Source organism: Lathyrus oleraceus, chromosome 7 (assembly GCF_024323335.1).
Source record: "Lathyrus oleraceus cultivar Zhongwan6 chromosome 7, CAAS_Psat_ZW6_1.0, whole genome shotgun sequence".
NCBI classification, from domain to species: domain Eukaryota; kingdom Viridiplantae; phylum Streptophyta; class Magnoliopsida; order Fabales; family Fabaceae; genus Lathyrus; species Lathyrus oleraceus.
Window position 1 is genome coordinate 155,272,788 of NC_066585.1, and position 72,089 is coordinate 155,344,876.

A 72,089-nucleotide genomic window follows, 5' to 3' on the forward strand; every position below is an offset into this window, starting at 1 on the left:
ACTTATTTCTTGCATCCTTACTGAAGTTGTTCTTATGCTGCTTCGCTTGCACGCATTCTTCACACACTTCGTTTGGAATGTCGATTTCTGGTAATCCTGAAACCATATTTCTTCTCTTCAAATATCTGATTTCTTTAAAATTGAGATGGCCAAGTCTATAATGCCATATCCATTCATCTTTGTTGGCTGCTGTTGCAAGGCACATATGCTCCATCATATTAAGCTCAATCTTGAAGGTTCTATTCTAATACATTGGAGCCTTCAAGATCAACCTTCCATTTGAGTCGAGAACTCTCATCAGCTTGTCTTCGATCAACGCCTTGTAGTTCTTTTCGACCAACTTCCCTATGTTGAGCAAATTACTCTTCATGCCTGGTATGTACAAAACATTTGAAATTATTGACCTCTTGCCATCTTTCCTTATAATCAGAACATCACCAACACCTTCAGCTGCTAGAGTGTTGTCATTTGCAAATTTCACCATGTTCTTCATTGAGGGCTTTATGTTGATAAACCAATCTTTTCTTCCAAACATATGTGATGAGCATCCTGAGTCCAAGTACCACTGGTCCTTGAATCTCTCTTCTTCTCTTGTTGTGACCATCAACAATGTCTCTTCTTCTTCATGTTTCGCCAGCTTTGCATAAGTTTCTTGATTCTTCTGCTTTTATGGACAATCACTAGAATAGTGACCATAGCTTTGACAATTGTAACACTGAATGTGACTCTTGTCTGGCTTTTGACAACCACCTCTTCCTCTACCTGCAACACCACCTCTTTGGTTGCCTTGGTTCCAGGGTTTTCTCTTATTCGACCAGTTTCCTTCTTGCTGATTTCGAGCAGCCAGATTGTTGTAACCTCTTATGCCTTTGTTGCCATTCCAGCTTCCTTTGTCTTTTCTTTCTTTTGTTGATTGAGCATGTAAAGCCATATCACTCTTCGACTTTCCTACAGCTCTTTCAACCATTCTTTGTTCATGAGATTCAAGCATCCCTTAAAGCTCTTCCTTTGTCAGGTTTGACAAATCTTTTGACTCTTATGTGGCTACTACCACGTGATCGAACTTTGGAGCCAACGACCTCAAGATCTTTCCAACAACAGATCTTGATGTCAACACTTCTCCACATACCTTGATTTGATTCACCAGTTTCGTAACCTTGGTGAAAAAATCAGTTATGCTTTCATTAACTTCCATCTGAAGCAATTCATACGTTCTTTTGTGAGTTTATAACCTCACCTCTTTCACCTTCTCTGCATCTCCAAACGATTTCTCCAGAATTTCCCATGCTTCTTTGGCTGACTCTACATCACTAACATTTTTAAAGTTATCAGCATCAACACATTGATGGATTATAAAGAGAGTTTTATAATCTTTCTTGTTCAATTCTTTATGTGCAGCCTTTTCTTGATTCGTCGCGGCTTCTGCAATCGTTGCTACTCCTTCCTTCATAAGATCCCAAAGATCTTAACAAAACACAACCTTTATCTGCTTGCACCAATTCTCATAATTGTTGTTCTTGAAAATCAGAAGATTTGCTGGAAAATGTCCGTTTGGATGATTTGTTACCATGGTGATTTTCTTCCCACGAATCGATTAAGCCGGAGCACTTGATACCAGATGTTGGAAATCCCCAAAAATCTATGGAGAATTTCAATCAATCTTAATGAACAAGATTGTTATTACCCACACAATAGCAATGAAAAGAAAAGAACTATGGAGAAAGAAAGAGTGTAAAGAACGATAAAGGAGAAAAAAAATTAAAATTCTGCAGAGTTTCTCTCTACCCACAAACTGTGGAAAACTTCTTATTCACTTTGCAACTGTAAAATACTATGAATACAATGTTATGAATACTCTATTCACTTCATTACAAAAATAAGGGTTACTCCCTCTATTTATAGATTTATGTTAACTTAGACCTCAAGGCAAAACCAAAAACTATAAAAGCCCAAAATAGTTAACACTACTAAAATAGGCCGAAGTCGAAATTTTGTGTGAAGCAACATGTTTCGACACTTCGACACACTAACAGAAATTAATAAATTAGGTGGTTTGACATTTCCTTACTCTATCGAGCAACCTGCTTCGATACAAGGAATTACAATTCAACGAATCCTAACATTGACTTCATGAGATGGCCACGTAATCAACCAAACAATCTCCTCTCCGAGGAGAGCAGGTTCTCTTTGTTTTAAGCTTGCAATAATTTTTTTTGTTTACCCTTTTTTTCTACCGTATTTATAAAGGGGAAGAAGACAAGTCACGAGCACCATGACAAGCACTTACGTATAAAGGTAAAACTATTATATTGTTTGCTTCATGTTGAAAGGTTGGTATAATCATCCGTTCTTTTAATTCTCTGCAAAGTGAATCTATAACATGCACGATAACTATAATACCCCTTTACTACCATTAGGCCATTCTTAGAGTTGGTTTTAAATTCTTAGACCCGCATAACCAGATTGGTATCTTCCTTGTTCAAAAGGAGAAAGACATCACTATGTGGTATTAGCTACACCTTGTTCAAAAGGAGAAAGACATCACTATGTGGTATTAGGTACACGTCTTGCGTATTTCTCTCCGAAGTCGTTTCTTACGTTTTAATAGATGATAAAAATATCATAATTTGGCATAGCCAATTACGTTAGTTCTCACAACACTCCATAAATGTTCTTAAGAATTCGGTAGTCCTTATTTATATAATGTCGGCAGAAAACGATTTTTTTAGCATGGTAACCATAGCCACGTTGATAATACTTTACGATGACTCCTACAAAAAAAGGGCTACGGACTTGCATTACGACTTTATCTATTGCCGCCTTGAAAGGACTTTTATTGATATTGTTTTTGGGATATCCAATATGGTGTGTATTACCAATGTCATGATCTAATCATGTACACTACTCAAGAGCTTATTTATTTAGTTATTTGAATTTTAGAGTATATACGTAATAGTCACAAACTTGTTCGACTCAAGGACTTCATTATATAATATATAGGCATGTTAGTTGTATCTTGTCGTCGTAACTGTGATATTCTACTAATAAATATGTTAAGTTGATCACTATACAGGGTTATAAATAACTGGATAGTAAAGATTTCATATTTCTGGCATCTATGTTTTAATGTTTTACATGCATATTATGTGTTATTATGACAATTTGAATGACTTAATTAATATATGGATGTATTTATTTTTGACTTGGTGAGCTAATTCATAAGTGGACTCGGCAAGTTAATCTAGAGGACGAGGTTGATTATGGTTTGGAGCTAAGAAAATAATCAAGTTTTCACACAAAAGATTAAAAGATAACAAGTCTTGCACAAAAAGGCGAAATGTGTCACGCCACACCGGGAGTGTCAAATATAAGTTAACAGAAATCATGAATTTATCAAGCAAAATCGTCGATAAAACTAAGAGGTTGGACAAATACAAAGTGTATGTTTTAAATTAATCATCTTTATTGTCAGATAAGGCAAACTAATTTCTCTGTCGTTTGTAACTAATGACCAATTTAGAACTTACTTTAGGAAATAGGTGTCGCTCCTTTCCCATGCGAGGGCGGGAGACACCTCATCTTTTCTAACTCTTCAAATTATGTAGGGTGGTTTTCGGAAGATACTATATCCTATCGAAAAACTCGAATTTTCAATAAAAGGACATCAGATACAATGATCAAAAGAAACCAAGATGTCACACGAATTAAACAAATTGGTCAAGTAAATAAGAACCTTTGACCGGGTTATGTTAATTGAAACCTCTGAATGAATCAAAAGTCCAAGTAAATAAGAACCTCCGGTAAATCGGTCAAGTAAATAAGAAATTTGATCGGGTTATGTTAATTGAAATCTCTGACCGAATCAAAAGTCTAAGTAAATAAGAACCTCTGGCAAATTGGTCAAGTTAACACACCTCTGACCTTAAACGAAAGACCAAGTTAATATACCTCTGACATCTCAACTAAGTTAACATGCCTTTGGTCTGGTCAAGTTAGCATACCTTTGACCTTAAACAAAAGCTCAAGTAAATATACATATGGCATCCCGTTTAAATTTAACATACCTCTGACCTTAAGCGGTTTGGTTAACTTATCCTCGACCAACACCGAGATCCGATATGATCCAACCGGGGTTGGTCGGTATGTGTTTAAATGACGAGCGCCATTAGTCAGTAAGACCTGGCTCACTAGGGATTTAAATCTATACGGTACAAACCTCAGCTAAGGATAAGCTAAAGATCTGCTAGGAGCCGGCCATTCTATTTGATTTCTAGTCGAACAAATCAATTATTATCAAAGAAATAAAACGCATTAGGGCTACATAAAAATTCTAAAAGGACTAACATGGTCACAAATAAAATAATCTCATAAGGGCTCGAATATTATTGTTTAAGGATTATGAAAACGTCCAAAACATTAAAAAATGCATCTGTAAAGGATAACCAATGACAAAACAATTATGAACCAATGCTCAAATGAGAATGATCTCTAATTTTAATCGCACCAAAGATTCTCGGGAATTGGACCACAACTCACCTGAGTCATGTAAATAATGAAGCAAGACATACTCAGAATTTGACAACCTATGAACGTCTGAATCTTTTAGGATTTGGTTAATGCTAATATTCGAAAGCCCACATGAGTTATCACGATTCTAATAACAAGGCCAAACATTGGCATAGTTAAAATGGGACGTCAAATGGTCGAGATCCCGTTAGGGATTTCTGATTTCTTTTTGTCTAAAACCTATCAGGTTCTACGACGACAACGAGTAGAGATCCCATTAGGGCTCTCCAGTTTCTCTATGTCTAGAACCTACCGGGTTCTACGAGATAACAAGTCGAGATCCCAGGGGTTGTCCGACTTCTCTATTCAAGAACCTATCGTGTTCTACAATGATAAAGATTCGAAATCCCACTAGGGCTCTCTGAATTCTCTATATCTAGAACCTACTGGATTCTACGACGACAATGAGTTGAGATCCCACTAGGGCTCTCCGATTTCTCTATGTCTAGAATCTACCGGGGTCTACAACGACAACGATTCGAGATCCCACTAGGGCTCTCTAACTTCTTTATGTCTAGAACCTATTGGATTCTACGATGACAACGAGTTAAGATCCCACTAGGCTCTTCAACTTCTCCATGCTTAGAACCTACCAGGTTCTACAATGACAACGAGTCAAGTCCCATTGGGGCTCTCCGACTTCTCTTTGTCTAGAACCTATCGGGTTCTACAACGACAATTAGTCGGGATCCCACTAGGGTTCTCTGACTTCTCAATGGCTAGAGCCTACCGGATTCTACAAAAAAATTGATTGAGATTCCACTGGGTCTCTCTGATTTCTCTATGTCTAAAACCTACCGAGTTCTACGATGACAGCTGGTCGAGGTCCTACTGAGGCTCTCCGACTTCTCTATAACTTAAAACATTTTAGAAACCTTGTCGAACAGAGTCATGATGACGATTGACTTCTCCATAAAACCAAATCGGGTGGAAGTATAACCCATTCAAGAAGAAAGAATTCTGGTATTCTCTATCTGAACACTTCATTTTGTTGGGCCTCGTGATCGGGGGGCTTATGTACACCCCAAAATTCTCAAAGCCGATTTATTAGTCATTAGGGCCGAAAGGTGAAAGTCAGGCATGTCATATACTTGAAAAAGATAACGATTATCGAGTTGCTACTTATGAGATAAATAGGAGTCAGGGTCATAGAGTTCTTAGAGACACATTTCCGGACGGTGAGGACAAATCGATGTAACAACTATAGGGTATGTACATCCTAGATTATGATATGCTAGGGATGGATTTCTTATTCGGATAGACTCATATCGGATTCTAGAAGGGATAGCCAAAGGTCATTCAATGGTTATGAAATTATGATTTGTCCATTCCAGCATTCTTCCATAAATCATGGAATGTTATGACCTTCATCAATAACGGACGACTGTAACTGTTATTCTACTAATGACCATCAAACTGTTAATTATGCCCATTAAATGTGATAGTGTGAGTCTCTTGGAATTCGACAGAGGGGGAATAACATTATAAATATGGGCCACACACCAATGGAAAAGGGGGAGACATAAATACAGAAGAAAAACCAGGAAAGACAACAAAAATGGTGATCATCCCTCTCTTCAAAACAAACCTCTCAAACACCCAACTCCTATTGCATTTATGGTCTCACCTGACTCGCTTTAGGGAGATTAGCCAAAAAAATATATCATGAACAAGATGCAAGAAATAGTGAGAGAGCATACTTATTTATAGTGTGTATTCTGACGTTTTACTTGTGTATTTCTGGAAAGCAATCAGTGGAGATTATGGTGATTTAAAATCAAGGTGAAATCATTACAAATTTGGAGTGACAATGGATTGGCTAATGGCCTCAAATGATTAGTTAATCAAATCTTCTAAGATTTTGATTAATCATCACTAATTCTGAGATTTTATTGACTTTAAGTACACGTGTGGCTTGATTTGATCTGAAAATATGTGCGTAAAGCTTCTCCAATCGCTTTCTATAAGGAGAAAATCAATTGGGCTTTCGTTGTTCAGGCTCTTTGGTGTATTTTAGGCCTTGTTCTGGATTTTATTGCTTTTCTGCACCCTTATTGAGCCTTAGTGCACCTCATATATATAAACCACTTAGAAACTCATCTTTTTAAGTTATTGAAAATATTTTATTAAGATGAGCAAAATTAAATCCATCATTTTAAAGGACTAAATGGAGTTTCCCGATCATTTAAATTTTAAAATAGTGTACTACCTTTCATATCAAAAGGCTTTAATAAAAAAATTCCCTGAAGGGGAACACCAAGCATAGTATGGTGTTTCTTTCTCTACATATTATTGGATGCGAAAGTTGGTATAAACAACAGGATGAATAAGTCTATTACAAAAATATCCACTCAATTGATCACTGAGGATCATAAACATGGAAATATTCTCAAGACACTTGCTTTGATCATTGTGATTGATATTCACCATCATTGTACATTATTGGATCAGAGACTTCATACATACTCTATACTTAGAAGTATATTTTTTGCTTTGTACAAATCCAATAATAAACATTAAAGCTTCGAGCTGCAAAGTATACCTGCAAAACGCTAAAGTTTCACCTTTTTTACCTAAATATTTTTGGGTCTGGGTGCATTAGTTCCAAAAGATCTAATGTTGTAACCTTTAGATCTTTTCAATTTTATTAAACAAAAAGGCTTTAAATGGCCAACTCTTTTATAGTGTGTCTATTTATAAACTGGATAATTCTTTTTCTTGTGATATGCACATTTACTAGGTTTTCTTTCATTTGTGAATCCTAGTCCATTTCTATTTAAGGAGGATATTTGACTTGATAGGGCCAAGTCAAGATTTTCTTTTCCTTAGGTATACTTACCCAGGGTTTCAATCAAATCAACTACTTCCTTTTTTAGGGAGACACAAGTCTCACAAGTTTTTTTTTTGAGTTTCCAATTTTAGTTATTTCTATCTTTAACGATTTATTGATTTCTTCAAGAGATTTAACTGCTCCTTAAGAACTAAGTTGCATTATCTAAGTTTATCATTTTCACTAACCAACTCAGCACTCATTATAAAAAATTGTTTGTAAGATGGTTTAGTTTACTCAACAGTATCTTCCTCGTAGGACGCCTTTAAGCAAACTTCATCTTCTTCGTTAGAAGAAAGTTATTTTATGTTTATCCTTGATGTTGATGTCTTTCCTTTGTTTCTTCTTTTGAAGATTCCATTTGAAGATGCGTTTTCTTGACCATTTCTTAAACACGAGGTTCCTTCATTCGATGTTGAATTTTCTGAAGATCGTTCAACTTCTGAGTATGTTCTTTCGAAGAATTACACCGGAGTCGTTTGATAGGACTATGATGAAGTTGATGATTCTTCATTTTTTGTTTATTCATCTTTGAGTAATTAAACTGGTTCGTTCAATTTTTCTGTAATTTCCTTCTTTCTTGATTTTTCCAGAAATTCATGAAAGCTCTCATCTTTTGATTTAAGGATTTGATTAAAATTCTAACTCTTAACTCTTAGACATTGGTTAGAAAATGTTCTAATATAATTTTTAATATTTCTAAACTTTGAAAAACAATTAAAGATGGTATCTTCAAATTATTTGCCTTGTGTGTTCATTTCCTCTTGCTCGATACTCGGAGAAACTCTATATACCATTTCAAGAGTATAACACATTTCCTTGGCGGTTTTGCAATGATGAACATAGGAAAATTTACTATCATCTAGAGGCATTAATATAATACTCTTGGTTTTTAAATTTATTTCAAACTTTCTCTTTTCCTTTTTGGTCCAAAGGGAATCAGGTTTATCTACTACTTTTCCATTTACTTGGTAAGTATGGATAAACAGAACATTGATTATAGTTTCCCATGATTCATGATTTATACTTTAAATAAAAATTATAAACCTATATTTTCATGTATCAAATCTACTATTATTAAAAGGTTGAGGTGTGTATAGAAAGAACTTTTGTTAGAAGTCACCTTCCTCCTGAGACGACTAGTCCTTAAATAGGAGTCAGACTCGTATGCCACTTGTTGGACAAGTTACTTCACACATAAGAGGGGGTGACTGTGTGTTTTAGAAAAAAAATTAGGATTAAAATTATAACTTGAAAACATTTTGGATATGTTTTAGAGTTATGCAACGGAAAAATAAAATTCAGGAAGTAGAATGCAGAAAATAAAAGTTGAGGGAAGAGAGAAGACACCAGGAGTTATACAGGTTCAGACAAAAATGACTTAGTCCTGTCTCTAAGATTTGAAAGTATCCAATAAACTTAAGGGTTTTTAGTAGTTTGAACTCTTGAACCCTCTTATATAAGAAAAATGAAGTTTTTGCTAACTTTCAACCAAACAACAAATCATGAGAGAAGCGATGAGTCTTCCTTCCAAACGATGGATCAAAGTGGTTAGTCTCCTTTCCACAAGAAAATTTTATCACAGGATGATCTCAGACCTTGAGATCTTTTAACAATGGGCTGAGCTCGCAACCAAAACTGGGTTTTGTACTGAGCTAACTAAGAACCTGTGAGATTTTTTCACCGGGTTGATCTCGAACCAAAATAATATTTTTACATAGGGATGAGTTTTAACTGAAATTTTGTTTTATACCGAGATAATGAAAAAACTATGAGATTTTACCACCGGGATGATCTCGAACCATGAAAGCTTTTGAATGGGCTAAACTTTCTAACTAAAACAGTTTGATCACACAACCCCCAAACCAAATAATTTTGTGGGTTTTGATTTGAACCCAAACAAACAATCCCTAAATGGATAAAATTTTCAACCAAGGTAAAAACAAAACTTCCTTGGTGAACTTATAAATTTATCATTCAAGAATTACAACTTCATCACTTGCAAGTGACTTTCTCAAAAGCCTTACGGCTAAACTTTTAGTGAGAGAAAGTAAACAAAATATTTTTTTAGAGAGACAGTTAGAAGTAAGAAATGAAAATATGTTTCTGCATGTGAAAATATGTGGGAATGGACCTCCATTTATAGGCCAGAGGTTGTCACAAAAAAGGAAAATATTTTACGGTCAATAATGATGAGCCAATCAATTGGCATCATGCTCCAGTCGATTGGTAGGCATAAGTTAATCAACTAGTGAGTTCAAAAAGGAAAGAAATGATATTTAGTCATTACCATTCATTAATGCATTATCCTAATCGATTATGGCATATTTTTGAATTTCTCCAATCGATTTCCATAAGGTGACTATCGATTGGCACGAGCAAAAACCCGTCTATATCTTTTCTGACAGTTCCTAACTTGTCTGGAATGACTTCAAGGCATTTTTATAAATGATTTCTTGAGAAAAATAAGTTTGAAAATTTGTTTTGTGTGTGTGTGTGTGTGTGTTTAGCCATATTACTTTACGAGAATGACATTATACTTTTACAATATACTCACTCAGATATATCGTGGCAAACTTTCATATACTACAAGACTTATCAGATGCTTTATCCTTGTAGACACTTGCTTGAGATTTATATAAGGCTTGAGTTATATTCCATTTGGTTTGCATCATCAGAGAGTCAAGTCCATCAAACCCTATTGATCTGGTTTCATCTTTGATTTCTTTTTGGTTATTATTAAATTCTTATTGTAATTATCAAATGTTTTCATCATCAAAAGCATGTTCCATAACCTGTAAAACAAGGTTTCATAATATCCATAAGGCCCGTGATCCAATGACAAGACAAAACCCTAAAAGCAAGAGAGTATAAAAGGAACTCTTAGACTAAATAGGGAGAGGTTCAAAAGTTGGAAACTAGATAAATTAATCTGAAAAACCATCTTAATTAAGAAGAAGAAGAAGAAGAAGAAGAAGAAGAAGAAGAAGAAGAAGAAGAAGAAGAAGAAGAAGAAGAAGAAGAAGAAGAAGAAGACTAAATCAATAGTGAAGAGTTCCTTCCTCTATCCCTTAATTGAAGAAGTGTTGAGTATCCTAGTGTGATAGAACTCACCTCCTGCTGATTGAAAGATTTCATGGAGCATGTGTCATAATTAGGTTTACAATTTCTTTTCGTTTTTATTTAAAAATGTTAAATGTAAGAACTCACGTGGTTGTATTTCTTCTGCTCATCATGAGCTAAAACTCTTTATGTTGAGAAATGTGAAGTTTAATAGAAATTAGTATTTTTTTTTGTTGACATGGTGTGGTTTGAAGTTATGCATTTTACTATGTGAAATAATGTTATACATTTGTTTCTTTGATTGATCACCTCAGAAATAGGTAAAAGTTGGTTAAGGCTTGAGAGATTCATTAACTAACGAATTTCATAAGTAAATATGGTTGTAAATAGTAGGATAGACATATTCACTAGATTAATCACTTTAGAGATAAAGTACTACAACCATAGGGGAAATCAGAAGATGCCAAAAGATGTGCTTTAATGATATTGTGAGACCTTAATAGTTGTTCCCCTGACTTATTACATATGCCTTGATGTTGTAGACATACACCACTAGATCACCTTCTTCCTCATCTATCATGCCAGATCTCATTAACACACCATAAAATATGAACTTCATTAGATGGAACACTGCCCAACATGTCTCTTTCTATTAATTTAACTTATTTATCATCACTTATATTTTATTGTATTCAAACCTGAATCTATGAAAACTCAATATTATTGTTACCATTTTTCTCAATACTATTCACAAGATAGAATAAAATAATCAATTTAAGTTATCCCCATCTTTGTGGGATCGATACTCTTACTTTTACATCACTTTCTATAATTTGACAATGTATACTTGCACAAACCAATAGCTCATACATCAATCGCCTAGTAGGGTGATAAGGATTCCTTCATGAGAATCAAACATATAATCGCCTCGAGGGGTGACAAGGATTCCTTCATGAGGATCCATCATGTATTCGCCTCAAAGGTGATTTTGATAACATCCTAGCGTATCATGATAACCTGCATGTGCATCAACAATAATCCAAAAAGTTAGGGTCTCATTAAAAACTGTGTGCCACTTTAATGACACGGGAAAAGAGTACCTTCACAAGAAAAGTTAGGGTCTCATTATCCATACAACACAGTTGAGAATATAACTCGCTTAAAACACATATCAAACGATTTAAACTAAATTATGCTCATCTCCTTGGTAATCGTTTCTTGACTAAAGATCTTCTTCTCCAGCCTTCACATTGCCTCTTCTCTAATGGTTAAGCATTCTTCTGCGGAAGCTTCTCATGGAGGCTTTGTAATCGTGTCCATGATGTTCATGCATATTTCTCTCACTTTCTTTAGCTTGAAGCTCTCTACATAGCATTTTTTGGAGATCTCTTGGTCCCTCTCGATAGTATCTACTTTCCCGTCTGGGAACAAGTACTTCATACATAGATACAAAGTAGATAGGTGGCCCCTAGTTGGTTAAAGGCAAGTTTCCCTATGATCATTTATATGATGAGGTTAAAACATCGACTAAATATCTTACCTTGACCTGTTTATTATTTTCTTCTCCTGATGATAGTCTTCAGTGTTATGTAACTCTTAACCTGCATTTACTTGCCTGGTAACCATACCAACAATCCCTTTAACTAGCAAGAAGCTTACTAGTAACCATTGTTTAAGTTTGGTGGAGAATATTGGAGTTAGAATTTGGTATTGGAGTGCTCATCTTTTAAGCTACTTATGGAGAATTCAACTCATCAAAAGTGTGATCTTTGGTACAACAAATTATTCGTTGCAGTGTATTCATTTTCCTAAAGGGGTTACTCGTAGGTTGGAAGCCATGTGTAGGTCATTTTTATGGATAGAGAAAAGGTGACATAGCAAAGAAGGCACCTGTAGCCTGGAGTAAAGTATGTGCCCCAAAAAAGCAGGGAGATCTGCATGTGATAACTTTGGATGCGTGGAATAGAGCACATATGATCAGGCTACTATGGAATTTGTGTAAGAAGAAAGATAGCATATGGATTAAGTGGGTCCATACTTACTATGTGAAAAAGGATGATATCATGATTGTGCCCATCAAATCAACTTGATCTTGGATCCTTAAAAACATACTAAAGCAAAGACAGGTGGTGCAGGGGGCTTCAAGAGTGGCAGGACGTGGTGCACACTAAGAGGTTTAAAATGAGAAACTTCTACAATGTACTGTTAGATCAACACCAACAAGTTCACTAGCAGAAGGTTTTTTATGACAATGTCACGTGCCCAAGGGCATTGTTCTTGTTGTGGCTTGCTTGCCAAAATAGGCTTGCAACTAAGGAAAGATTACACCAGTTTGGTATGGTGGGAGTCAATACCTGTAGTTTTTATGACAAAGTTGAAACTCTTCAGCACCTAATGTTTGATTTTTGGGAGATGGCAAACGAATGGAAAAATGTGTTGTACTAGATGCAGATTGTGTATAGTCCGAAGGATCGGACTCAGGAGCTGAGGTGGGTGACTCAAGCTAGTAAGAGTAAGAATTGGAAAGCAAAAATTCTTAAAGTTGTGTTTGCGGAGACGATATACGAATGTTAGAAGTATAGAAATTATAAGATTTTTAGTAATATTGTAAATAATTAGTATAGGCAAAAGAGTTATAAATAATTTAGTTCAAAGGTTGTGGACAAAACCCAAACTTAGGGAGCATGTTGCTCAATTGATTATATAGTGGGTTTTTTTTTCTTTTTCTTGTTTATATAGGTTGTCTTTGTTGGTTTATAGTTGGACCCTTGGGCCGCTTTCTACATATCAATTTTAGATTAATAAATCATTATTTCCAAAAAAAAAAGGAGCAAATAATAAAAATAATGTGAATTTGTTTTTCATTGAACATTTTACATGTAATTAAATAAAATGATTATGGTAACGTTTAGATTGTAAATTTGAAGTTGATTTGATATAAATATTTAACATGTAATTTTTTTATATATTAGTGAAAATTATTTGAACAGTATTTTCTTACAAAAAATATTGATTAAAAAATATTGTCTTTTATTTTTTTTATGAATCAATGACAATTATTTTTCTCATTTTTTAAAATAAGTTTTTGTCTAATGTTTTTTATATTAATCAATGACAAACATTTAACTTGTATTGTTTCCGCATCACATGGATTTGATTATGTGTAAATCCCTAATTTTGATCATAAGATCCTTCATGCTATCTTATCATTTGCATTGGCCTTGGGATCACACATTGGTATCCTCCCCACTCCTCATTCATTGAGTTTGTGTACATCAATGATAAATATGTGTTGTGTGTTTTTCTTATAATTTTCAACGAAATATATTTGTCACATGTTAATTTATTTTTCGATCATAAATATTTATCTTATATGTTTTTATATATATCAAGGAAAAATATTTCTTATGTGTTTTATTTTATATATAAGTGATGAATATATATTTTATATTTTGTTTATTATCAGTGACAAATATTTAGTTTCTATTTTATTTTGATTAACAAAAATATAATTAAGTGAATGAAACTTTCTTTTGTGAAGAGAGATTATCATTTTTAAATATTTATTAATGAAAAACATTTATCGCTTTTTTTTTATTGATAGATGATAAACAATTGTTTTGTATTTTTTTATAATTATTCTCATTTTATGTCGACGATAATAATAAAATATTAACTTATTTAATTCTTTGGTGGTCAATATTTGTTATTTGTTTCATTTACTTAAACTAATATATCATAATTACTCTAAAATTTATTTAGAATATTTTTAAAAAAATACTAAATTTAATTGATTAATTAATGATAAACTTTTGTTTTGCTTGCAAATTGTACACTTTAACGGGTTTTTTACAGATGTATTTCTAAAATACAGCGTGAGAAAATTGAAATGTGATATTTATTTAGTAATTTTAACTACGATTTAAGTTCTCATATTTTCATTTGCTTATGAAATTATTATCCATTTTTAAATCATTTAATTTTGATCTTCTCACATATTCTTTAACTAAAACATGTGATGTGACAAATATAAAATAATATGACATGTAATATAATATAAAATAATATAATGATATATAGAGTTTGTTTGTTTTTATTTTAAAAATATAGATTTTTTCTTTGTATTTTTAAAAATGAATTTGATATAAAAATATTTTTCAAAATTTTACAAATTTTCTTAAATTCGTTTTTCTATAAATTGAAAGACTAATTTCGACATCCTATAACACAAATAAATATTATTGAAAATCAAATAATAGTTAAAATCACAATTTTTTCAAAAAGATGTATCTCAAAAATATTTTTTACAAAAATTTATTTGAAATAATTTCAAATTTAAGTGATTTTTAAAATTTTGATATCCAAAAAAAATTATAGCAAAATGATGAAATACCTAAAATAATATTTTAAGAATAACTATTTAAATTATTTTTTATTTTTTTATAAAAAAAAATTCAACAAAAATATATTATATTATAAAAATTATTTTAAAAAAACTGAAACAAACGACCTCATAATCATTCAGATGGATTAATAATTTACATACCATTACTTAAATTGCAAAAGCAATCATTTATAAAATTTAAAAATAAAGTTTTTGAATATTCTTTTTAACTTTTTGTGGTATTGATCTTTCCGCATCATATCATTTAAAATATGTTATATTTATTATTTTATCGTAAGAATTCCAAAGATGAATCAAACTTACATGATTTTTAAATTAAAAACCAATTTCATTAGCAGATAAAAATAAAGAACTAAAATTGTAATTAAAATAATGATGTTATATAATTGTTCTCATTTTAATGTTTGAATATTTTGGTACACTGAATTTTTATTTCTTTTATGGTAATTGTATGCTGAAGTTTGGTTGGAACTATTCAATGCTATGCTATTTTTTATATTACTTTACTAATAAATCAAACAAATTTAAATTTAAAACCAACTCTGTATTCGTATAATCAAATTCAAATTTATCAAATAATTTCATTTTTAAAAAATATATTATTTTAAAGAATTTTATAAAAATAAATGCATGTGTAGTTTCTGATTTTAAGGATGAACTTAAATTAATATATTATAATTATTTTAATTTTATTATATAATTATTAATTTTAACTAATTTATTAGTGAAAAATATTTTTCGAATTTTAATAAATTTTATAGTGATAAATATTTATCTTGTATATGATTTTTATAATAAACTCAAAGTAGTGTACTATTGATATTCAATTATTAAAAAAATATATCTTTTTTTACTAATTTTTATTGACACATTTGTTTTGGCATGACTTTAAAAGAGATGAAAAAATTAAAAATAATATGTTAAAGAAAAAAGTTGTGACACAAATAGTTTATATATTATTTACAGTTTTTCTTAATTAAAATAGTTTATACATAATATTATTCAACAGTTATATTAAAAGTAACTTTGATGTAAGAAAACATTATATTATCTTATTATTAAATTAATTTAATGTTAAAAAATTAATTGTATTATCACAAAAGTCCTAAAATGCTTTAACGAGGCAAAATCAAATGATATTAATGTACATTTGGTAGGAATTAGTTTTCTCAAGTCTATATTTGATGGTTTGTTAGATTCAAATTTGATACAATAAATTAAATTTATTACAAATTCAATAAAAAATTAACATGACAACTCTCTTGGAGTGGAACCAAGCAACCATAGGTAAACTTCTATGGAATCTCCTAGTAATAAGTGCAGCTTCTGTCAAGAGGAGGAAAATATAGATAATTTGTTTTTTTGATTGCAGGTACACAAATATGATATGGACAAAGATCTTAATTTGGATAGGCATAGAAGTCCCACAAGTTGGAGACAAGAAGAAAGAAAAGGCAAAGGGTGGAGAAAACAAATTCTAAAAAGTGACTAAGGTTGAAACTATTCACAGCATTTGGCAGGCTAGAAATAATATGATTTTCTCTCAAACATGTATGGCTCCTAAGGTTGATGTAGCTATTAGATGCATTTTACATTGGACACTAACTAGTCATAAGTCATATAGATAATGATACTTTATTTATTGATTAAGTAGAAGTTTTTAATTTGTGCTGATTGCACTAACACCTTATCTGGATCCAATGGGTTCAATAAAAAGTTGACATAAAAATTATTTAAACACAAAGACTTCGATATTTCAGCCAATTTTTTTTAAAGACAACAAATTGTGCCTGTTATTTCTTTTTAGATGGCAAAATCAATTCTCTTAAAAATTATGTTAATAAATTTAAAAAATACAATATTGTTATTCATAAGTCTTTGGACTCTATGTAAAAGATCATTTGCTTCTGATGCTAGAAATCAAAAGTCTCAAAGACAAATGATATGAAAATATATTGATCGTAGGAACACGCTTTCTCATGTTTGATCACTTTACTTGAAGCATCTTTGAGAGTTGTCTGTCCCATAATAAAACCAACAATCCTCGGTCCTACCAATGGATAAACTCCGATTAAATTCACACAAGTATGTTTTCCTCATACTCACTCATACACCTGAATATTTGTTTGTCTAAGTGTCGATCTCCTCTCATAAGGGTCAGTCAAGAAATTCACAGACGCCTATTTCTTCATCGAAATACATCAAACAAGACATCTCTAACAAGGTCATGTTAATATTTGAAGCCTAAAAGCTCTATATTATGAATCATATGTTCCCTAAATGTATCTAAACACGCCTTACGACAAACAAGACAAACCTCATCAATAGAAAATAAAGGAATCATAAGGCGATATCATAGGATAATACGGTACTCCACCGGTGACATATGTTTCTCTAACCCATCAATAGAAATAGCAATGAGAAAGTCATGAGCATGCGTGACTTGCAAATAACCAAAAATTGATTTCTGTCTTATGGTCATGTCAAACTTTACTTTCATGTCCTTAGCAATTTCGCCAAAACATGTGCTTTAGGAGGACGATGTTCTTGCTAGTAAAACTACTAAGGTTAAAATCTAGAATCGCAACATTAAGACCATCCAAAGCCATGTCGAAATCTGAATTCATACCATATATTCCATTGTCTCTCAAAATATTATCGTATAACATCCAAGATTGGGTCCTATAAACTATAATCTAAAACGCTATTTAAAATAACGTTCGAAAAATAAGTTGTAAGATAGTAAAATAAATTATAAACTCTTGATGAAAAGACTTTTATCAAATAGATATTTTATTATCATATGAATTTATAAATTATAAACTATAAATTATAAACTTATAATATTTCATGTCAAATAAATCTTATTTTGTGATATGAATAATATATAATGTAGAGTCGATATTATTGTCACATTGGTTTTTGATAGGAGGGTAATCATTTGAGGCTTGGATTTAGTAAGTTATTTAATTTGTGCTTATAAAAAAAGTTATTTAATTTGTCTCTTGATAAGCATATTTAATTTCATTGGTAAATCAAATTCAATGATCATATTAAAAATATTATTCATTTTAAATGTGAGAATTCTCTGACTCTTTTTAAAAACAAAAGTCTTCATTAAATTAAAATATATAGGTGTTATATATATAAACTATTATCTATTATAATATATTAAATCAGAATCATGCGATATGATATTCACACTTAAATATAATTTGTGTCACATCATTATTATTTATATGTGCAAAAAATATATTAACTTAACAATTATTTATTAACTTCAATATATATTGTTTTAATAAAATTTGTACAATATCATATTTAAATTTTCTTGTAATTATTCTTTAATTATAAAAATTAAAGAAAATAAATTTTTGATACATATGTTCAATTTTATTTTCTATTCTATATTCTTCAAATCATGTTGGATACATAAATTAGAGATAAATAACAATATTCTTGATTTCTCATATATAAAGATATAGAATTTGTCAAAATTGATTTATAGTTTGCATAATTTTTTCTTACATCGATCATAGGGAGTATATTAAAAAAACTTAAGTAGTAATGTCTAAAATAAGAACTCTAATATTTCAACTAATATCAACAATCAAATCACATAAATTTTTTATGATATCATTATTAAGAAACTAAGATAATTCTTTTTAGCAAAATACCATAAAGAAAATATTAACCTAACAAATACTTTTGATATCTATTATTTTTATAAAATTTATAAAATAATGTTTATATTTTCTTGTATTTATTTTTAAATTATAAAAATGAGATAAATAAATTTTGATGTTTCATTTAAATAAAATATCTCTAAAATAATTTTAAAAAACTTAGGTAGTCATGTCTAAAATAAGAACTCTAATTATTTTATTTTCTATTATATATTCTTCATATCATGATGGACAAATAAATTAAAGACAAATAACAATATTCTTGATTTTTCACTTATAAAAATATAAAATTTATCAAATTTATTCATAGTTTGCACAATTCTTTTTCTTACATTGAACATAGGGAGTGTAATAAAAAACTTAGGTAGTAATTTCTAAAATAAGAAATCTAATATTTCAACTATTATCAACAATAAAATCACATAAAAAATTTACGATAAAATTATTAAGAAATTAAGATAATTCTTTTTAGAAAAATAACAAAAAAATATTAACCTAATAAATACTTACTTTGATATATATTATTTTCATAAAACTTATAAAATAATGTTTATATTTTCTCGCACATATTTTTAAATGATAAAAATGAAAGAAAATAAATTTTAATGTATCATTTAAATAAAATGTCTCTAAAATAATTTTAATGTTGAACTTCTCTTTCGACTTCACTTGCTGGTTCTTCACATAAGATTCTAACTGAATCCTTCTTTGCATTTTCAGTCAAATCCCATTCCTTAAGCTCATCTATATGATCTCGTCTCTGTTGATCATTACTTGCTTGTTCATTGGATTGAACAATTTGTAACCTCCAGTAGACTGATATCCTATTATGATCATCTGACTCGATTTATCATCAAGTTTTCTTCTCAAATGATCTGGCACATGTCTATGTGCTATAGATCCAAATACCTTCAGATAACTCAAGCTAGGCTTGACACCAAACCAAAATTCTTCTGCCGTAATTCCATATAGCTTTTTCGTTGGACATCTATTCAAAATATATGTTGTTGTCGACACAACTTCTCCCCATAATTATTTGGGTAGATGCTTGCCTTTCAACATACTTCTCACCATATTCATGATGGTTTTGTTCTTTCTTTTTGCAGTTCCATTCAGCTATGGAGTGTAGGGTGACACCACCTCATGCATAATGCCTTCTTTATCACATAACATGTCGAAGTCTTTCGCCACATATTCTTTACCACCATCAGTCCTCAGAATCTTCAGCTTTCGACCACTTTGTCTTTCGACCATATATTTAAACTTGACAAATACCTCAATCACTTCACTTTTCTTCTTGATTAGGTAAGTCCACAGTTTTTGACTGAAATCATCTATGAATGTGACAAAGTATTTGTTACCTCCAATTGGATCCACCTGATATGACCACACACATCATAGTATATGCCTTCAAGAATTACCTTCGACTTGCTTCCTACATCCTTGTTGAAGTTGTTCTTGTGTTGCTTCTCCTGCACACATTCCTCACACACTTCATTTGGAATATCGATTTCTGGTAACCCTGAAACCATATTTCTTCTTTTCAGGTCTCTGATGTCTTTGAAATTAAGATGACCAAATCTATAGTGTCATATTCATTCATCCCTACCACCTGCAGTTGCAAGGCACTTGTGCTTTATCACATTAAGTTCAATCTTGAAGATTCTATTCTAAGACTTTGGAGCCTTCAAGATTAACCTTCCACCTGAGTCGAGAACTCTCATCATCTTGTTTTTGATAGACACTTTATAGTTCTTTTTGACCGCTGTCCTATGTTGAGCAAATTTTGTTTTCATCTCTGGTATGTACAATACATTGGAAATTGTTGATCTCTTGTCATTTTTCCTCATAATCATAACATCACTAATATCTTCAGCTGCTAGAGTATTGTCATTTATAAATTTTACCATATTCTTCATTGAGGGTTTCATGTTGACAAACCAATATTTCCTACCAGTCATGTGTGATGAGCATCCTGAGTCCAAGTATCATTCGTCCTGAAATCTTTCTACATCTATTATTGTGATTATCAACAACATCTCTTCTTCTTTATACTTTGCAAACTTTACATGATTATCTTGATTCTTTTGTTTTTTGGGACAATCACTAGAGTAGTCACCATACTTCTGACAGTTTAAACACTAAATGTGACTTTTTTTCAAGTTTTCGACCACCACCTCTTCCTTTATCTGCAACACCACCTCTTTGGTTGCTTTGGCATGAGAGATTTCTCTGATTCGACCATCCTCTTTCTTATTGATTTCGACTAGCCGAATTGTTGTAGCCTCCTCTACCTTTGTTGTCGAGCCACTTCCCTTTACCTTTCTTTTCTCTTTCTAATTGCGTCTGCAAAGCCACATCACTTTTTGACTTACCTGTAGTTGTTTTAGCCATTCTTTGTTAATAAGATTCAAGCATCCTTTGAAGTTCTTCCGTTGTCAATGTTGTCAAATCTTTCGACTCTTTTATGGCTACTACCACGTGGTCGAACTTTGGAGCTAATGACCTCAATATCGTTGCAACAACTGATCTTGATGTCAACACTTTTCCACATACCTTAATTTGATTCACCAATTTTATAACTCTCGTGAAAAAATCAGTTACGCTTTCATTGTCTTCCATCTGAAGCAATTCATACATTCTTTTGTGAGTTTATAACCTCACTTTTTTCACCTTTTATGTGCCTCCAAACGATATTTCCAGAATTTCCCATGCTTCTTTTGTCGATTCAACATCACTAACCTTTTTGAAATTGTCTACATCAATGCATTAATGGATCATAAAGAGAGCTTTATAATATTTCTTCTTCAATTCTTTATGTGTATCCTTTTCTTCATACGTCACGTTTACTACAAGCGACATCACTCCCTCACTTACAAGATCCCAAAGATCTTGATAGAAAAAGAAAGCCATTATTTGTTTGTATTAATTCTCGTAATTCTGATTCTTCAGAATTGGGAGACTCGCTGAGAAATGCTCGTTCAGATGATCCATCATGTTAAGCTTCCAAGAATCACTCAACCAATGCTTTAGATACCAAGTGTTGGAAATTTATCAATTTCTCCTCAAGAATTTCATCAACACTTGATGATTTCCGAACCAAATCTTGATGAACAAGAATCAATCTTTTTGATTGAATACTCCTTTTGTTCTTCACTCTTCACTCGAGTGAATCAACCAACATTGCTTGTAAGATTTCACTGCACAATTGATAATGAAAAGAAATGAAATTGAATTGGGGAAGAAAAGAAAATTAGGGTTTTCGAGTAAAGGAAGAAGAAGAAGAAATTTATGCAGAGTTTCTCTTTACTCTCAAATTGAGATTTTATTCTTTGCAATTATAAGTTCTTCAATTGTATTACCATCAATAATAGCGGTTACTCCCTATTTATAGATTTAGGTTTGCTTGCTCCTTAAACAAAGTCCAAAATACCTAATTCTACTAACACTACAAAATTATACCTAAATCGAAATTCTGATCGAGGTACACTACTTCGACGTTTCGACATTTACATTGTCCGACACTCCCTTACTTCTGTCAAGCAATTTGATTCAACACAAGAAATTACAAATCAACAATACTAACTTAAAATTAAATATCTTTAAAAAAAAATAAGTAAAAAAAACACATAAGAATCAATTTTTTTAAAAAAATATATAAACCACAAGTGATATTTTATTAAATTATTTAATTTTTTAAAATTAGTTAATTCAATAAGTCTCAATTATAATTCATAATAAATTATTATTGATTAAATTTTATCAATCATATTTATTAAAAAAATTATTAACATAATTACCATTTAATAAAAAAATTAAAATAAATTTACAACCGTGTATCACGCGCGTCTTAATCTAATTCTCTTAAATTTATAAACAATATAGAATTATTTTGACTCATACAAAACACCTTATAAGATTTTAGCATTCTAATTTGATTATATCTTTACGATAAGATATCATTTTTAGTCCCTTAACTTTATCTCGGGATCCATTTTGATCCCTTAATTTTAAAAAGTGTCAATGTAGTCCCTTTCCGTCCAATTTTCACAAACTTCAATTTTTTCAGACGTGACATCTGACGTGGCAACTGTTCATACATGTGACATCTATTCATCGTCAAGGTCATCAAAATTTCAAGAAAATTTCCAAAAATTTGCATTGAGTTAAGATTCAAACCAAGGTCACCTTGGTTAAGGTACAAGATAGTTTACCACTAGGACACTTCACTCTTGATGATTTAATTTACAAATGAGATATATATTTACATTTATGTTTTTCTTAAACATAATCTTCTTCTTCCCATTCTCAAACACTAAATTCATTATTCAAATTTCTTTTACTTTTTTACAAAAAAAAATTGGAATTAAAAACCACTAGAACTCTACTTTGAAACATAAATGTTCTTCTATTATGATCGATGAATCTCCACCGTTGAAAAGATCTGTAAGTGTTGGTGCTGCTATACCTGTTTTGACTAGGATCGATTCTTCTTCTGAAGATTCAGATTGTGTAACTGAGTTTGTTACCACTGCATCTCCACCGCCTTCTCCTCCACCGTCATGTGTGATTCCTTTGGTTCCAATAATGAATGCGTCGATTCTGGTGGTGGTTTCGATGCAGGCACAAAGATGATTGATTGTTTCATTTAATTTTAGCGCATAGTTATTGACTATGATGCAGGAGATGATAATTACGGAGGTGAGAAGCTACATGGTAGGATTGGAGTAGCAAAATGGGATGTGTATTATTGATGATGGATTCAGGAATGCTTCTGTGAAGAGTATGGGAATTAGCAGGATCAATTCGTAAATATTTTCAGAGGATGAAATGCAAATGTACTGAAGATGGATTATAGATTACTTACAAATGTACTTTAAAGTTTCATAAACTACTTGCAAATGTACTTTCAAATTATTATACTTATAAGATTATGTATGTTTTGTAAGATGAAATCGTTTATGGAACTTTATGATGCAACAAGTAGTTTGTGATGAGGATTGAATAAAAAGGATTCAATTTTCTGTAAAAAAGAAAGAAAATTGGAATAATGAATTTAGTGCTTGAGAATAGGAAGAAGAAGAGTGTGTTTAAGAAAAACATAAATGTAAATATATCTCTCATTTGTAAATTAAATGAGTGAAGTGGTCTAGTGGTAAACCATCTTATACCTCAACTAAGGTGACATTGGTTTGAATCCTAGCTTAAAGCAAAATTTTGAAAATTTTCTTGAAATTTGATGACCTTGATGATGAATAGGTGCCACGTGTATGAACACTTGTCGCGTCAGATGCCACGCTTGCAAAACTTGACGCGTTTGAAGACATAAGAAACTACATTGACACTTTTTAAAATTAAAGAACTAAAACAAACTCCGAGATAAAATTAAGAAACTAAAAATGATATTAAAAATGATATTTTGCACTCTATATTTAAACTAGTTTCAAGTTTGACTCAAGTCATTTAATTTTTTTTTATAATTGAATATATTTTTTAATATTCTTTTTTGTCTTTTTATTTAATAAAAGAACTCACAACAATAAAAACAAAATTCAAATAATATCATCTCTGGCCCCACTTCCACACCCGTCACTTTTCCTCTCTTTAACAAATCTCTCCCTCTCTCTATCTCTCCCCCTCTCTCTCTAGATTCTAGCTTTCTCTTTCTCTGTCTCGCATTTGTCTGCTAGCTTCAATGAGCCACAAGACTCTGCTCTAAAATCGAGCAAAACGACACACTCTGCCTCTGCAACAATCTTGCATGTATTCTCTTCAATCTCCATTTCAAATTTCATTTCAATTTTCAGAAGATTGGTTATTGTTTCCGATTCTCCTCAAAAAGGAAGAGAAAAAAAACGATTCTTTTGCAGAATCCATTTTTGAATTCTCAGGAGATTCTACCTCATCAGGTAAGCCTTGCTTCAGAATCAGATAACACTTCAAAAAAGTTTACTTTTTTTTTTAAATCCACATTCTTAGGTTTCAAATTTGAGTTTTTTAATAGGTGTTTAGAAATTCAATCTATTCTTCAATCTTAATCTACGTTTTGATATGTTAATCTATTTAACTTCGTCAAAAGTTGAACTTTTTTTATTCCAACTGTACTGATTTTTTTTCCCATTAGTTTAAGGGTGGACTAATATAAAGTAATTATATTTTAATCGAAAAAGTGTTTGTTCTATTTGTTTTCACTTTCCATAGATGTCATGGACCACTCAATTTTACGTTCATTCCAGATTTTTTTTGGATCCAGGGTTGGATTATGCATTTAATATACTAGTGGTTTTGAATTTAATGCCTTATTATGGTTTTTTTGGTCAAAATTTCATGTGTATTTTTCTGAATTTTTTTTTGTTAGCTAGTGTAGAATTGAGGAAGAGGGATACAAGATTGTAAAGGTGAAGTAAGGTGAAAATGGGTACAAGAGTAGAGTCAGATGAAGATGGGGATAACAAAGGTAGTATGTGGGAGTTGGATCAGAAGCTTGACCAACCTATGGATGAAGAGGCAGGAAGACTTAGAAATATGTACAAAGAAAAGGTATGATGCAGTGTTATTGCCTCTCAATTTAACACTCCCTTTCTCTTTCTTCATATTGCTTTGGTATATTCAAATGTCATTTACTATACCCAAAGCATTTGAATGGGATGATTTGGGTCATTTCCGGTTTAAGCAGAGGTTATAGGTTCAAATTCGGTTCTACAAATGCATCAACGTCAAAACTCTTGTGGGAGAGCTTTGCAGTCCATTACAGTCCTACCCGACTCGAGAAATTAGTCTTTGCAGTTGCGCGCATAGAATTCCTGATATACACAAAAATGCGCCATTTACTATTTATTCAAAACAGTGGCAGCATTTAAGATACATAACTTGAAAATGGTGTACCGATATACAGTGACCATGTTATTTTCATTGCCAGCCTAGTCTCCATACCGCCACCCCCTCTACCATTCCATTTCCACCCTCTTTCTCTAAACCCACGACACTCACATTTAAAAGGGTGGTTGGCATTAAGTTAGGAGTCTAAACTTATGATTATTCATTCTTATTTTTAATTTTGACATTTAATACATGTTTTAGTTGCTAACGGTGAAAAGGATTTTATTTTAACACAAGTCGAGTGTAAAATGAGTGTTTTCCTTAGAACAAAAAACCGCCCTCTACTCTCAAATGCATTATGGAGCTTGGAAATAAAATAGTACCTCTAGTCTCATTTCAAATACAGATGATTAGAGCAATTTGAGCACAAATTTGAATGTTTGTTTGATTAAGAAGTCAAGAATTTTCTGTGTTTTTCATATGCACTTGTAAGCTAATAAGTAAGCTGCCGCGTTTTTAATTGTTCAGAAATTTTCTGCACTGTTGATTTTGCGGCTTGCATATCAGAGTCTTGGTGTGGTTTATGGAGATTTGGGCACTTCACCCTTGTATGTTTTCTACAATACATTTCCTAAAGGTGTGAAAGATGAAGATGAAGTACTTGGAGCTCTTTCATTGATTATCTACTCTCTTACATTGGTGCCTCTCCTCAAATATGTTTTTGTTGTGTTAAGAGCAAATGACAACGGACAAGGTATCGGTTGTTTTGTAAAATTTTGGTGCTTGAGATATATGAAATTGTACAATGGAAATACTTAGTAGTGTATTGCAACTTTACAAAATGATAACCCACTCCTTTTTTTCCATTTGTAATGATATTTTCTCTCAATAAAATTCGTATAGCGTACATTCAGCGTACATTCAGCGTAGTTAATATTTATAGCTTTTATGGTAAGGTTTGAAAGATACAAATTTAAAATGGGACTTGTATCGTAAATTCAAAGTAGCCAATAGCGTTCTATAGCGGCACATTCAGTGTAGTTAATATTTATAGCTTATATGGTAAAGTTTCAAAGATACAAATTTAAAATGGGACATGTATCTTAAATTCAAAGTAGCCATAGCGTTCTATAGCGACGTTGCAGAAAGGAATAGCCGCTACCCATTATTGGAATTCTGTAACAGAATGATTTGCTGTATTGTCTATCGTGTCTGCTTTAGCAGCCGGAGTTGCAGCTGGTATATGCTTCACCAAAGTTGCGGTTGTAGGGATATTTTGTGCATTCCTTGTTCTTATAAAGGGACATAAACAATGAACTTTAATGTTTAGTTTCATTAAGCCTTTAGAGGCTTAAGCTTTTTTTTTTTTGCTTTTTGTATATATAAATGGTGTTACGAAGTAGTGCATAGCTTTGTATAGAATGGGTGATGCATGATTTTAAATCGACTAGTTTCACTGATATCAACTATTGAGATTCCATAACTGTAAATAAAATATACTAGCTTCACATATAGATCATTAGAGAGGTATGTTAGTTTCAGACTTCTGAGCTGCAACAAATTTTTACAAAACTAACATTTGTAGAGCAGGTGGAACATTTGCGCTTTATTCCTTGCTTTGCCGACATGCAAAGATAAATACCATTCCCAATCAGCATCGCACTGATGAAGAACTAACAACATATAGTCGTTCTACCTTCCATGAAAGGTCATTTGCTGCAAAAACTAAAAGATGGTTGGAGGAACGTGAATCATGGAAGAGCGCCATTCTTATTCTTGTCCTTGCTGGCACCTGCATGGTTATTGGAGACGGGATTCTTACCCCGGCTATATCAGGTAAGCATCCCTTCTCTCGAGCTAATCAGTTTTCTTTTTCTGCTTTTCTCGAGTAACAATCTTAATGCGTCTGTCTATTTCAAGAGGCTCACAACAATATCTTTCATTGTAGTTTTATCAGCCGTTGGTGGCATCAAGGTAAATCAGCCCAACATGAATAGCAGTATGTTCCTACTACTTCTGTAGCAAAACATTTTGTTTTCTTTTTTTCTACCATTATGCATGGAAGAACTTATCATTTTTAACGAATTTAGGTTTAGCACTCTTGAAAAGCTTCTTTTTTGTTTGGATACAGGTGTAGTAGTTCTCGTTGCTGTTGTAATATTAGTTGGGTTTTTCAGTTTGCAACATTATGGAACAGACAGAGTTAGTTGGCTCTTTGCTCCAATTGTTCTCCTTTGGTTTCTCCTAATAGGAGGTATCGGTATATTTAATATCTGGAAGCATGGAAGCAGAGTTCTAAAAGCTTTTTCTCCTGTGTATATATATCACTATTTCAAAAGAGGTGGAAAAAAAGGATGGACTTCCCTTGGTGGTATCATGCTCAGTATAACAGGTAAATTTACATTTTTGTTGCTTTCGATTTCTTTCCTTCATGTATACTAGTGTTGGGTATGACTCGCATTTTATCAGGGACGGAGGCTCTTTTCGCTGACCTAGCTCATTTTCCAGTCTCGGCTGTACAACTTGCATTTACTCTAGTTGTGTTTCCTTGCCTTCTTTTAGCCTACTCTGGACAAGCTGCATACCTTATGAATAACATGACTCATTCACAAGACTCCTTTTATCGTTCTATTCCAGGTCAGTTGAACTTTTACTCTATTGAAATCTTAATTTATGGTATATCGATATAACTTAAAAATATTGTGGTAGTCAGTAAGTACTTCGACGCATTCAGGATAGAAAACTTGTTGCAAGTATTGTCTATTTCTTTGTTAGAATGACACGTTTTTGTTTCTTAATGTCTGTTAGATGTTATTCATTATCTTTAGTTTTGCAGAAAGTATATACTGGCCGGTATTTGTTGTTGCAACAGCTGCAGCTATTGTTGCGAGCCAGGCGACAATAACTGCAACTTTTTCGATTGTTAAGCAAGCCCTTGCTCATGGTTGTTTCCCTAGAGTTAAAGTTGTATATACATCAAAAAAATTTGCTGGTCAGATATATATTCCAGATATCAATTGGATCCTTATGATTCTTTGTATTGCCGTCACGGCCGGTTTCGAAAATCAAAACCAGATTGGAAATGCTTACGGTAAGTTTTTCCTGTGTCCAGTGTTCCAATGAAAATGTGAATTTACAATTAAACATTCCGATGATGTGAATTTACAATTGTCATAACAGGTACTGCAGTTGTGATTGTCATGCTCGTTACGACGTTCCTTATGATTTTAATCATGATATTAGTGTGGCGCTGCCACTGGATTCTTGTACTCGCCTTCACTTGCTTATCGTTGATTGTGGAATTCTCATACTTCTTCTCTGTAATCTTCAAAGTTGATCAAGGTGGATGGGTTCCACTTGTAATCGCCGGAGCATTTCTTGTTATAATGTATGTCTGGCACTATGGTACACTGAAACGCTACGAGTTTGAAATGCATAGTAAGGTCTCAATGGCATGGATTCTCGGACTCGGCCCAAGTTTAGGACTCGTTCGTGTACCCGGAATCGGACTAGTCTACACAGAACTCGCAAGTGGAGTACCACCGATCTTTTCTCATTTCATCACCAACCTACCAGCCATCCATTCCGTTGTTGTTTTCGTATGCGTCAAATACCTTCCCGTCTACACCGTCCCCGAAGAAGAGAGATTCCTTGTCAAAAGAATCGGACCAAAGAATTACCACATCTTCCGATGTGTTGCACGGTATGGCTATAAAGACCTGCACAAGAAAGACGACGAGTTTGAGAAAAAACTCTTCGATAACCTCTCAACGTTTGTTAAGCTTGAATCCATGATGGAAGGTTGTTCAGATTCAGACGAATACAGTTTATACGGACAAGAAACAGAGTTGTTGCCCAGAGCCGGCCTGTTGAATAACAACGGGAGCACGTTTTCTTCGAATGTGGAGTTCACAATCAACTCAATTGATTCAATAGTACAAGTTAGATCACCGCCGCCACATGTGAGTAATAATACTGTTAGGTCCTCCGGTCAAGTGAGCAGCCAAACCGAGATCGACGAAGTCGAATTTTTGAATAACTGCAGGGATGCAGGAGTGGTTCACATATTGGGAAACACAGTTGTAATAGCAAGAAGAGATTCAAATTTCTTCAAGAAATTAGCTGTTGATTATATTTATGCATTTCTTAGGAAGATTTGCAGGGAAAATAGTGTGATCTTCAATGTTCCTCATGAGAGTCTCTTAAATGTTGGTCAGATTTTCTCTGTATAGTAGCCTCACAAATCATTTTAGGATTGCCATCTTATGCAGAGAGTTGAGGTAAGTTTGGCATATGAACAACACCTTGTTTGTGGTAATTATTTGTTCAAAATTGGAAGTAAATATCAGAGTTATTTTCAACAAAAGATAATTGCGGTTCTTAATACATTGTTTGTGCTTTTTGAGACTCTTTATTTAGAATTGTTTATAATCAGGTTACTACTACTTACTAGTACATAGTTTGGGGTTTATTTACTTTCCCTACTTGTGATGCCTTGTGTAGATTTAGTGACGTGCGTTCCAAGTCATAAATTGGGCAAGGATAACAAACTCTAAACTTTTTAGAGTATCTTTACTTTTTAGTAGAATTTGCAAACGTTTTCCAAGCATAATAGCACGTGGGATGAGGCTAGTGGAAACGGACAAGTTGATTAAAAATCCAAGACTAATTATTATTGTTTGTTGTAGTATCATAAGTGGAGGGAGTTGATTCATGTGATGGGATCATGGAGTGTTTTCTTTCTTGGTTTGAACCATTGGTTGTTGAAAGGAACTATTCAGCATCAAAAGGATTGTGGGTCACAAATAAGATGAAACTAGCCCACTCAGTGTGTCTCTAGATGAGGAAGTGTTAGTTATAGGATGGAACTAAAAACGGAACATACTCATTGCATGGGTGTGTCCCACACTTCTAAAAACAAAAACAAAAAAAACTTTTATGGGTGTTTGAAGATGCATCTTCAGACGAATCTTATATCACATAAGTCCTCGTAATTTCAGTCAACATTCAATTTTTGTCAAAATCTATTATGGAGATGCATCTCCGTATATTTTGTGATGTATCTCTGTAACACCCCTTGCACTCATTTATGGTATTTTTATTCATTGAGTTGGTTTATTTAACGACTTAATGACGATTTCAGTGATGTATATCTGAAAATATCAAGCGAAAAAATGGAATAAAACACCATCTTGCATGTTCTTCTTCACCGTGATCAAACTCAATTTCACTCACACAACCCTTAAAAAATTCTTCCGTTCTCAATTAACTTTTTGACACCAAAACATCCTTTATTCACAGTTAGTTGGCAATATCTTAAATGAGATTGAATTTTATTTTTCATGAAGCCAAATGATCAGATAAATAGGTTTAGATAACTCCAAGTGTGCTTAGGAAGATGTACAGTCTCCCACGTACTTGTGTAATTGCAAAGAAAATGAAGGTCAACACATCGATATATATGTATGAGATTTACACTCACTCGAAAAGACTCAAGTTTGATGATGATGTGATGAAAGATGATAAATAAAAAAATATCTATCATGACCGAGTAGGAAGTGATCTAAGAGAGATTCACGAAAGCTGATGACAACATGAAATTGCACATCAAAGAGCAGTCGAGGAAGATTGTCTATCGAAAAACCACAAATTTGAAACCATCCTCTGAACCGGTTAAAATGAAGGGTGCCCCTAAAAACGTCAAACAAATTGAGAGTGATAATTCTATTAGACAATCTCCTTCTTATTTTGAACGTGTTGACTTACATTTTTTGAACTCTCTAACTCCTACATCTAAAAAATTATTTTCAAGGATGCCCATATTAGCAAATCATCTCCCCACCACTATTACAAAAAATTAGCCACATTGAATAAATGTCGCTTTTATAAATATATTGAGCAGGTTGTAGATATTAAAGGTGACGACAACTGTGATTTTCGAGCTGTTTCGAGTTCGCTCGATAAAGGAGAGGAGGACCACCAATTTGTCCATCATCAGCTTATATAAGAGTTGACGATGCACGGGGAATCATATTGTTATGCTGAAATTTTTAGTTGGAGAAAAGTCAACAAAGAATGTTACATTGAGGAAATATTAAGTCTTAGTATTTATTGACAAACTTCGACATAAACAAACACGTCGACTGAAGCATTTCGACTAAGCGTGATGAACATAGTTTGAAAGAATCTTAAGAACATAACTAACTGATCTTTCGACACCATGTCGAAGTCGAAGTGTTCGACAGATGTCATGAACTTAGGATATTTTGAAATTTAAATACTTGAAAGAAGTTGTCTCAACACTAGATTTTTCACAAACTTGAAAGAACTTAAGACGTCATGAACTTAGGTAGTTATATGCTTGGAGCGGTTACGAACGTGAGGATAATGGTTTTCAGCAGTTTGCATGTTCTGACAATGTGAAGGTGCTTTAAAAGACCGGAGCACATGTTCTTGATACGTGTCCACTTTCTAGGGACAAACTGCCAGAGACGGTTGTCTTTAGATTAGCATAAAAAGCATACCCATTTATTGTAATCGATGTCGTAAAATTCATATATTTCTTTATAGATCTGGAGTACCTGAGCCAAAGAGCGAAACAATTTGTGAGGAACATATACGAATCCATGTCCATTTCTTTTATTATTTTCATGTTTCCTTAATTGGAACATTTTGCTTTAATTGCCATTTACTGCGTTTTATGTTTAATGTCATTTATTGCATTTTTCATTTATTATCTTGATCCAAGCTTTTTCACTATTAAAGTTTGTGTCTATTGTGTCTTCGTACAAACATTAACATTTAATTCTCAAACACTTCTCCTTGATTGCTTCCGAGATTTTTCGAGTTAATCTCATAAGTGAACTAAACTCGTGATTGTTTTCTAAAAACGTCTGCGAACAAATTGGCACACCGGCGGGACATTTTGTGCAAAAATTTTACTTGTACAAGAAAGTGTTACATTAATTTGTTATTTTTGTTTTTACATGAAAATATTTTCAATGTCTGGATTTTTATGCATCTGAGAAGTGGTAGGACATTTGATGAAATGGTTCCTCCAAAAAATACTTCCCGTCCCAAACATGATGCTCCAAACACAGAACCATTGATCACATCGACGATTGGTACTGTAAGGACATCAAACCATGTCAGAGTAACAAGTCAAATCCTGAGCCCAGTAGCGACTTCAACCTCATTACCAAGAGCGGTAGTCTCGTTACCACCAGTAGCGAACATTCCAACTACCCCTAGGGTTACTTTGGGTTTTATAGGGGATCCTACGTCCCCTTATGTCCCAAGTTTTACGCTACCTCTAGGTACTAGAGATTACCCATATGGAATGCCAACTGCCATGATGACAGGTTTGCAAAGCCACACTTAAATGTTTGTAGATAATGCTGCGACGATAGCATCATCCTTGACCGAATGACATAACCACAATGAGAGATTGTATATGTTCCTCCAGGTATGTCAATCTTAACTACAAACTCTCTTGTATCCATGAGGAAACAAATGGATGAAAGTAACCACGAAATGGTTAACAAGCTTACACAACAAATATATGTTGTGCTCCAACCTTTAATTAAAAACACAACCTAGACTTACCAGCAGTTGGCCCATAAGATGGGTATAATTTCTTACTTTTTTGGTGCGCCTCAAGCGCCAGTTATACCATTGCCTAATAATCAGGTGCCTGTCAAACACCCTCCACCAAGGGTATTCGAAGGTAACCAAGGCCAAAATGACCAAGAGGTAGTTATGGTGCAAAAAATCCATGATGCCGACCAAGTCCTTAGCAATGTCCAACAAAACAACTTTGAGGGGAAACAATATAACTAATGTGGTTGAAAAGATTTTGGCCCAAAATGACCTTAACGTTGGCCTTCATAGGCCTAATTACGTATCCCCACTATCAGAATATGTGCGGCAGACTGAACTGCCCAGGGGTTAGAAGGTCCCCAAATTCCCTAAATTTACTGGTGACACTAATTAGTCCACAGTCAAACATGTTGCTAGATATCAGATTGAGGCTGGTGATATAGCTAACAACGGAAAATATGAAAGTGAAGTATTTCCAAAATTCCTTTATGTGGTTTACCACATTGCCTCCACATTCCATATTTAATTGGAACCAACTTGAAAGGGCATTCCATGAGCATTTTTATATGGGCCAATCTAAGATTAACATCAAGGAATTAGCCAGTGTGAGGCGAAAGGTGGCTAAAACAATAGACGACTACCTCAACAGGTTTAGGATAATGAAATCAAGGTGCTTCACTCAAGTGTATGAGCATGAGTTAGTCGAACTGGTTGCAGGGGATCATGATTATTCCATTAGGAAGAAACTAGACATCCAATACTTGAGAGACATTACCCAACTAGCAGACAAGGTTTGACAAGTCAAACGTCTGAAGGCTGAAAAAGCCAAATTGATTAAATATCATAAAAAAGAGAAAGTAGCCTACGTCAAAGTAGACAAAATAGAAAAGATGTCTGGCATGGATTATGAGTATGTCGAAGAAAGTGAGATTAATGTGACAAAGTTAAAGTCAAGTTCTCATTATGTATGTAAAATGCTTAAATCTTCGAATGAGAAAAATCCTGTCGAGCCCAAAAACGAGAAATTTGTCACGAAAACATGCATGTTTGATGTAACTAAGTGTGATGAAATATTTGATCTTTTAGTCTCTGATGGCTAAATCATAATCCCAAAAGGGCGTAAGACACCACCATTAGAGCAAAGAAAGATTTTTTTTTTGCATATTTCATAATTTCCCGTGTTCTTTTCAGGGACCTAGTGAAAAATGCCTTGAAATACAGGAGGCTGAAATTTGCAGACAAGCAAAAGCCTCGAGTCAAGGAAGAGGCTGATCCCAAAGTTGAAGAGGTTCTCCTTGTCGAGCATGTAGATGTGATGGTGGTTGATATCACTGATGACATTGACACGAAGGAGGTCGAAGCCAGTTATAAGGATCATATGAAGGTGATTTTTCCTAAAGACGAGGAATAACTTATTGGTTTTATGAACATGTGTAAGCTGAAAGACTATGAGGTCATGCTTTGTCCATGTTACAGTGCCGTCTTTGATAATGAGGCTGCAAAGGAGTTGGAAAAGATCAACCCTTATCAATCAGGAAGAAGTGGTCGACAAGACAAACATAAAGAGTTTTTCTTCAAAAAGAGGGGAGTGCCTAAAAAACCCATAAAAGAAGGACATATGTGTTGGTGTAAGCCCTAGAGGCCAATACTTTTGGTACTTGTATCAAATTATTTATTAATAATAAAAGGCTTTTTCTTTATTATGTTTGTTTAATAAAGTCCCTAGAATAGCTAGTCCGTTTAATGTATCAAGTATGACTTAATCATGAGATCACATTAAACATAAGGACACTATTCTTAAAGTATCCGTAGTCAAGCTTTATTGTGAAGTGGGATAACATTAAAGCATGAAGACTATTATGTTTATAGACTGATGATCACATCTCATGGATCATGGATAAAGAGTTATCAAGTCTTAAACATAGGTATGAATATTAAGAGTAATATTTATACTGGATTGACCCGCTATGAGAATACTATATAGAATGTTATGCAAAGTGTCATAAGTTATTCTCATGGTGATAATGGTGTATACCACCCTTCGACCTGAAACCACTATGGACCCTAGATGTAGAGTCGAGTGCCTTATTGCTGATCAAACGTTGTCCGTAATTGGATGACCATAAAGACAGTTGATGGGTACTCCATGAAGCATGCTAAGGGACATGAGTGACCTAGATGGAATTTGCCCATCCTGCGTAATAGGATAAATGTCTATGGGCCCAATATTGAACTGGACAAGGATGACACGGTCTATGCCTTGTGTTCAATATAGACATAAGGGCAAAAGGGTAATTATACACATAATTATTATCACAGAAGGATTTGTCAGATCACATGACATTTTCGTGTCTTGGGTAGCAGTGATGTGTTGCTAGATACCGCTCACTGTTTATTATGTTAAATACGTGATTTAATATAATTGCCAATGCCGCGAAAACCTATAGGGTCACACACAAAGGACGGATTGATGAGAGATAAAGTAATTAAGGAATACTGTAATGTACGGTGCCCTTAAGTGAATTATAGAACATCATAAGGTACAGTGTACTTAAGTAGAATACGAAATGTGGTAAGGTACCACGCGCTTAAGTGATTTTGGCATATTATAAGATATGGGCCATATACACTTGACTGGGCTTTTTAGCTTGCAGCCCACACAAGTAGTTCTATAAATATAACCCTTGTGTAGAAGCATTGTCACACTTGCAATTTCGTTTCTCTCTCTTTCTCACTCAAAGCCTTCATTCGTAGCAGCTAGCACTGAGATTGAAGGAATCCGTTCGTGTGGACTGAGTAGAAGCGTTGTCATCGTTCAACGTTCGTGATCGCCACAAGAGGTAACGATTCTATCACTGATCATGCCCATTCGTAAGGATCATTAAAGGAGAAATTTTAAATTCCGCTGCGTTTTGGATCGCCATTCTCCTTCAATATGTACCATTTCCAATGTTCTCCTAGGAAGTGGATTGGACCTGTAGGGAGATCAACTATTGACAAAGACAAGTGAAAGTTAATAGAAGTTGGTGCGGTATCTTCGTACCATGACAACTCCCAAACATCCAAGAAGTACTCTTATATTTCCAAGAACTACATGGGAAAAAATCTCATGACTAGAATACCGTGGAAAAGGCATCATCGACATAAGAAAGCTGCCTTCGAAGCATGGAATGCGAGTAAAAGTAGCAATATCCAAGCTACATATGAAGGCCAAGTGATAAGAAATCCTATCAAAAAAGATTGTTCCCCCCATTGCCACTTGTGGCAAAAAATGAAGAACTAAAGGTCACAATAGGTAAAGATGAGGAAATGGAAAGCAATGATTTCGACTCAGGGTCGGAGCTTAAGTTAGATATAATATGCAACATGATATATGTTTTGCCGTTAGAGTATGATACAATTACTGAAGTAACTGAAGAGGAGTGTGGATTGGCTGAAGAAATGTTAACTCAGAAACCTTTATGTTATTATGTTATGAATGATGGCTTTGTCAATGAAGACTTTGCTAATACTCATTTGGGTAATATTAGAAGCCTTCCTCGAGTGACAAACTTACTTACTGAAACATGTATTTAGAATTGGTATCTTATTAACAAACTTTTTCCAGCTCACATTTCAAATAAAATTCGAGCAATTCACCCTCCTTCTGCAGCTGTTACCTTTTTCGATTGCTGTAAATGGAATGACTCTAAAATTAGGAACTTCTCGATCTCTAGCATGTATGGTCTTCTAAATCATAGTCCGAAAGATGTCACAAATCCTATATTGAGTTCACCTTGGAAGCTTCAAGTTCCTGAGCGGACTCAATTTTTTATCTGGAAAATATGTCACAAAGGTATCATTACTAACTCTTACCTTAATCATCTACATTTGCATAGTGATTTTTGTGACTTGTGTGGTATGGCTCCGGAAAGTATTCTTCATGCTCTGCGTGATTGTAGCTATCCTAAGAGATTTTGGTCTTAACTTGTTAATCATCGTCACCAATATCCTTTCTTCTCTTGTTCCTTAATGGATTGGATTAATTCCAGCATTTCTCCCCCCTCTCATTCCAACAATGTTGACTGGGCTGAATTGTGGGCTCTTGGTTGCCATCAGCTATGGATTTGGAGAAACAAGCAGAATCATGACCCTTTTTTCATCATGCCTCATAACCTTAGCCTTGAGGTTCAGCAGTCTGTTCTCCTATACCGGGAAAGTAAGCATTTGTTTCTTAAAGTTCATCCTATAGCTAGAAATCCCATCTTAGTGCATTGGAGGCCCCTTCCTATAGGCTGGGTGCGTTTAAATTCATATGGGGATGTTAAGATTGAAAATGGTGCTTCTTGTGGGGGCCTCTATCGTGACAATCTTGGTGTTTGGCTTTATCGGTTTCACAGTTTTATTGGTGACTGTAGTAGTTTTGCTGCTGAATTACGGGGAGTGTTTTTGGGCTTGGAGTTAGCTTAGAAGCATGCTTTCAAGAAAATCATTGTCCATGTTTATAACAAGTAAGTGGTGGATGCTCTTCAAGGGTCTTCTTGGATGCTCAAGCAAGGATCAATTTTGATTAGGCATATCTTCCTTCTTCTTTCTCATTTTGAAGAAGTTCAATTTCATCACATTTTTAGAGAGGCTAACCAATGTGCGGACTATCTTGCGAAGCTGAGTCTTCCAATTCTTTTGAAGTATCCTGATTTGATGTGTACCCTCTTATTTTGAGGCGTTTGTTTAGGATGAATTGGCCTGAATTGTCTTTGAGGCTTATCGCGTAATTTATTTTTGAGCCTTATGTAGACTAATCCTACGAAACAATAAAGAGTCCTAAACCAATTAAGAGTCTAAAGATATTAAGTTAAATAATTAAATTGAATTGATTTTCCTTTAAAAAAACTATGAAATAGATATCTGCACACATATATTAAATAAAGACAATAATTTATGGTGGCGTATCATTGGTTTAAATATAAAACAATTCTTTGTCATAAATGCTTAGTAAACCTTTTTAAAATTTAAATGGATCAAATTTGTGTATAATTACATACTCAATACAAATATGTTATAAATAAAAGAAATATATTGTTGTTAAGAAATCTGTTAAAATAAAATGGTAAAAGTTCCAATACTTTTTTATAAATGGGAAAAAATATATTATTAATATAAATATTTTTATAAACGAAAAAAATTATATTATTAATATAAATAATTTTATAAACGAAAAATATTTCTATAAATAAAAAATTTATTGTTATATAAATATTTTTATAAACAATAAAAGAATCTATTATCTGAAAAAAATATTATTGATACTATTGATAAATAAAAAAATATCAACGATTAATACAAATAATTTTATAAATAAAAAAATGTTATTGATAGGAATTTATTATTAATTTAAATATATTTATAAACAATATTAGAACAAAAATAATAATCTACTTCGAATTTGAGTCTAAGGGGTTTTAGAAGGTTCCACCAATTAAAAAAAATCAGAGAAAAATTCCCAAAAAATAACAAAACTACTTGTGCAACAACTTACAGTGACATGATTCCAAACTAAGAATTCCACTCATTTTTCCAAACTTGGATTGAAGTAATTGAACGACGTAAACATCATCGTAAACTAAAGTTTAAATTTGTGACCTAAATACTAAAACAAAACCAAAACTAAATATTTATGGCCAGGTTTAGATTACCTCGTACCAGCTTCTATTGTGTAACTGCGCCCGCCATTTTTGAAAACCCAGTTTCTTCCTTCTCCTCGATTTCCTTCGATACCCATTTGCAAAATGACAACTTTTCTGATACCAAACAACAATTTGTCAAACTATGTTCCAAAGGGCGCATAAAAGAAGCCTTCGAGAGCTTTGTGTATGAGTTATGGTCAGAGCCTCGTTTGTTCTCTACTCTCATTCAATCATGCATTTCCACAAACTCGGTATTTTTAGGAAAACAGCTTCATTCTTTGATATTCACCTCTGGGTGTTCCTCAGACAAGTTCATTAACAATCACGTTCTTAACCTTTACTCAAAATTTGGGGAACTTCATGCTGCTGTTAAACTGTTTGATAGAATGCCGAGGAGGAATATTATGTCGTGTAACATCATGATCAAGGCTTATCTTGAGACGGGCGACCATGAGAATGCTCATAAGCTGTTTGATGAAATGCCTGAGAGAAATGTTGCCACGTGGAATGCAATGGTCACTGGGTTGATCAAGTTTGGAGCGAATGAAGAGTCTTTGTTGTTGTTTTCGAGGATGAATGTTTTGGGTTTTGTGCCTGATGAGTATTCGTTTGGTAGCGTGCTTAGGGGATGTGCGCATTTGAGAGCCTTGGTTGGTGGGCAGCAGGTGCATGCTTATGTTATGAAATGTGGGTTTGAGTTTAATTCGGTTGTTGGATGCTCTTTGGCTCATATGTATATGAAAGCTGGAAGCTTGCATGATGGGGAGAGAATTATCAAATGGATGCCAGATTGTAATTTGGTTGCTTGGAATACACTTATGGCTGGAAAAGCTCAAAATAGGTACTTTGAGGGAGTTCTGGATCATTACCTTATGATGAAAATGGCAGGATTTAGACCAGATAAGATTAGTTTTGTGAGTGTGATCAGTTCATGTTCGGAGTTAGCCACCCTTTGTCAAGGGAGGCAGATTCATGCTGAAGTAATCAAAGCTGGAGCTAGCTCTGTAGTTTCTGTAATTAGTTCATTGGTTAGTATGTACTCTAAATGTGGAAGTTTGCAAGATTCCATCAAAGCTTTTTCTGAATGCGAAGAGCGAGATGTTGTATTATGGAGCTCAATGATTGCTGCTTATGGGTTTCATGGTCAAGGGGAAAGAGCCATCAAGCTATTCAATGATATGGAGCGGGAGAATTTGGCCGGAAATGAAGTTACGTTCTTGAGTTTGCTATATGCTTGTAGTCATTGTGGACTGAAGGATAAAGGACTTGGGTTCTTTGACATGATGGTAGAGAAGTATGGACTCAAGGCTAGACTAGAACACTATACTTGTGTGGTTGATCTACTAGGCAGGTCTGGTTGTTTAGGCGAGGCAGAGACTATGATACGATCCATGCCTGTAATAGCAGATGCAATTATATGGAAGACATTATTATCTGCATGTAAAATCCACAAGAATGAAGAAATGGCAAGAAGGGCTGCTGAAGAAGTTCTTAGGATTGATCCTCAAGACTCAGCTTCATATGTTCTGCTTGCTGGTATTCATGCTTCAGCCAAGAGGTGGCAGAATGTTTCTGAGGTGAGGAGAGCCATGAAAGACAAGATGGTGAAGAAAGAGCCAGGCATAAGTTGGGTGGAAGTGAAGAATCAGGTTCACCAGTTCCGTATGGGTGATGAAAGCCACCCAATGTCTATGGAGATTAATCAGTATCTTGAAGAATTAACTTCAGAAATGAAGATGCGGGGCTATGTGCCTGATATTAGCTCTGTCTTACATGACATGGACAATGAGGAAAAAGAATACAACTTGACACACCACAGCGAGAAAATAGCTATTGCTTTTGCTTTATTGAGCACCCCAAAGGGAGAGCCAATTCGAGTGATGAAAAACTTGCGGGTTTGCGGTGACTGTCATGTTGCCATCAAGTACATATCAGAGATTAAAAACTCAGAAATTATTGTTCGAGATTCTAGCAGGTTTCACCATTTCAAAAATGGGGTATGTTCTTGTGGAGATTATTGGTAATTATTTGTTCCTTAATTTCCATTATGGAACATGTTCACGATCTTGCAGCGTTTGCAAGTAAGAGATACTATGACCCTTTTACAGTAGCAGTTTAGGCTTTCAAATTAAAACTTGCTTCTCATTAGTTGTTCTTGCCATAATTTGGAAGGACTCAATCCAGCACAAATTTAGAATGAGTACTCATTAATTGGTGCTCTGTCTAATACCTTTGATGGGCCCAAGACAGCTTGATTGTGTTCACGAGCAAGGTAGTGGTAGGGTACCTGCAATGACTTCAACGATCAAGTCACTTATTGATATCCCCACTCTGTGTTCTCATATAATGGGTGAGTGAGAGGTTACTAGATAACTGCATAGGAAACATGTTAGTGGTGAGTGGTTTTGTGCCCCATATTTAGGTAGTAATTGAGAAGGGGGTATGACCACCCAAAAATGTACAAGATGTGGACTCCACTAGTTCATGACAGAACATTACGATATACGATCAATCTACATTCCATGAAAAGATCATTTGTTGCGAAAATTAAAAATTGATGAAAGAACATGAATTATAGAAAAGTGACATTCTTATTCTTGTCCTTGTTGGCATCTGCATGCTGATTAGAGATGGAATTTTACCCCAGCTATATCAGGTATGCCTTCTCTCCGAGGCTAACTTATTTTTCCCATTTTAAAATTTGTATGAATGTCAATTTGCTAGCTGTTCACCAAAGTAAGTTTATCTATCAAAGTATATGCTTCTGAATACTATTTTACTAGCACATTTGTGTAGATTTACCGAACTGTGAAAGCAAATGGCAAAACCATTTACGGGATGAGTAAACGAGCAAAATGTTGTGGATATAATATAACTGGTTGGAAGGAAAAGGATTTAAAATGACATCATATATCACTTATACTAAAATGCTCAGCAAAAATATGCATTTAAAATTGAAGCTTAAGAGGGAGCAATTGGCAAGAAATTGATCTCGGTATCCAACTTAAAACACTAGTCTTCCTTCTTACTTGGGTGGTTTGGACAAGCTGCATACCATGAGTAAGTCATGTCATTCAATAGATGCTTTTTATTGTTCTGTTCTAGGTTAATAATATTTTTACTCTATATTGAAATACTTATTTCTGATATACTTGTGAAATTTGAAAATATTCTGGTAATCAACAGTATATGGCCACATTCAGAATAGAAAACTTTGACGGTTGCTTCTCTCTTTTTCCCAACCTCAGTCAAAACTTTTCCCGTATCTTTTTTCCTTCCAAGATCAGCTTACATTTTGTTATCGCATGCATCTGATTAAAAGGCCACCATAGCTTGTTCCTGATGCAAATATACGTCCAGTCTATTTGAATAATTTTCTTTGGACTTGTTTTTCTTTCTGCTTAATTTTATGTCACATTTTTAGAATGATGCAAAATTTGTTTCTTAACGTCTGTTTGATGTGATTATCTTTAGTTTTGCAGATAGAATATACTAGCCAGTATTTCTTGTTGCAACAACGGCAGCCATCATTGTGAGTCTGGCGACTAACTGCAACTTTTTCGATTATTAAGCAAGCCCTTGTTCATGGATGCGTCGCGGGAGTTAATGTTGTATATATATCCAAGAAATTCCTTGGCCAGATATATATTCCAGATATCGTTTGGGTTTGGGTCCTTATTATTCTTTGCATTGCTGTTGCTTCTGGGTTTGAAAATCAAAATCCAATTCAAAAAGCTTATGGTAATTTCTTCCCTTGTTGAATGTTCTGATTAATATTATCCAGGTATAAACCATACCCATGATGTATATTTTCAATTTGAGGGTAGATAATAAGAAATATATGTGGCCCAAAATGATCTTAATGCCAGATTATAGTGTAACCTACATCAACATTCTTTTGCATTTTTGCCATAATAAATAAAAGATTAACACACTAGCATTGTGATGACACTATGTTATATTAGTGTTTTAAAGTAGTTTTTATAGTCTTTTAGCTATATTTTTTATTAACATTGCATGTTTTTGAGTAAATTATAGTAGGAGTCAAGACAATTGTGTAAAGTCTTGTTGCACTTCGAATCACTCTAACTAGACAGCTCTCTGTGTGTACATGGTGGATGTTACTTTGGAGAGAGACAAAGCAAGAAAGGCACACAAAAGAACGAGGAAGGAAGAAACAATGTAAAAATCACCCCGATCAGATGGGACTGTGGCGCAATGCATGCCAAAGCCAAACGGGAAATAATTATGTGATAATCGCGGTGCGATGGGTTGAGATCATGGCACGATTCAGCATCCAATCACGTGATGCCAAGTGGATTAAATGACAAATCGCAGTGTAATGGTTTTGGATCATGGCATGATTCATGCGTGCTGAAACCTACAATATACAAGGAAAACTTGGAAAATTTGCAAGAGTTCAAATTTTTTACAGAAAGATTACGACTCCAAGCATAACTAGAAGCCATTTGGTGTAGCGTAAGCATAACTAGTAGATATTTTATTGTGATTGTCAACATGCCGGTGTACCAACACTATGTTAGTGTTTATAAATCTTAAAAAGAGTTATCTTAATCTCTTAAGAGGAGTTCACTCACATTGCAAGCTGGAATCATCTAATCTCTAGCTTAGAGATTTGCTTTCTGGACCACAATTACTACTATTCTTATAATTTGTATATATACTTGTATTTTAATTTGTTATGAAATGCTCTTCATTTTAAAGTTGTCAATTGTAGTAGTGCCACATTCTCTGATGTGGTAACATGTCCAAGTTTCTATTGCAACATTGTTCTCTAGGTGTGTGTCTATTCTTCATACCTAGAGATTTGATTTCTATCCAACTCTTTTGTCCTTTATGAAATTCTAACTTCACAAGTTGAGGTGTAGGGAAGCACATAGCTACAAACATGTTGAAATACTTTGTTGAGGTTAACCATGTAGCCAATTAAAAAAAAAAGGGAAAACATCAGCATAGTTGCATCATAGCTAACTCCCTAAATTTCCACTATTTTACAAAGCCATAAAAGAGCCCCACACGTTGATTTAGAAATGTATTAAATTTAATGATTGAATATATCAAAGTTTAGATTGATGAATGGTGTTTATAATGTGGTTTTAGTTGGTTTTAAGAATAAACATTCAATCCTAAATTTTTTATATAAAGAAAGTTGCAATAGTAAAATAAAGCACAAACGGGTTACTTGAATTCATCTAGTGAATGATACATATGAATGCAAGAAAAGAAAGATTCTTGCTAATTACTAGTTACTACTGAGAGTTTCCTTCCCTGTAGCTACTTGGAGAGTAGTTGGATTTGCAACAAATCTTGAAGAAAAAGCACAAAACTTATAATAGTAATCTTCATCCAATAAGCTCCCACAATCACTTGTGTCAAAATTCAAAGAATAGCTCAATGGATCATAGCAACATTGAAACGAACCTTGTCTGATTCGGCTACGTGATCTCTTCAAGAGAAGTTTTCTCATCAGTTTTGTCATTGAACAACAACATGATGATGATGATGATCTTGTAGTGGCCACAACGGCAGGTTCATCTTTCATCTTCATGGTGGAACTGTTGTTTTCAAAACTCACATGCGACATTTTTTTTATGAGTGTAAGTAAGTAGTTATCTTCAATCAATGTGTGGGGCTTAATTGGTATTTATATAGAAATATGAGGAATAATAGTAAATATTAAGAGAGATATAATGCAAATCTGTTGATAGATCTCAACTTAAAAAAAAAGTAATAAAGATAATAACTAATATGAGAAATATTACTATATAAGTTGGGTTGTTGACTGAAATTTACATGAGGCACGTGAGCACTATAATTAGCATAGATTTAAATATGTATAGATGAAATCTCGAGTCATATTTGATTTTGTTATTATCAAAATGGTAAAATTTGATCTTATAAAATATATTAATGATGGCCTCAACCAAACCAAGTGAGGCAGAACTCAGAGCATATGGTACGTCATGTCCTGTTTATGTTCTGCTATTTTATTCTCCCTTTCTTGGTTCATTTTTTCTAGCTTATCTCAAAAGAGATTTTATCCTTTTAGGAAAATGAGAATATATATATATATATATATATATATATATATATATATATATATATATATATATATATATATATATATATATATATATATATATATATATAAAGTCAGATCAAATGATACAAAGATGTCAAATTTAGTAACAAAACACCTCTGATAACTTTTCACCCTAGTCCGTATAACAAAATCCACGGTTGAATTGAAAACTATTTGTTGAAAATCCACCACAACCTATGGAGAATTTCAATTAATCCTGATGAACATGATTGTTATCACCCACACAATGACAATAATAGAAAAGAACAATGGAGAAAGAAAGAAAGTAAAAAACGACGAAGGAGAAGAAGAATTAAAATTCTGCAGAGTTTCTCTCTGGCCATTGTGAAAAACTTCTTATTCACTTTGCAACTGCAAAATATTGTGAATACAATGTTATGAATGCCTATTCACTTCATTATGAGAATATGGTTACTCTCTCTATTTACAGATTTAGATTAACTTGGACCCAAAGCCAAAACCCAAAACTATAAAAGCCCAAAATAGCTAACACTACTAAAGTAGGCCTAAGTCGAAATCCTGTGTGAGCAACATGCTTCGACACTTCGACACACTAACACAACTCAACATACTAGGTGGTTCGACACTTCCTTGCTTATGTCGAGCAAACTACTTTGACACAAGGAATTACAATTCAATACACCACCTAATTCATTGTGTCTAAGCTATCTACATTCATCATAGCTCTTAGTTTTCTGAACACTTCGACCTGCACTCCTTTCATCATGATATCTGCAATTTGATTCTCAGTTTTGCAGTGTTCCACATTCATCTTCCCATCTGTTATCTACTCTCAAAGATAATGGAACCTCATCTCGATGTGCTAGCTTCGACCATGTGCTATCGGATTCTTCGCTAGATTGATAACTGACATGCTGTCGATCTTCATGGTAATTGCTCCATGACTCTTCGCTGTTATCTCTTCGACCAGATTCACCATCCACGTTGCTTGACATGCACAAAGGAAAGCAACTATGTATTTTGCTTTTCACGACGATAATGCCACTACTGGCTCCTTTTTCGAACTCCAAGCAACTGATGCACCACCTAGCATAAACACATAGCCAACTGTGGATTTTCGATCCTCAACATCACTACACCAACTTGAGTCGGTGTATCCCATGAATTTCCATTCTTTTCCTTCATCAGCTGCAGGAAACAAAATGCCATAGTCGAGGATTCCTTTCGTATCCTTTTCGCCGCTGCTAGATGTGATACCTTTGGCTTCTGCATGAACCTACTTACCATACCTACATTATATGCTAAGTCAGGTATTGTATGACAAAGGCATCTAAGTGACCCAATAAGTCTTATATAATGGGTTGGGTCGACATCATCTTCTTCTGAATCTTTTGACAGTTGTAATCTGGGCTCAGTTGGAGTCGAAGTTGGGTTGCAATCTTGCATCTCAAATCTCTTGAGTATTTCGCCTGCATACCTTCTTTGGTGCATCATCAAGCCTCAACCACTCTTGTAGAATTCGATGCCAAGGAAATATGAAATGTCACCCAGATCTGACATTTCGAGTTCCTTGTTGAGATCATCTTTGAATTCTTCGATCTCCTTATTGCAGCTACCTGTTATCAACAGGTCATCGACATAGAGGCATAGTATAAGCAATTCACTCTTGCTTCTTCTTACATATACTCCATGTTCAGATTTGCACTTCACAAATTTCTTCTCCCTTAGAAAGCCATCTATCTTATTGTTCCAAGGTCTTGGAGCTTGTTTAAGTCCGTACAGGGCTTTATGCAACCTGTACACCTTTCTTTCTTCTCCTTGTTTCACAAACCCAGCTGGTTGTGCAACATAAACTTCTTCTTCTAAGGGGCCATTAAGGAATGCACATTCACATCCATCAGACACATCTTCCACTTGTTCATGTTTGCTAGACCAACAACCAACCTAATTGTGTCGATCCTAGCAACAGGTGCAAAAACTTCATCGAAGTCGATTCCTTCTTTCTGAAGAAATCCTTTCGCCACAAGTCTCACCTTGTGTCGAGTCACTTCTCCTCTGGGATTCAACTTCACCTTGTATACTCACTTCACATTGATTGTCTTCTTGTCTTTGGGCAATTCCATAAGTGACCAAGTATTGTTGACTTCGATTGACTTCAGCTTTTCGTCCATTGCTTTCATCCACTTTGAATCTTTTTCAATACCCCAACTGCATTGACAGGTTCAACATCTACGTAGAAAGCATAGTGTACCAGCTCACCTTCTTCATTGACCATATCATCTGATGTAATCACACATTCTTGCAACCTTGCAGGTATGTGTCAATCTTGTTCTTTGAGGTCTGTTTGGGCATGCTTCACCTCTGACTTCTTCCTGTCGAACTTCTTTCGACTTCACTAGCTGGTTCATCATAAAAGATTCTCACTGAATCTTTCTTGACATTCTCAGTCCAATCCCACTCCTTAAGCTCATCTATGATCACATCCCTGCTGATCACCACTTCCTTATTCACTGGGTCGAATAACTTGTATCCTTTAGTCGAATAATATCCTATCAGGATCATCTGATTCTACTTGTCATCAAGTTTTCTTCTCAACTGATCTGGCACATGTCTATGTGCTATAGATCCAAACACCCTCAGATGACTCAAGCTAGGCTTGATACCAGACCTACATTCTTCTGGCGTGATTTCTTCTAGCTTATTCGTCGGATATCTGTTCAGGATATATGTCGTAGTAGACACAGCTTCTCCCCATAATTCTTTGGGTAGATGCTTTTCTTTCAACATACTTCTAACCATATTCATGATGGTTCTGTTCTTCCTTTCTGCGACTCCATTCTTCTGTGGAGTGTAGGGTGACACCACCTCATGCATAATCCCTTCTTTCACACATAATGCGTCGAAGTCTTTCGACACATATTCTCTACCACCATCAGTCCTCAAAATCTTGATCTTTTTACCGCTTTGTCTTTCGACCATAGATTTAAAATTGGCAAATACCTCGATCACTTCACTTTTCTTTTTGATCAGGTAAGACCACAGTTTTCGACTGAAATCATCTATGAATGTAACAAAGTATTTGTTACCTCCAATCGAATCCACCTGGAGAGGAACACATACATCAGAGTATATGACTTCAAGAATTGCCTTCGACCTGCTTCACGCATCCTTACTGAATATGTTCTTGTGCTGCTTCGCCTGCACACATTCTTCACACACTTCATTTGGAAAGTCAATTTCTGGTAATCCTGAAATCATATTTCTTCTCTTCAAATCTTTGATATCTTTGAAATTGAGATGACCAAGTCTATAATGCCATATCCATTCATCTCTGATGGCTGCTATTGCAAGACACTTATGCTCCATCACATTTAGTTCAATCTTGAAGGTTCTATTCTGAGACATTGGAGCCTTCAAGATCAACCTTCCATTTGAGTCGAGAACTCTCATCATCTTGTCTTCGATTGACACCTTATAGTTCTTTTCGACTAACTTCCCTATGCTGAGCAAATTACTCTTCATGCCTGGTATGTATAACACATTTGAAATTACCGACCTCTTGCCATCTTTCCTCATAATCAAAACATCACAAACACTTTTAGCTGCTAGAGTGTTGTCATTTGCAAATTTCACCATGTTTGAGGGCTTTATGTTGACAAAACAATCTTTCCTTCCAGACATGTGTGATGAACATCCTGAGTCCAAGTACCACTGGTCCTTGAATCTCTCTTCATCTCTTGTTGTAACCATCAACAACTTATCTTCTTCTTGATGCTTTGCCAACTTTGCATAAGTTTCTTGATTCTTCTGCTTTTCTGGATAATCACTAGATTAGTGACCATACTTCTGACAATTGTAACACTAAATGTGACTCTTGTTTGGCTTTTGACCACCACCTTTTCCTCTACCTGCAACACCACCTCTTTGGTTGCCTTGGTTCCAGGGCTTTCTCTGATTCGACCAGTTTCCTTCTTGCTGATTTTGACTATCCGAATTGTTGTAGCCTCCTCTGCCTTTGTTTCCATTCCAGCTTCTTTTTCCTTTCCTTTCTTTTGCTGATTGCGCCTGCAAAGCCATATCACTCTTCGACTTTCCTGCAGCTCTTTCAGCCATTCTTTGTTCATGAGATTCAAGCGTCCCTTGAAGCTCTTCCTTTGTCAGTTTTAACAAATCTTTCGAATCTTCTATGGCTACTACCACGTGGTCGAACTTTGGAGCCAACGACCTCAAGATCTTTCTAACAACAGATCTTGATGTCAACACTTCTCCATATACCTTCATTTGATTCACCAGTTTCGTAACCTTAGTGAAGAAATCAGTTATGCTTTCGTTGTCTTCCATCTGAAGCAATTCATACGTTCTTTTGTGAGTTTGTAACTTCACCTCTTTCACCTTCTCTGCGCCTCCAAACGATTTCTCCAGAATTTCCCATGCTTCTTTCGTTGAATCTGCATCACTAACATTTTCAAAGTTATCTGCATCAACACATTGATGGATTATAAAGAGAGATTTATAATCTTTCTTCTTTATTTCTTTATGTGCAACCTTTTCTTGATTTTTCATGTCTTCTACAAACGTTGCTACTCCTTCCTTCACAAGATCCCAAAGATCTTGATAACATAACACAATCTTTATCTGCTTGTACCAATTCTCATAATTTTTGTTCTTGAGAATCAAAAGATTTGCTGGAAAATGCCCGTTTGGATGATTCGTTGCCATAGTAATTTTCTTCCCACAAATCGATTAAACCGGAGCTCCTGATACCAGATGTTGGAAATCCACCATAACATATGGATAATTTCAATCAATCTTAATGAACAAGATTGTTATCACTCACATAATGATAATGATAGAAAAGAACAATGGAGAAAGAACGAAATTAAAGAACTATGAAGGAGAAGAAGAAGTAAAATTCTGTAGAGTTTCTCTCTGTCCACAAACCGTGGAAAACTTCTTATTCACTTTGCAACTGCAAAATACTTTGAATAAAATGTTATGAATGCTCTATTCACTTCATTACAAGAATAAGAATTACTCCCTCTATTTATAGATTTAGGTTAACTTGGAACCCAAACCAAAACCCAAAACTATAAAAGTCCAAAATAGCTAACACTACTAAAATAGGCCTAAGTCGAAATTCTATGTGAAGCAACATGCTTCAACACTTCGACACACTAACACAACTCAACATACTAGGTGGTTCGACACTTCCTTGCTTATCTCGATCAACCTGCTTCAACATAAGGAATTATAATTCAACACTATTATCATATAGATCACGTCTATAAATTTCATATCAATAAAAAAATATTTGATATTTCAAAATAATGATAAAAATAAACGATTTTTATGAAGTTTTGTAAGACGTTAGTTTTTATATATCTTGTTGACATGTCAAATAATTTACGATTGATATTAAATTTTATAGACATGATCTATATAATAATAACTTTCAATTTAACGGTGAATTTCGTTATACGAATATCTAGTAAAGAATTATTTGAGGTGTTATGTTACTAAATTTGATGATACCTTAGTGTCATTTAATCCTGACCTTATATATATATATATATATATATATATATATATATATATATATATATATATATATATATATATATATATATATATATATATATATATATATTCTTAAGTATATTTAAATTTTTATGATAAAAGAAACATTACATTTGGATGAAGGAAAATGACTCGTTTAAGCGAGAAATAGGACGACACAGTTAATTTAAAGGTTTCATTCTAATTTAAAATATATGACATAAGTTTTAAAAATTAATACAATTGTAATAATTAAAAATGATACATAAATAAAATATAGTTATACATTAATAAAAATAATAAATTTAATTATAATTATTTTTACTTTTCATCAATCTTATTTTTTTGTATGTATTGGATTTTTTATCCTAGCATTTTTTATTTATTTATTGAATTTTTATTATAATAATTTTTTATGTCTATTAATATTAATGAAAAAAATTGAACATTTCAAAATATTGGGGTATTACAAAATTTGGGACCAGTGCTCTAGAGTTTGTTGATCTTGCACATGGTCGGCTCTGGCGAGAAGAAATGAAGTTGAAAAACACTTAGATATGTAATAAAGTTTGGAATTTTAGCTTCAGCTATTGATATCAGTTGAAAATAAACATGTTGAATGAGTCTCACATCGCTTAGTTTTATAAAGGAAGAGGGGATCCAAAAGTTATATAATGGATTCAATTTCTTCATTACAAAATACACTTGTCAAAAACACTTTAAGCTTGACTCTTTATATTTTTTTATAGTCTCTTATGTTATTGTAAGAGGTACGTAGTTAAATATTTACTTTGGAAAAAGTAGGTCTATTAATGTCTTGGTGGTCCAAGGTAGTCTATTTGTTGTAACTATTTTCATATTGTGTTATTCTCTAGTTGTCATTTGATAACGCTCGTGGTTTTTTCTTCTTTCTTCTGTTAGAGTTTTCACGTTAAACTCTTGTGTTATTATTCTGTTCCTCTTTTTCTCTATACATTAGTTTTTCCTAATAATTGGTATCAAAGGGCTTTGGTTCGGCGGGGTATATATTTTTTGGTATTGCTAAGTGATTGCATTTTTTTCTAATCTTCTACATCAAAAATTAAATTTCATACTCTGTGTTGGTTGAGAAAAATATTTGATGCATGAAAGATTTTGGCTACAATGTCAAGTTTTTCAAGTGCACTGAGGCTTTGACTTAGAGAAATTTGATAGAAGAATAAATTTTGTCTTATGAAAAATTCAATTCAAAGATCTTCTGATACAATTGAGATTACATAAAGCATTGAAAGGAAATATTTCCAACATGGACAATGAGAAAAGGGAGGAATTAAATTTGAGAGTTTCGAGTACAATCCATATGTCTTTGGCTACGAATATTCTTGCGAATGCGTATGTCGTTAGCTAAAGAGTTTTGGGAGAAACTTGAAAGGCTATCAAGGAAATGATATTTCAAATTGATTTTTGTTGAAAGAGAAGTTTCATAGCTTGTGTATAGTTGAAAATATGAAAGTATCTGATCATCTAAGTGTTCTCAATGATATTGTTTATGAATTAGAAGCTAAGATTCATGATGAAGATAAATATTTGAGACTAATATGGTCTCTTCTATCTTCCTATGAGCATATTTAATATGTTGTGATATATAAGAAGGAAATTTTGAGTTTTGAAGAAGTTGTCAGTAAAATTATTTCTGAAGAAAGAAGATTGAAAGGTGAGGATAATACTTCATCAAACTCAGTCTTGGTTGCTAGAGGAATATATTTTGTGAAGAAAAACAATGAAATGAGTGTGAGATCTTGGAAATGTGGAAATATTGGGCATGCAAAGTATACGCGTCCTGATGGGGTAGCGTCAGAAAAGGGCTATGAATCAAATGCTAACAATGTTTCCCTTGCAATGGGAGATGGTGATCTATTCTGAAAACTTAGAAGTGAGTCATCATGATATTTTTACTGTCATGGAAAATGACAGGTTGTTGCTAGCAGATTAACACATGGGCATTAATGTATAATATGTTGTGAGATTATATCGATGGTTGAAGAGTTTTTTTTGCTAACATGGAAGTTGCACCATAAAATTTCAACCTGATTTTCGACATGTGAAAATTCTTCGAGAGGATTAGTTCCAAGATAAGTATATTCTTCTTTCGGTGGAGTATGATAGTTTTTGAACTATGATTTTCGATGAAGATAATACGAAAATTCTTGAAGTGGTGTAACTTCAAGTGACTATAATCTTTATGGTGAAGTATGATAGTTATTTTAAATTACGATTTTCGGTGAAGAAAAAGGAAGTTGGTATATTATTTTTAATCAATGTGGAGATTGTTAGTGTTGGTTAAAAAAATCATGCTGAAGAAGTCTCACATTATTTAGTTTTGTAAAGAAAGAGGGGTCCAAAGCTATATAATAGGTTCAAGTTCTTTATTACAAAATGCAACAGTTAAAATCATTTTAAGCTTGTATTTGATTTTTTTATTTATTTTTATATTTTCTCTTATAATCTTGTGTTAGAGTGTTGTGAGGGATAATTAAATATTTGCTTTGGAGAGTGTGGGGGTATTAGAGTCTTGGAATGGTTGGGGATATTATATGTTTTGTAATGATTTTCACATAGTGTTATTCTCTAATTGTCATTTGAATTCTTTTTTTTCCAATGCATTAGTTTTTCTTAAAAATTCAAGTATCTACGGTAGTGTATAATCCTAAAGTCACTTGAGCGAGAAGAAATGAAGCTTAAAAACACATAAATTCACTATTGCAAATTTGGAATAAAAAGACACTAATTTAATAGCGCTTTTAAGCAAAATGCTATTAAATTTTTTACAGAGACCTCTAATAGCGCTTTTTGTCAGGGGCTATTATAGGTAGATCCATATAATAGTGTTTTCTTAAAAGCAATATTATAGAATATTAAAAAATATTTATGTTTATTTATGGAAGGGAATAATTGGGTTTTTGATTTAAAAGCTATTATAAGTTATGCCTTGTATGCACTTTTTGGTAAACACTATTATATATCTTATACGATATATGCAAAAATTAAAATAAAACACGTGCTCCCTTTGCAATTCCATGTTGTTTTTTCTTTTTTTCTCGTAACCCAAAAACGCCAGTCTCTCTTGTCAGATCCAACATCCACCACCACAACCTTAAATTCTCCAACCCCATTCTACCTTCATCATCATGTCTCATCCTTTAGTTCAAATCCAATTTCAATTTCTAATTTCATCAAAAAGTCCTTATTAATTTCACGTCTAAGGGTATCAGTGTCACCATCTCTTTCTCATAAATGTCCAATTCAAAGTTGAGGATTCAAAGATAACCCCCTCATATATTATCATCTTAACAAATTAACAATTGTAACTTTATCGTGCCCTTGCCAAATATTTCATCATTATCATCAAGTTCAACAACTAGGGTGAATTTGGTCATTCAGTTCACTGATAACACAAATTTTGATGTCCCTCTTACTCAATATTCACGGCATACTCAAGGACACAAGTATGTCAATCTAAACAACGACACGTCATGGTCATTCTCAATGTTATTGTTAAGAGTGTTAAGAAACTCATTTATGTCCACACTTTCTGCTCAAGGTAATATTCCTTATTAATGCATCCACTTGGCTCAATTGTTATGTTTTTGTTTGACAACAATACAACAACAACATTCTCAACAACACAATACCAATATCAATACCAATACATCAACTTACTAAGTTAATTTTCAACAATACAAAAAAATAATATATAAAAATATTAATACAACATTCTCAAGAACACTAACAATCTTAGTACAATATCTTACTAAGTCACTTTTCAACAATATGAAAAAACAATATATAACAATACTAATACAACATACAAAAACAACATTCTTAACAACACAATAATAATATCAATACAACATCTTACTATAAGTCACTTTTCAACAATATAAAAAACAATAACACAACAATACAACAACAACATTGTCAACAACACAACAAAAATCTCAATATAACAACATGATAATAATGCAACTGTTGAAGTTGAATAATGAACCTCCATTGATGCACAAGAATTAAAGAAGATGAATAAGAATTGCAGAGAGGGAGAGAGAGAGAGAGAGAGAGAGAGAGAGAGAGAGAGAGAGAGAGAGAGAGAGAGAGAGAGAGAGAGAGAATTGTAACTAAATTTCAAATCTATTATAAACTGCAACCACCTTCAGGTTTTATACAAAAAAACCCAAATTCAAATGTAAATGAAATTCAAATACAAATGTAAACTTAAATGAAAATGAAATTTAAAACTAAACCAATCTTGAATGTTGAATTACATTCAACACCATCCCTTAATTCACATTCAAAATTAAAAATCAACAACACAATTTTCATCCCTCAAATTAATGAAGTGTTCAATTTTGATTACCTTGGTCAACACATATGCAAGTTGCTTTTGAGTGCTGACATGAACAATCTAATGTCCTCCATTTTGAACTTGATTGCGCAAAAAATGGTACTTAGTATCAATGTGCATGCTTCTTTCATGCAACACTGGATTCTTAGCAAGACTTATGGCATATTTGTTGTCAATCATCAATCTGTCTAGTTTGATCACCTTGAACTTCAGTTCCTGCAGTAAATTCATCATCCAAACAACTTGACAAGCTGACAAAGCACCAAATATGTATTCAACTTTATAGGTTGACAATGCAACCACTACTTACTTCTTAGAACACCAAGAAATAGGAGCTCCTAGATGCACGAACAGGTAACCTGTAGTACTTCTTCTATCTATTTTGTCACCACACCAGTCAGAGTCTGAGTAGCATTCCAACTTAACATCATCTGACACTCTAGATGAAATAAAATTCCATACCTCAGAGTTCCTTTTACATACCTCCAAATCCCGACTGCAACTTGGTAATGTGACCATTTTGGTTTACTCATAAACCTACTCACCATTCTAACTATATATCATATGTCAGGCATGGTGTTACACACATATCTCAGAGAGCCAACCAACTATTTAAAGGTTGTGGCATCTACATCCTCACCATCAACATCATAATCTGGCTTATGATTTGTCTCAATAGGTGTGATTGATGACTTACAATTTATCAACTCAAATCTCTTCAATAACTCAAGTTCATACTTCAGTTTGTGCATAATGATTTCCTTATCAAGTGTAAAATATCCATCCTTAGAAAGTATACCATATTTCAAAGGTCAATCATATCAAATGCATTCCTCGACACCTTTTTGAACTTGCTTATCTCATAAGTACAACTCACTATTAGAAGTATGTCATCCACATAAACACACACCAGAATCACATTGCCATTAGAAGTATGTTGCACATACACACCATACTCCATTTCACATTTCTTGAATCCCACATGCTTCAAAAATGAATCAATTTTCATATTCCAAGCCCTTGGATCTTGTTTTAGCCTGTACAAGGCGTTATGCAGCTTGTACACCATCCATTCTTTGTTCTTTTCACAAATTCAAGAGGTTGTAACACATAAACTTCTTCTTTCAACGGACCATTCAGAAAAGCTGACTTTACATCTAAATGTATCAGAGGTCAATTCCTATTTTCAGCTCTAGAAATAACCAACCTTATGGTTTCATGTCTAGCTATAGATGGAAACACTTCAAAGTAGTATAAACCAAACTTTTGTAGGAATCCTCTAGCTACTAACCTTGCTTTATACATGGAAACTGAACCATTTGGCTTCAACTTTATCTTGAAAACCCATCTCACAATGATGGCTTTCTTGTTCTGAGGTAGAACAATCAATTCCTATGTCTTGTTTCTTTTAATGGCCTCAAGCTCTTCCTGCATGACGTTCACCCACACCTTCTTCTTGAGAGACCCATTAATGCTAATAGGTTTAGAGTCCAGCATCATGACACTCTATATTGAAGGAGAATTGCGACCCAAAGCGCAGCGGAAATTAAAATTTTCTCCTTTAGAGATCCTTACGAATGGTCATGATCAGTGATAGAATATTTACCTCTTGTGACGGTTGAAACCTTTGGTGCAGATCTCTTGTGACGATCAAAACCTTTGATGCAAATCCACGAAGCGATCACGAACGTTGAACGATGACAACGTCTCTACTCAGTCCACACGAACGGGTTCCTTCAATCTCAGTGCTAGCTGGTACGAATGAAGGCTTTGAGTGAGAGAGAGAGAGAGAGTGAAAACGAAAAAGAATGCAACCGCAAATTTTTGCTTCTGCACAAGGGTTCTATTTATAGAACCACTTGTGTGGGCTTCAAGCTAAAAGCCCACTTAAGTGTATTTTGGCCCATATCTTATAATATGCCCAAAATCACTTAAGCTCATGGTACCTTACCATATTTCGTATTCTACTCAAGTACACCGTACCTTACGATGTTCTATAATTCACTTAAGGGCACCGTACCTTACGGTATTCCTTAGTTACTCTATCTCTCATCAATCCGTCCTTTGTGTGTGACCCTATAGGTTTTCGTGACGTTGGCAATTATATTAAATCACACATTTAACATAATAAACAGTGAGCGGTATCTAGCAACACATCACTGCTATCCAAGACACGAAAATGTCATGTGATCTGACAAAACCATCTGTGATAATAATTATGTGTATAATTACCCTTTTGCCCTTATGTCTATATTGAACACAAGGCATAGACCGTGTCATCCTTGTCCAGTTCAATATTGGGCCCATAGACATTTATCCTGTTATGCAGGATGGGCAAATTCCATCTAGGTCACTCATGTCCCTCAGCATGCTTTGTGGAGTACCCATCAACTGTCTTTATGGTTATCCAGTTACGGACAACGTTGGATCAGCAATAAAGCACTCGACTCTACATCTAGGATCCATAGTGGTTTCAGGTCGAAGAGTGGAATACACTATTATCACCATGAGAATAACTTATGACACCTTGCATAACTTTCTATATAGTATTCTCATAGCGGGTCAATCCGGTATAAATATTACTCCTAATATTCATACCTATGTTTAAGACTTGATAACTCTTTATCCATGATCCATGAGATGTGATCATCAGTCTACAAACATAATAGTCTTAATGCTTTAATGTTATCCCACTTCACACTAAAGCTCGACTACGGATACTTTAGGAATAGTGTCCTTATGTTTAATGTGTTCTCATGATTAAGTCACACTTAATACATTAAACGGACTATCTATTCCAGGGACTTTATTAATCAACCATAATAAAGAGAATGCCTTTTATTATTCGATACAAGTACCAAAATGTATTGGCCTCTAGGGCTTACACCAACATATATAACTTCCATTTTAGAGTCAATCTCAGTATCATGCAGCAACTCAAAGTCTGCAAGTCTCCTTGGTATCTGTCTAACTCTATGTGGCATCTAGAACTATGTAGAAGCAAGTCCGTCTTCAGAAGTAGGACCACATTTAGAATCTCCACCTTCAAAGGATGGATCAACTTCAGAGGCTCGATCACCTTCAGAGTCAAGTCCACCATCAGAGTCAGACTCATCTTCAGAGTTAAAGTCACCTTCAGATTTAGACTCACCTTCAGAGTCAGAGTCATCTTTAGATTCAGACTCACCTTCAGAGTTAGAATCACCTTTAGAGGCAAAATCCCATTTAGAGGCAGAATCTCCATTAGAGGCAGAATCATACTCTAGTGTTGACACCATACTAGAGTTGGATTGAGGCTTGCTCCAATCCCACATTTATGATTCTTTCACTATGACATATCTGTTGAATTCAACTTTGTTGGTGGCTGGGCAATAAAGCTTATACGCACATGTACTATGGTAGCCTATAAGCAACATGACTCTGCTTATATCATCCAATTTCCTTATAGTAGCATCTGGTATATGCTTGTAACATACATAACCAAACACCTTGAAATGGCTCCCACTTTTCTTTCTTCCAGCCCACTTCTTAATAGGAATGACTTCCTTTAACTTCGCTGTTGGACATTTATTGAGTACATATGATGATGTGGCAATTGCTTCACCCTACAATTGCTTAGTTAGATTCTCCTCCTTCAGCATGCTCCTTGTCATGTCAAGCAGAGTTCTATTTATCCTTTCAGCAAGACCATTATGTTGTGGAGTGTATGGAGCAGTCACCTCATGCTCAATACCATGTTCCTCATAGAACTTCTTGGACTATGTTGAATTGAACTCACTTCTACCATCGATTCTAAGGATCTTCAATCTTTGTCCACTTTGGTTTTCAACCTTCACTTTGAACTTCTTGAACAAAGACCTTCTAATCTTTCTTCCTCGTTTCACGTTACATATTTCTTTGCATTTCTGTTGCATTTTCTGCAACCGACATGTAACCGTCATTGACGATATCAAGAGCATCTTGAGCTCTATACAACACACGCATCTGAATCAACCCTCGATTCTAATTCTTTCCGTCGAATGCTAGAAGCTTAATATTCAAGCTACCATTTTCACCGTTCATCTTTGTTCTTGTGCAAATCACTCAGTTCTCACTAGCACACGTGTTTCCCAAACCCTGAGAATCATGATTTGTGATTCTCTTCGATTTTGAACTTCAATTATATGCGAATTTGAGGAACAAAATCAATCACACACCTCAGTATACTCGTGTTTCACCATGAATCAAATCGAAGCTCTAGACACCAATTGTTTGAGTTCAACAATGATCCTCCATTGATGCATAAGAATTTAAGAAGACGAAGAAGAATTGTAGAGAGAGAGGGATATATATATATATATATATATATATATATATATATATATATATATATATATATATATATATATATATATATAATATATATATATATATAGATATATATATATATATATATATATATATAGAGAGAGAGAGAGAGAGAGAGAGAGAGAGAGAGAGAGAGAGAGAGAGAGAGAGAGAGAGAGAATTGTAACTAACTTTCAAACTCTATTTCTCAAATTGGAAATCTGTTACAAATTGCAACTACCTTCGAGTTTTATACAAAGACCCAAATTCAAATGTAAATGAAATTCAATTACAAATGCAAACTTAAATGCCAATGAAACTCAAAACTAAACCAATCTTTAATGTTGAATTACATTCAAAAATAATAACTACCACACAAATATATAACATTTTCAACAACACAAAAACAATCTTCATCTCACTTAATCAACACAACATCTAACATGAATAATGATGAAATATTTCACGTACCGTAACTGTGAAGAAGAAGAAGATTCAAAGAATGAGTTTTGTGTACCATTCTTGAAAGTTTCTTCTTTCCCTCCTTGATTTGAACTTGATATGATGGAGTTTGCTTCGTGTGTTTATGGAGATTGGTCTTTGTTTTCACATTGTTCTGTTCTAAAGAGTTTTTGCTAAGGCATTGTTATGTTATGAAGGAAATACACTACAACTTATTATGTTTTAATTTATGAGGAAATTTTTTCACCATAATTGATAGTAAAAACAATAGTTATATCTTAGACATGTTACCACAATTACTCTCTCCAACCGTGGTGAAAGGTTATAGTGATTTGTTTATAAAAGCTGAACACACGCGTTATTCACCTTTTATTACACCTAACTCATTATGCCTTCAAACATCATATACTATTCTTTAAAAGTTATACGGTTTAGGATTTGATGATTCTAATACATTATATTGAATTTTTTTGAAGATTAATGTTAAGTTTCACTTTATCAAGTAAACGATATGCTTGAATCTTAACATTTATCTTTAAGGGTAAAAATTTTAAGATAGTAAAAATGAATGAAGATATTGTAGACTCTGAGATTGTAAAAACTAAACTATTTAGGATGGGATTCAAAGATCTGCTATGAGATATTGCACACAAAAGCATACATGACATTGTAAAAATGAACGCCACATTTCACCTCACTGTAACCACAAGAAAAATGCAAACCAGTTCTTCCCTCTGAATCCTCTTCATCTTTATAATCTTCTAGTACAGTTATGACAATATCTTGATCATGTTGAATTTACTTTTGCTTCCAATTGCAACTCTTATCCTCATCTACTTGAACATCTCTAGTGATCATAAGTTTATCCTCATTTGGTGAATACAACATGTAAGCACCAGTAGAATAATAACCTATAAGGACCATAAATTGACTTGTATAATCTAACTTTCTTCTCAATTATTCAGGCACATGCCTGAAATACATTGACCCAAACATCTTGAAATTACCAACATTTGGTTTCAACCTTGTCCATACCTCATAAGGTGTATTGCGCAACATCTTCTTGGTTGGACATCTGTTAAGAATATACACTGCTGTTGAAACTGCTTCACCCCAAAATCACTTTAGCTTACTCTTACCTTTCAATATACTCCTGGATATGTTCAGTGTACTTCTATTCTTCCTTTAAGCTATTCCATTGTATTGTTGTGTATAAAGTGCAATGATCTCATGATTTATTCCTTCACTATTACAAAATTTTGCAAATTCCATAGAGGTATATTCACCTCCACCATCAATTTTGAATTTCTTAATATTGCATTCACTTTATTTTTTAACATGCAATTTAAATCGCTTGAACTGCATAAATACATTACTCTTTCTTTCAATCAGGTGAGTTCACACGTGTCTTGTAAATTCATCTATTTGGAAATAGTAGTTACCTCCATTTGACCTCACTTCAAAAGATCCACATACATCATAGTGAACAAGTTCCAGCTTTTGTCTTGACTTCATAGATAAGTTATGTTTGAATGATCTTCTTGCTTGTTTGACTCTGCAACATTCTTCACACATCTGACTTGGCTCCTTTATTTGAGTTAGACCATACACCATATTCTTCATGTTAAACATACTTAAACTTCTAAAGTTCAAGTGTCCAAACTTGTGATGCCATAACCAGTTATTATCTTCTTTTATAGTTGAAGCAAGACAATGATGATCAACCATGTTGATCTCAATCTTGAAGGTTTTGTTGTCTGCCAATAGTGCTCTCAAGATCAATCTCCTTCACCACCATACACCTTTATCTGATTGTCTTCTATCTTCATGTTGTAACCTTTTGCAAGTAATTGACCTATCCTTATCAAATTATTTGTCATATAAGCTACCTACAGTACATCAGAAATGGTAGCCTTCTGACCATCTTTTCTCACCACAATTATGTTTCCCTTTCCTTGTGATGTGACATGTCTGCCATCTGCAAATCTGATCACCTTTCTCACCGATTCATCTAACATGATGAATCAGTTCTTATTACTAGTCATGTGATTGCTACACCCTGAATCTAAATACCACACCTTAGTTTGATCACCACTAGATTGAGTGTTGGCCATTAGCAACACATCATCAGAGTCACATCGTCCTACCTGAACAAACTGAACTTCTTCCTTATCTTTTGCCATTGACCCCTTACTTAGATAACAATCTCTTGCATAATGCCCAAAATTTTGACAACTATAGAACTATACTTTTTTCATGTCTATCTTCTTTCTCGAATTCTTGTTTGACATGCCTTTATTAATTGAATCATTGTGATTGTTTGAATTCTTGCTTGAATTCTCAGTAATAGCAAGATTCTTTATATGCTTATCTTTTTTCTTTCCAACTTTCTTGATGAACTTTGCTTGCAGTGCTTGTTCAATAACCTTTTCCCTCTCCGAGCTTCTTTTCTTCAATCTCATATTATGAGTTTTTAATGAAGTTTTAAGTTCTTCTAACTTCATCTTAGCTAGGTTCTTGGACTCTTCTATCGAAATTACAATGTAATCAAAGTTTGTAGTTAAAGAACTCAATATTTTCTCGATCTTTTGCAAATCATTGATTGATTCACCACATGTCTTTATCTGGTTTGTTAGCAACACCAGTTATGAGAAGAACTCTGAAACTGACTCGTCTTATTTCATTTGAGTCATCTCAAATTGTTTTCTTAAGGTCTGTAATTTTATCCTCTTCAGCTTCTCACCTCCACCGTACAACTTATTCAACTTATCACATGCTTCCTTGGTTGTTGGTTCTTTGATGATCTTCTAAAAAATATTCAGATTCACGCACTGAAGAATCAAGAAGGGAAATGCATTTTAAATCTTACTGTATTTACTTATTCATTTTTGCATCACTAACCTAAAAGAATTTTCTTTTTACACCTATAAACCAATCAACCATTGATGAGATGGAAATGCATTTTACATGTGGTGCTTGCTTTGCCTCTAGTACTAATTAAACTGACCATTAGGACGATTTTATGTCTGATGAAAGATTCAATTCCTACTCGTCTGATCCTCGAAATGAACACCAAATAATGTGCTATACAGCATGCATGGCTTTGGTGATTGAAATCTCCTGCACATTTTTTGGACTAGAACGTACACAAGCTCTTACTGTACTATGCATGCCTTGGTCACTTTGTTATCTAGACAAATTCCTACAACAAATATGTTTTATTTATTTTTTTAAAATTAATATTGATATTATTGTTGGAGTCGTTTTCAAAGTATTTGTGCTTCTTGAAAAACTATACAAGATTAAGAATAATATTAGAAGTGTTCAAAAGAAATACAACAATACCTTAAAAATAAAACAAAAACAAGCAAAACTTGAAAACTTGAAAGTAAAGGAGAAAGTATAGAGAAGCCAAACAAAATCATCAGAGACAATTGAAAATTTGAGGAGAGCACCAGTTTTTTTTTTGAAAATAAAAATCACCACCCAACCTAACAAGTAAAATCTTCAAAGACAACTAAAGATTTGGTAGATGTTAAATCTGAAAAAGTGAGCTCATTACAGGATTTCAGAGGGCACCCACCATAGAATATGGACTTGACTATGCTGTTTATACATTAAAGGAGGAACCGACAAACCTCCAAGAATCTATGACTTCTTTGGATATAGACTTATGACAACTAAATATATGAGCATCATCGAAAGTCTCACATAATTCTGTACTTGTAATAGACTCTACATTGTATACTATTGTGCATGTTTACCATTAGACCTAATATAGAACATTTACACACCATTAAAAGAGTCATTAGGCATCTAAAAAGAATCATAAACTTCATATTACATTACCAAAAATAAAATTGTCCTAAAAGGGTATGATGATGCTAATTAGAACACCGGGTAAGATGATTCTAGAGCAACTTGCAGTTACATATTTAGATGCAGCTTCTATAAATTATAAGATTTAAATGGTTCTCTCTCAATCCACTATAAACTCAAAAATGATAACACTTTCAACTGTTATTGAAGAAGCAAGTTTGTTGAAACGCTTGCTAGTAGATGTTTCCTTTTGAAAATAACTAATGTTGTTGGTGCAAAGGTAGAATAAATGATGAACGGAAATATTTTATTAAGAGAATGACGGCTACAAAACATGATATAAGTTACAATGATTGCCACCCTATTTATAAGCTAAAACTAGGGTTACTAGAATAGGATAAAATACTAAAATACCCTCTAACAAACTTAGGGGCTAAGAAAATAGTACAACTAATAAATATGAATTACTTCTAATATCATCCCTTAATTCATATTCCATCAAAACTTGTAACACCAATTTCATCCCTTAATCTGAGAAATTGATCAGTCTTGATAGCTTTCGTCAGAACATCTGCCAACTGTTTCTGAGTGCTGCAGTGTACAACTTCTAACACTCCCCTCTGAACTTGATGTCTCAGAAAATGATACTTGGTCTCAATGTGCTTGCTTCTCCCATGCAACACTGGGTTTCTGGCAAGATTGATTGCAGACTTGTTGTCAATCATCAACTTCAGAGGTTTGTTTACTTTAATCTTCAGATCCTGCAGTAGATTCAGAATCCACACAGCTTGGCATGCAGTAACAGCACCTGCAATGTATTCAGCTTCACAAGTTGACAACGCCACAACAGGTTGCTTCTTGGAACACCAAGAAATGGGACCTCCCAGAAATCTGAATAAGTACCCAGACGTACTTCTTCTGTCAACTCTGTCTCCACACCAATCAGAATCTGAATAACTCAGAAGTTCTGACTCATCCTTTCTTCCAGAAGGAAATAATACTCCATACTTCAGAGTTCCCTTGATATACCTCAGAATCCTGACAGCAGCTTGGTAATGGGACCACTTAGGTTTACTCATGAACCTACTAACCATCCCAACTGAATAGCAAATATCAGGTCTGGTATTGCACAAATACCTCAGAGAACCAACCAACTGTTTGAAGGTTGTAGCGTCCACATCCTTTCCATCAGAGTCAGAATCCAGTTTCTGATTTGTATCAGAAGGTGTGACAACAATCTTACAATTCTTCAGTTCAAATCTCTTCAGAAGTTCTAATTCATACTTGAGCTGATGCAAAATAATACCTTTCTCAGAGTATCTGAACTCCATCCCTAGAAAGTATGTCATTTTGCCTAGATCAGTCATTTCGAATTCATTCATCAGAACTTTTTTGAACTTGGCTATCTCCTGTTCAGAACTTCCAGTCAGTAGTATATCATCAACATATAAACATACCAGAGTCATATTTCCTTCAGAAGTATGCTGAACATAGACACCGTACTCCATCTCACATTTCTGAAAGCCTTGCTTCTTGAAAAATGAATCAATCTTCTGATTCCAAGCTCTGGGCGCTTGTTTCAATCCATATAGAGCTTTGTATAATCTGTACATCATCCCTTCCTGATTCTTTTTCACAAATCCAGGAGGTTGTGACACGTAAACTTCTTCTTCTAATGGACCGTTCAGAAATGCAGATTTTACATCTAAATGCATCAGAGGCCAATTCCTGTTAGCAGCTATTGCAATCACCATTCTGATTGTTTCATGTCTTGCTACAGGTGCAAACACTTCAGAGTAATCCAACCCAGGTTTCTGTAGAAATCCTCTGGCTACCAACCTTGCTTTATGTTTGCCAATTGAACCATCTGACTTTAACTTTTGCTTGAAAACCCATCTGACGCTGATGGCTTTCTTGTCTTTTGGAAGTTCTGTCAGCTTCCAAGTCTTGTTTCTCTCTATAGCATCAAGTTCTTCTTTCATGGCCTTCAGCCAGAGCTTCTGCTTAAGAGCCTCTTCTGTACTTATGGGTTCAGAGTCTACTAACATGGCACACTGAATAACTTCTCCTTCAGAGTCTACTTCAGTATCTTGCAGCATGTCAAATTCTGCATATCTTCTGGGGATGTTTCTGATTCTTTGTGGTCTCTAAACTTGTTCAGAGTCTTGAGCTTCAGAGTTTCTAGCTTCAGATGGTTGACTTCCTCCAGAGCTTTGACCATCTTCAGGGGCTGACATATTTCCAGAGTCTGAATTGCCACCAGAATCTGGATTACCATCAGAGTCTGGGTCATCAGAGTCTGGATCATCAGAGTCACCTTCATCTTCTGAGTCTTCTCTAGAGTCAGAATCACTATCAGAATCAGAATCACCGTCAGAGTTTACTCCAACTTCAGAAATTCTTAACTCTGACCTTTCTTCAGAAGTTCTAACATCAGAATCAGATTGAGACTTATCCCAATTCCAAAATTCTGATTCCTTCACAATCACATCTCTGCTGAATTCAATTTTGTTGGTTTCTGGACAATAGAGCTTGTACGCACCTGTACTGTAGTACCCTATCAGAATCATCACTTTGCTTCTATCATCCAGCTTCTGTCTTCTGGCTTCTGGAACATGTTTATAGAAAATAGAACTAAACACCTTCAGATGACTAACACTTTGCTTATCTCCAGTCCACTTCTGTATTGGAACTATTTCCTTCAACTTCTTCGTAGGACATCGGTTGAGTACATACGTTGCAGTGACAACAGCTTCTCCCCAGAGCTTCTGAGGAAGCTTCTTCTCCTTTAGCATGCTTCTCACCATATCAAGTAAAGTGCGGTTTCTTCTTTCAACAAGACCATTGTGTTGAGGGATATAAGGAGCAGTAACCTCATGCTCAATTCCATTCTCCTCACATAACTTCTGGAACTCTTTGGAGTTATACTCACCTCCATCGTCAGTTCTAAGAATCTTCAACTTCTGACCACTCTGATTCTCAGCCTTCATTCTGAACTTCTTGAATTCATCAAACACCTCGTGTTTAAACTTAATAAGGGATACCCATGTCATTCTTGTGAATTCATCAACAAATAGCACAAAGTATTTATTCCCTCCAATCGATGCTATTGGAAATGGACCACACACATCAGAATGTACAACTCCCAAGGCATGTTTTGCTCTTGGAGCAGTTTCTGACGCAAATGACAATCGTGGTTATTTTCCTTCCATGCAAACTTTGCATGACTTTTCAGGCTTCTTAATTGTAGGAATTCCATGTACCAACTTCTTTGAATTCAGATGTTTTAAGCTTCTGAAATTCAAATGACCAAATCTTCTGTGTCACAGCTCACTCTCCTTCTCAGCACTTGTTGCACTAAGACATTCTGAGTCTGCAGTTCTGACATTCACCTTGAATGTTCTATTCCTTCCCTGTTCTGACTCCATAATCAACTTCTGATTGCAGTTATACAGCTTCAGAAGATTGTCCTTCATGGTAACTGAAAAACCTTTCTCAATTAATTGTCCCACACTCATCAGATTGCTTCTGATGTCAGGTACATACCACACGTTCTGAATCAATGCTGTTTTCCCATTGTTCAGAATCACTCTGACATTTCCCATACCTTCTGCATTAAGATATTTGTCATCAGCACATCTGATCTTTGTCCTCTTTTCAGAGTCAAAGTCAACCAGCCATTTCTTGTTTCCAGTAAGATGATTTGAACAGCCAGTGTCCATATACCACCAGTCTATCAGATCCATGTCATCAGATTCAGAGGCCATCAATAGCACAGATTCGTCATCAGAACTTCTGGCTATATTTGCTTCTTCTGATTTTCTCTCCTTGTTTGACCAACAGTCTCTAGCAAAGTGACCAAACTTCTTACAACAGTAACATTGGATCTTCTTCTTGTCATACTTCTCTTTTCCCTTCTGAGCATTCTTTTGTCTATCAGAGGTTGAGCTTTCTGACTTCCGACCACCATCAGATCTTCTCCTGGCTTTTGACTGCTTCTGATACCTCCTATCAGAAGTTGCTTTCAGAGCCTGCTGCTCTACTTCCCTTTCAGAAGTTCTCTCAGTCAAACGCAACTCTTGCGCTTCTAGACTGCTCTGCAGCTCTTCAATTCTCATGGTGCTCAGATCTTTGGAATGTTCTATTGCTACCACAATGTAATCAAATTGAGAGGTAAGGGATCTCAATACCTTCTCCATGATTGTTTCTTCAGACAGAGTTTCTCCACACGCTTTCATCTCATTAGTGATCAGAGTCACTCTGGAGATGTATTCAGAAACTTTCTCATTATTCTTCATGTTGAGATTCTCATATTGCTTTCTCAAGGACTGAAGCTTCACCTTCTTCACTGATGCGTCACCACCATAACATCTAACCAGTGTGTCCCACGCAACCTTTGCTGTCGTTGAATCTGCAATCTTCTCAAACACATTTACATCAACACATTGATGAATGAAGAACAATGCTTTCTGATCCTTCTTCCTTACTTCCTTCTGCGCGTTTTTCTGTTCATCCGTCGCATCTGCTGCTACCGGAACATAACCATCAGTGACAAGATCTAGAACATCTTGAGCACCGAACAGTACACGCATTTGGATCATCCAACGATTCTAGTTTTTACCGTCAAATACTGGAAGTTTGGTGTTCATGTTACCGTTTCCGTTCATCTTTCTACCTTGCACAGTACACTCAGATTTCTCACACAGTGTTTCCCAACCCACAGAATTAAAATTCTGATCAGATTTTGTTCAAGATTCAACACGAATCTAAGAATCAAAATCAAACACACAAGACCTCACGTTCACTCGTGTTTCCCGTGTTTCCCAATGAATCCGAACCGGAGCTCTAGATACCAATTGTTGGTGCAAAGGTAGAATAAATGATGAACGGAAATATTCTATTAAGAGAATGACGGCTACAAAACATGATATAAGTTACAATGATTGCCACCCTATTTATAAGCTAAAACTAGGGTTACTAGAATATGATAAAATACTAAAATACCCTCTAACAAACTTAGGGGCTAAGAAAATAGTACAACTAATAAATATGAATTACTTCTAATAAATGTCAGTTGTGTTGATCTAGTGTGATTATATTGCGACTATTATAAAAATTAAGAATCTTTACTACAATAGTAATAGATGAAAAATATATCATAAAGACAACATTCTTAGAGGATTTCTCTTTAAAAGAGTTGTTAGAGTGAATCATGTTCACACAAAGGAAAATTTAGCTGACCATTAGATGAAATGATTAGTTAGAGAGAATGTTTAAAACACATCAAAAATGATGAAACTATTTCTATTAGAAAAATGTGTCACTCATAATTGTAATTTTACCTAAAAGACTAGAGATTACAATAATTAAGTTCAATGAATAGTAACAAGTTATAAAATGGTATGAGCTAAATATGCTACTAAAAATCAAATAAGTATTACTCCTAAGCAGTGAGAGGTTGGGCTGATAGAAAATATTATTGAGATATATACTTCATATTGAGTTGAGTACCTACCGCATGAGTACTCTTGATAGACTCACCTATCACTACAAAAAAAATCAAGTTTTAGCTTCAAGCATTAAGTGTTACTGTAAACCGACGCTACAGCAAGCACTACAAGTTAAAAATGACTATATTATAGCATCTATTTTTGAATTTTAACGTCACACTAGCATTCCTTAAAGCCGACATTTAAGGTAGCGCCGATTCAACATTACTCTTTACTTCCACCTTTAAGGTGTCTGCCCAAACCCCGACGCTAGACCGTTGCTAACATCATTTAGCGTCGATTTTAGGCTAGTTTGTGAGGGCTTTTAGCCGACGCTAAAACACAATTTTCTTGTAGTGTATGTGAATGTGAAAGTCAAGTCGTTTCCTATGAAATTCTAGGCAATATTTTTGCAGAGTTTGTAAAATAGGGATTGGCGTGTATGACCATTACAACAAGAGCTTTTTGAGAATACACCCTTAAAAATATGTATGTGGGTTTGATGTCATAGATAAAGTTTAAGACTACAATCACTTTTGATAAATTTAAAATTTACTCACTATGCTATTTGAGTTCTTGAATCTCTTCTCTCATTTCTACTAGTTAACTTTTATGAGTATTTATTTGTTTTCTTTGAAAATATTTCTCTACGGAAAAAAGTTTTCTTCACAGAAACTTTTATGGAGATTAGATTAGTCGATTTCAATAAAATTTATTTTCATTCAAAAAATTATTATAAATGATCTGTGTACCATATTTTGAAAGTATAATAATAGAACGCTTTTTAGAGTGCAGTAGTATACAAAACAATGTAACTGAGTTATTTTATTTTGGAGAATTTGTAGTATATAATCTCTTTCAACAATATTGTACAATATCCTAAAATGTATTAAATAAAGTGACTTAGAATACTATTCAATTCAATCTAGTAATCTCTTTGGTTGCAAAAATTATTTTCAAAATCATTTTAATTTGAAAATAAAAAACGGTCTAAACACAATATTTTTATAAGCAATTTGTATTAAAAGAGTAAAAGGGTGGTAAATTTAATACAAGAACACCAAAAAAAAAAGGGAGAAACAAAACCCCACACCAAAGATAAAAATTACGCACCTACATACAACAAAGGATTAGAGTTCCACACTTCCCTATCTAATTCAATTTTACCTTTGGACAAAATAAAGAACCAATTCTAACCCAAAGACTTGGTCAACTTCATAATTTTTTCACCATTCCAAGCACTGTCATTAAAAATCAATTCATTCCTACTTAACCACACACTCTAACAAACCAACAACCAAAAGAGAGAAAAATAAGACAGTTGAACAACGTTGGCCAAGCTATCACGGGCTTGTCCCAAACACAACAACACCGTAAGACCATCCCTTCCCCTTCCAAGCGAAACTGACCCCAACATACCAGGCCACCCACTGCAGAACCTCCCCCCGCATGAACGCCATACAGTTGTGTTAGAACAAGATTTGGTTCTACATTTATACCTTTATTTTTGATGATAATAATGTTGTATTTGTGTGAGAATAATTTTGATACCCTAATAGTTTATTATTGTGTAGTTTTAAAAGCCAATTCTGATTCTGGGTGTATGACATGCAACGTCATCAGTTTCTGAACGATGTGTTCCAATTCCGCTTATGCGCCAGTCATAAGAAGTTCTGGAAGATGTTCAAAGTTGCTGATGCAATGATATTTTTGTTTATGTATTGATTCACTCCTGAGAAGATTATGAGGAGACGCTACGTTGCTGCTGCAACATTCTCTCAATTCATGCTTCTGGACGTGACTCTGATCACTAAGCTTCTGAAGAATGGCAAGCTTCTAAAGTTGTGTTACTTAGCTGAAGATTTTGAAGATCTCAAGCGATACGTTGAGGTTATCAAGATTTTGTCAGTAGATTCTAAAGACTCTGAAGATTCTAAAGATACTGAAGATCCCAAGCCAGACTACTGACACTGTCAAGGTTCTGACTGAAGATTCTGAAGTTTCTGAATCCAACTTTATGTTTCTTCATTTCATGCTTCATCTACTTTCATCAGAAGCCATTGAACTTGAAGAAAAGGTCAAATGGGCATGTGATCAAATAGTACATAGTAAAAATCAAATATCCTTTCCACTACCTGAATTCGTGGACAATGACAGTAGTATATATCACACATGTCACTGATTTTATGGGTGAAGGACAGTACACAATATCACTCCTTTCACCATACAACACTGGACATCCGTTCTATTTGGTGTCACCATTTTTCCCTCCAATGGTCTCTATTCTTATTCTATATAAGTAATACTTTGAGACTTGAAGAAAAATAAGAGAGAACACAGAAGAACGCCGAATGCTGCAAGTGCTACAACAATATTGACGAGTCAGTTTCTTTGTGAAAAGCTATCAATTTTGTACACAGTTTTTCTTTGCGTATTTGTTTATCATTTATGTAAAATATGCTTGTATAGAAGAAAATTCTAACATACAAAATATTATTCAAACTGATTATTTGATTCATTAAGGAGACTATGGTATAGTCGGATCCTTGAGAAGACAAAGAAAATTGTTCTTTTTTTAAGGAGACTAGGGTATAGTCGGGTCCATGAGAAGACAAAGAAGATTATTCTTTGTGATTATTGTAATAAGTTTATTATAGTGGATTAAGTCTTTGTGTATAAGTAAAAATCACCTTGGCGGGTGGACTAGAGGAGCTTTGAGTTTCAAGCTAACCAGGATAAAAATACTTGTGTTTTTATATCTTTGTTATCTTTAAGTGGTGTTCTTGAGTTGGTAAAAAGATTTTGTTTTGTAAAACCCAATTCAAGCTCCCCTTTCTTGTGTTTTTCACACCTTCAATTGGCATCAGAGCTCCGGTTATGATTGTGATAAAAGTTTTATCAACACTTCACCGTGTTCAGTACCGATCCAAGTTTGTGTAAGAAATAATGGTCGCTGCTAACGTTGTTAACAACAATGAGAGAGATCACTATAATGCAAAACCATCAATCTTTTATGGTGAGAAATTTGATTATTGGAAAGATAGAATATAAAGTTTCTTTCTTCGTTACAGTGTTGATCTCTAGGATCTTGTAGTCAATGACTACGTTCACCCAGTTAACGTTGAAGGAAATAATATAGCAAGAAATGCTATGACTGATCGACAGAAGAAATATTTCAAAAATCATCATAAGGCCAAAAATATATTGCTAAATGTTATCTCTTATACTGAGTATGAGAATATAATAAACATAGATTCTGCCAAATCTATTGTCGGCTCTCTAAGGATGACTCATGGGGGGAATGCTCAAGTAAAGGAGACAAAGGCCTTGACCTAAA

General features: G+C 34.0%; 2 protein-coding genes across 7 annotated transcripts; both read left to right on the forward strand.

Annotated features, from left to right (window-relative positions):
- The first annotated feature begins 24,147 nt into the window (after positions 1–24,147).
- LOC127107915 (potassium transporter 10) lies at positions 24,148–29,783 on the forward strand. 4 transcript variants are annotated; one of them, XM_051045261.1, is made up of 9 exons: positions 24,148–24,459; positions 24,909–25,090; positions 25,898–26,123; positions 26,960–27,205; positions 27,318–27,368; positions 27,501–27,761; positions 27,839–28,006; positions 28,206–28,460; positions 28,550–29,783. In XM_051045261.1, the coding sequence occupies exons 2-9, from the start codon at positions 24,965–24,967 to the stop codon at positions 29,599–29,601; spliced, it is 2,385 nt and encodes a 794-aa protein (XP_050901218.1). In that variant the 5' UTR covers positions 24,148–24,459; positions 24,909–24,964; the 3' UTR covers positions 29,602–29,783. The 4 variants fall into 4 exon arrangements, with proteins under 4 accessions (XP_050901218.1, XP_050901220.1, XP_050901219.1 ...); XM_051045263.1 differs by having other exon boundaries at positions 24,913–25,090; XM_051045262.1 differs by having other exon boundaries at positions 24,918–25,090.
- An 8,700-nt stretch (positions 29,784–38,483) lies between these two features.
- Positions 38,484–43,227, forward strand: LOC127107916 (pentatricopeptide repeat-containing protein At2g41080). 3 transcript variants are annotated; one of them, XM_051045267.1, is made up of 3 exons: positions 38,484–41,290; positions 41,418–41,694; positions 42,117–43,227. In XM_051045267.1, exon 1 carries the CDS (start codon positions 38,625–38,627, stop codon positions 40,656–40,658), a length of 2,034 nt encoding a protein of 677 aa, XP_050901224.1. In that variant the 5' UTR covers positions 38,484–38,624; the 3' UTR covers positions 40,659–41,290; positions 41,418–41,694; positions 42,117–43,227. The 3 variants fall into 3 exon arrangements, with proteins under 3 accessions (XP_050901224.1, XP_050901223.1, XP_050901222.1); XM_051045266.1 differs by having other exon boundaries at positions 41,431–41,694; positions 42,109–43,227; XM_051045265.1 differs by having other exon boundaries at positions 41,431–41,694.
- Positions 43,228–72,089: the final 28,862 nt, after the last annotated feature.

Excerpts from the sequence above, each read along its gene's own strand:
- LOC127107916 (XM_051045267.1), top strand. The coding sequence starts at position 38,625 with ATGGCCAGGTTTAGATTACCTCGTACCAGCTTCTATTGTGTAACTGCG.
- LOC127107915 (XM_051045261.1), top strand. The coding sequence starts at position 24,965 with ATGGGTACAAGAGTAGAGTCAGATGAAGATGGGGATAACAAAGGTAGT. Across the intron at positions 27,206-27,317 it reads TCTTACCCCGGCTATATCAG|TTTTATCAGCCGTTGGTGGC; the intron begins GTAAGCATCCCT and ends CTTTCATTGTAG. Across the intron at positions 27,369-27,500 it reads TCAGCCCAACATGAATAGCA|GTGTAGTAGTTCTCGTTGCT; the intron begins GTATGTTCCTAC and ends GTTTGGATACAG.